The sequence below is a fragment of the Panicum virgatum genome, chromosome 8N (assembly GCF_016808335.1).
Source record: "Panicum virgatum strain AP13 chromosome 8N, P.virgatum_v5, whole genome shotgun sequence".
Taxonomy (NCBI): Eukaryota; Viridiplantae; Streptophyta; class Magnoliopsida; order Poales; family Poaceae; genus Panicum; species Panicum virgatum.
In genome coordinates, this window is record NC_053152.1 from 14,897,212 (window position 1) to 14,969,300 (window position 72,089).

General features: G+C 47.1%; 1 protein-coding gene and 1 long non-coding RNA gene across 2 annotated transcripts; one reads left to right on the plus strand and one right to left on the minus strand.

Annotated features, from left to right (window-relative positions):
* Positions 1 to 19,504: 19,504 nt before the first annotated feature.
* Positions 19,505 to 20,461, plus strand: LOC120685645. Its single transcript, XM_039967698.1, has 2 exons — positions 19,505 to 19,840; positions 19,949 to 20,461. Exons 1-2 carry the CDS (start codon positions 19,720 to 19,722, stop codon positions 20,224 to 20,226), a joined length of 399 nt encoding a protein of 132 aa, XP_039823632.1. The 5' UTR covers positions 19,505 to 19,719; the 3' UTR covers positions 20,227 to 20,461.
* Positions 20,462 to 29,693: 9,232 nt separating this feature from the next.
* Positions 29,694 to 32,800, minus strand: LOC120685651. Its single transcript, XR_005679681.1, has 3 exons — positions 32,491 to 32,800; positions 31,266 to 31,573; positions 29,694 to 30,833 (listed from the first exon to the last, which is right to left on the minus strand). It is a non-coding gene; the product is annotated as an uncharacterized LOC120685651 (long non-coding RNA).
* Between the last annotated feature and the right edge of the window lie 39,289 nt (positions 32,801 to 72,089).

A 72,089-nucleotide genomic window follows, 5' to 3' on the forward strand; every position in this document is an offset into this window, starting at 1 on the left:
CGATTCAAGGGCCCACATGGCAGTCAAAATCTGATCATCCGACCCCGAGCACCCAGGGAATATTCCAAGGATAAACTCATTAGATACCGGGCGAAAGGGCGCCGAAGGAGGTGCTACCTGGGGCTCGGCCGAACTGACCCCCCGAGAAGGCTCCACCCGGGCCTAGCTTTGGTGGGAAGGTCTCCTGCGCTCCACCCAAGGCGGTTCACAAGGCTACCTTGTATAACTCCACAAGGAACCGACCTATCCAAGCTATAAAAGAGGAGGGGAGCCCCTCTCATTCTAGACACCACCAAGTTCTCCAACACCTTCACTTGAAGATGTAGTGCTTCAATGCAAAGGCGAGTCCCTGCCTAGGCTAGTGCTTAGAGTAGGAGGAGGGTGAGGAGTAGTTTCGGGAAGTGCCGGGCCTGTCGGCTGTCTTCTCCAAGCTTGTACCTCTACGGATGTTGGCTTCCTCTGGTATGAGTAAGTTAGTATTTATGATTCCTGTATTGCATAGTACTTTCGTATGGGTGAGATCAGTTCTCTTACTCGCGGTTCGTCTCTCCGTATTTATATGGAGTGTTGTAGTTTGCTATAGGTTAACAGACATAGTTAGACTGTAGTAGTAACCAGTAACACAAATGTGGTGTATGGGCTTAGGGTTATCCTTTATTTGCCTTATGTCCCATGGTTTGTAGAGGTAGGCCGCAGGTGGTGCCAGTCCTGTCGGTCCTTCATAATCTTCCATGTTTGGATATAGCATAGAGCCGTTGGCCGGAGTCTCCTGACCATTTTAGGGGTAAGCCGGTGCCTGAAGCGAGTATTTTACCTGAGAGATCGACCTTTAACTCATATTTAATGCTACCTCAGGAATCCTCTCCAAACTCACCACATATCCCAGTGTGTCCTTGTACAGACTAACTTAGGAGTACACACATGTACCCTGCGGATACGATACCCTAGAATACTAACGGGTGAAAGCTACGACGGTATCCGTGCATTTGCAGATTTATTCGCATTGTTAAGATACCCAACAACATCTTCTGTTGCCTAGACCTTGATGCTTCTCCTTTCTGGAAAGAGGTTCTCTGGGCTTGCAAAGCTGCCCACATGGGAATGAGATGGAAAGTTGGTGATGGTAAAACCATCAGATTCTGGGCGGATACATGGATTGGTACCTGTTGTCTTGCTACTCAGTTTTGGGAACTTTATGTCTTAGCTTAGCAAAAGAATGTGAGCTTTGCTTCTGTTTTGGATGCAGACAGTTAAAAATCTCCTTTAGGAGAAGAGTAGATCCTAGACTAATTGGAATGTGGGAAGAACTAGTCTCTCGGGTTGAGATGGACAGGTTTTAGACTGATTGTGATGCCATCATCTGGACTTTCTAGGGGAATGGCCAGTTCTTTGTACAGTCTATGTACAACACAATTAGTTCCATGGGTATCCAACATGATCACACCCCGGCTGTTTGGCATGTTAACGTCCCCCTAGAATCCATATTTTCCTCTGGCTGATGGCGAACAATATAAGTCTAACCAGATCAAACCTAGCCAAGAGGCAAGACTTAGATGACCTTAGCTATCTTTTCTGTGTATTCTGAGACTGTGCATCACTTATTTTTTGAGTGTTGTGTGCCTACAACTATGTGGTGTCACCTTTCTGGAATCTTTGATAGGAATCTGGGCACTGACTTTGAATCAGTGGCTAGGTGGTGGATTAACAAAAAAAATGCCGTCATGAATACTTGTTGTACTGCATTCCTGAATACTTGTTGTACTGTATTAATGTGGTGCACTTGGAAGATGCGTAATGATTTCTCCTTTCAGGTGAAAATGTGGAGAAGCGAGAAGGACCTACTGCTGAAACTAATTAAAACATTAAAGAATTGGCGAACTCTGTGCAAGACTGCAGACTTGCAGGAGCTCGACTGAGTGGTGGAGGACCTTACATCAAGACAACGCCGACCCCTGCGCATATCCTGGGTTGGACAGACATGTTTTCAAGCTCCCAGATGGTGATACAATCAGATTTGGCCAGATTTGGCAGCATCGAATGGGCAGGCGGTCTGGGACAGTGTCAGTGTGCAGGAAGCGCTGGAAGGGGCCTCTAAAGATAGTCTTAATAGACGATAACCTGTTCTACTGTGGGCCATTTTTTGGCGATTTGCATTTCTAGCTACCTAACTAGGTTTTAAATTTGCAGAGACTGTGAACTCCTTGGTGTACAGAACCTGAACTTAAATTTGTGCTTTGTTTCTCTGAAATAAAGCGGGAGCAATCCTTTTCTCCAAAAAAAAATGAGGTAATAAAGTTCCCTTTCCTTGTGTCTTGCACATTTTACAGAAAACCCCCTAGAACAATTAGGAGTTTTCAGTTCAACCGAGGCCTTTCTCTTTCGCAGATCTGATGTAACACCCCGGTGTTAGTTTTGATGCTAATGCCGTGATTAATCGCTAATTAAGGTTAAACACAATTGTTAGCGTTAATCGAGTTCGCGCGGTAAACATCGTTTAGCAGTGTTCGATCGCGTTTCTGTCTCTGATCCGAGCTTCAATTTAACTTTCGCCCAAAAGCAAAGTTGTAGATTTTCTCGTCCTCTACAACTTTTATTTTGGCCAAATTTCTTGTTCCAATGTAAAATTTGGATCTTTGGACGGTCAAAGTCGGCTAAAATCACACAAATTCGGTTACTGTGCCCCCGTTTGGTCAGTGCCTCGCCGGCCTCGACGTTGGGGTCGCCACGCGTCGGCCGTCGGCGATCCTCGCCTGTCGCGCTCGCACGCTGTCCTTATTCCCTCTCCCAGAGCCGTGTCCGTTTTCCCTTTCGTTCCCCTTCCTCGCGCCGCGAGCAGAGCCGAGCAACCCTAGCCCCGCTGCTCGCCGTCGCCGGAGCTGTGCTGGCCGCCCACCGCCGTCTTGCCACCATTTCCTCGCGCCTCGACCTCCCTCGACCTTCCTCGCCTTGCCCAGCATGCACGCCGTCCCGTTCCCGAACTCGTTCGAGCCAACCCTAGGCCGAATCAACGCCTGCGCCGCGTCCACCATTGCTGCTCCGTGCTGAAGCTCTGCCTCGCCGTCGAGCTCCACCTTCCGATCTCCCTCCGCTCAAATTGAGTCGCCGGTGAGCTTCTCCGCGCTGTCCTCTCCCTTTCCAACCCTATCCCCGCTCGATTCCGCTGCCGCCAGCGTTGGACCACCGCCGCGCCACCGTGAATGGCTGAGCGCCGCCGCTGTGCCGTCGCGGGCCGCCTCCGCGCGGGCTCCCGCAGTGCCGCCGTGCGCCCCTGGGCCGCTTGGCCTCCCGGAGTGCTGCGCCGCCCCTCCCCGCGGCCGCCTTGCCCCGCCGCGGCTGGAACGGCGCCGCCACCCCGCGCCGCCGCGAGCTGCCACCGCCGCGCTAACGCCGCCGCCGGCTCCGCCCTAGGCCGCCCCCGTGTGCGCCCCTGCACTGGCCGCGGGCGTGCTGGCCCCTGCGCGTGGGCCCTGCCCTGCTTGCGCCGCCGGCCGGCCGGCCCATGGCCGCCGCGCTCGCACGGGCGCGCCGCCAACGCGCGGCCGGGGCGGGCAGTGAAGCAGGGGAGCGCCCCTCCCCATCTCTCTCTCTCTGTCAAGTGGGACCCACGGGTCAGGATATTAGGGGTGGTTTTATTTATTTTTGTTGAGTTCTACAGAAATCTTCCAAAAATCGTAGAAAAATGCAGAAAAATTCCAAAAATGCAAACTAAATTTTGTTAAGTTTCTAAAATCAAGATCTTCAGTAGAAAAATGCTAATGCATGAAAAATGTCACTTTTGCCCCTGCTTAAATTGTATTTTGTGTTTAAACTAGTTTATTTAATACCGGTTGTTTCGTTGCTCTAAAAATTATGAAATTTACTCAGTAGATTATTCTTTGGATGTGTAGTCCACTGAAAAAGTTTCAATTGCATATCCTGTGTACATGTTTGTGGATCTATTAGTGTTTGGTTTCTTTTCTAGGGTTAAAATAAATGCTTTCTGTCGTCAATAAATATTGGAAAATTTATGTGGCATGCTTATCAAAATCATGTTATTTTGGTAACTTCTTGTGGCTTGATCATATCTGCATGTCGAGTCCTTGCTTTTATTTGGCTCCTAGCTACACTTTTCTTTTATAAGTGTGGTTATTTGATTATTGTTTCATGCATGTGTAATCTCATTCAGGCAAGCTCCTGTTTTGATTCATGCTGCTCTAGAGTTATGTTAATCCTTCGAAGCGAGTTCGTAACTTTTGCTTGATAGGAAACACTTCAGGCTAAAAAGGCCTTAGAACCAAAAGCTGCACATCCGTTCTAAACCATTGCTATCGTAACCCTAGTTGTAAGGTTGCTCTGTAGATGCTTTTGGAGTTTGGTCCATGTCTTTCGTTGTGAGTAGTGCTTTGCATCATTTCTTGAGTCTCATGCATGGCATATTTTCCTCGTGTAGCCGCCGACACCGAAGTCGCCTACGAGCTGATCGTTGAGCCGGTCCAGGAGCCGCAAGCAGAAGAGCAGCAGGAGGAAGCCGTTGAGCACACTTCCGAAGAAGTCACTAACCCTGCTGACTTGCAAGGCAAGCACCGGAGCATATCCCTTATTTTCATTACTGCATGTTATATTTAAAGTATTGTGCATTTACGTTCAAGGTATTGATTGGAACCATAGATGCATAATCTTGATAACCCAGTGTCCTTACTAGTGTAGTTATCGCTAGCACCGCTATGCTTAAGTAAACTCGGTAGAAGACGGGTGATTTCCTGTCACCCGCGAGATATAGGGTTGTTACTTCAGCCAGTGTTTTAAGTAATAATGCAATGAGAAGGAAATTGGAGACCGGGCGGAGGTAAAGTTGGACATGATTATTAATTAAGGACGGGGTTTTCACGTGTCGTGTGAGTTAGGTCCACCTTGCAAGGTTAAATCGGATCGATTCGCCGTGACTCGCGGATATGAGAGCCTTGGTCAATGCATCGCATCGTAGTAAGTATTGAAAGGACAGAAAGAGAAAAGATGTTTTTATGCTGATGTTATTGAAAAGATAATATGATTAACCATGTGTGCTCTAGAGAACTAGGCAAATCTAGTTTCTAGCTATCAACACAATTGGAGCTAAAATATTAAAAGTAAGGATCCAGTATTAGTAGCTTTTCAGCAAAATAACTCCAGAGCCAAAGAGCTGTGCATGTCTAGATAATGGGCTAAGTATACCCATAGACGGGTAAGCCTTGCTGAGTATTAGAATACTCAGGGTTTGGTTGTAACCCTTCTGAGCAGGTTGTATTCCGGAAGTCTTCGAGGAAATCAGTGCATCCTGGAGTGGTCAGCCTCTTCCTCCAGGTTGGACGGTCCAGTGGGTTCCGCCTTCTCCATGAAGTGCAAGCAGGTGAGCCTCACATCAGTGGGCAAGATGTGAAGCTCGTCTTTTGTCATCGACGTTATCTACCGTACGGTATTTTGAAGCTTGTTTCAAACCATTTGTATTTTTTTCCGTTGCGTTTGAACTCTGTATTCGAAATGTAACTCTGGCTTGTAAAACTTTATTGTAAATTAATTTGGAGACTTTTGTTTAACTCTGGTTGTAAGTTAAGTTTGAAAACCTTTGTTGCTTGTAATCAACTGTGCTCGTCTTTTGGCGAGAGTTCCTGTGCAATCGATCCTGGTTAAAGTAGGCAGTCTGAGTGTACTGGTGATGTGCAGTAGCGGAGGATTAAGTTAAATGGTTAATTAGTGCACTTGATCAGTATTATTTGGACTGTTCTGTGACAGCTGGCATCAGAGCTAATTGTACTGGGGGGTGATTACTTGAGTGCTTAACTACAAAACTTTTGGGTTTTTCGAAAAGTTGATGCTAGATGCGCTAAGGAATAGGATAGATAGTTCGTATGCCCTAATTACGTGTTATAAGTTATGAGGCATCTAAGTATCTATTCATTCCAGCACTTCTAGCATTTACTTCTCGTTAAACCTTACTTTTGTGCACAATTACTATTTTGTAACGACGCACCTACGCTGAGGTAAGCAAGGTGAGCATTCTGATAGTCCTTAGAATAGCCCACGTGTTTCATACGTGCGCGGGTCCCGTATGATGAGCATACGAGGAGGTGATAAGGCTCAATTCAAACGAGCCTGTCGCTATCTGCCGCCTGATATGGAGTGCGGATTTCATACCGTGTGATTGTGATCACGGTCATTTCGTAAGGCAATATTACGAGATGTAAACCTGTCATGCGGTTGGCCATGACTGTGACCCTTGGGACACGTCTACCCTTGGATGTCCCGTAAGGCGAGTGTATGGGAAGTGAATACGTTGTTATGACGTATGCAGCGCTACCCATTCAGCGTCGAACGTTTGGGTGCCGTCTCTATAGTGGACGGTAATGTATGGGTGAATATGTGGGAAACTGCATATGCGTTACCCGTGTGGCGTAGGACACATGGGGGCCGTTCGTGTGTGCTGGCACGAAGGGTACAGAAATGGATATTTATATCTATCTCTCTTGTTGTCTTGGTTTGTCTGCAGGAACACTAACTCCGTTAAGCGCGTTATGAATCCTTGATCATAGGAACGACTAGTATATATAGGGAGAGTACGTAAGTGTGCCACTAGTCGTCTTCGTATACCATATTTGGTACTTGCTTGGGTGAGAAACGATAGAACGTGCATGCATCTGTCATATTTGAGTTGGTTGATCGCTTTGTTGTTTGCGGTTGCGTCTTAAAAAAAAGGGTATTTTGATCGCTTCGTAGTTAATAGTTGTGCAACCCCGAGTTACCAATCTGTGGTTCAAGTGAGGAGATGAATTTTCAACCAAAGCAAGTCAGTTTATTTTTTTTCCTTGGTGAACCATATCGCAAAGGAAATGATTCATGCCGTGTGTTCATATTAGATATGCACATTCTTTTTTTGCATGAATTAGTCCTGATAGCGGAATGGCTAACCAAGGGGTGGTTATTTTGCAGATGGGTGATAACCAAGCTGCCAACCATGAACATGAGAATCAAGGAGCACAGCCACAACCACCTCCCTCCTTGGCTAAAACTATTGCAGCTCTTATCGCTGACCGCAATGAGCAGACCGAGTTGATGAGGCAATTTGTGCAAAACAATGCCGGCAGAGGTCGACAAGCACCACCAGCAGAAACTGACTATGTCGGTTTTCTGGCCACCCAACCACCTCTGTTCCACAAAGCAGATGATCCTCTTGAAGCCGATGCATGGATTCGCACCATTGAGGATAAGTTCAGTATCCTCAATTGTACAGAAGTAGACAAAGCCGCCTTTGCAGCGCAACAACTGAGAGGCCCAGCGAAGATATGGTGGGTTAATCACAAGTCTCTACTCCCCGCTGGTGCGCGTCTTACTTGGAATGAGTTTGTGGCAACATTCAAGGCCCATCATATTCCTACTAGTCTGATGAGAAGGAAGATGGCAGAGTTCCTGGAATTGAAGTAAGGAAACAATACTGTTCTTCAATATGCTCAAACCTTCAACCAGTTAGCTCAGTATGGTGGTTTTCATGTGGATAGTGATGAAAAGAGGCAGGATTGCTTCAGGAGAGGATTGAATACCAAGCTGCAGGACAAACTGGCCCTAACTACTTGTGCCAATTTTACAGAACTGGTTAATAAGGCTATTACTCAAGAAGATGCTACCTTAGCTCATAAGGCCGACAAAAAGAGGAAGGCACCTGTTGTATCTTCCAGCAGTGCGCCCCAGAGGTACAAGCTAGTACAGACGGGAAGTCAGCGGACTCCAAGTCATCTACCGCAGCAAGGCCGTTGAGTCGCTAGGCCGCCAAAACAGCAGACGTGGGTACCACGTCTCCCAGCGCCACAGCAAGGGCAGAGACCTCCCGCTTCGCAGTTTGTACGCCCCAGCAACTATCCTTGTTATAACTGCAGGCTTCCTGGGCATTTTGCACGTGATTGTACCATGCCACGTAGACAAATCAATTACCAACCTCCTACACCAATTTCAACTTCTAGTACTCAAGATAATAAGAAAAAGACTGTACCTGCAAAGACCGGTCGTGTGAACTACACTGCACTGGAGAATGTTATTGAGGGCACTCAAGTGATGACGGGTATGTTTTCCGTTAACCAGCACCCTGTTGTTGTGTTATTTGATTCCGGAGCATCTCATACATTTATCAGCGAAGCGTGCGTAGCACGGCTCAACTTACAAGTAACCCACATGAAAAGACCATATATTATTCATGCACCGGGTGCACCGTTAAAAGCCGATCAATCTGTTCCGGGTGTATCCCTTGACCTAGGTGGGAAAGTTTTCTAGACCGATCTCATTGTTCTTCCAAACCAAGGAATAGATATCATTCTTGGAATGAATTGGATGGAGGAACATCGTGTTATCCTTGACACTTCATCTCGCATTGTCCGAATCAATTCTTCCACACATGGCATTTTGAATATTCATCTTTCCCAGCGTGAAATTCCAACCACTATCATATACCATCTTGAGGGGAAGATTCTAGAAGTAATTCCGGTGGTTTGTGAATACCCCGATGTGTTTCTGGAGGACTTGCCAGGCATGCCTCCCGATCGGGATATTGAATTTGTCATTGAGTTACAGCCCGGCACAGCACCCATATCTCGAAGACCATACAGAATGACTCCAAGTGAGTTAGCTGAATTGAAAGTTCAGTTGCAAGAGTTATTAGATAAGGGTTTCATTCGACCAAGTACTTCACCATGGGGTTGTCCAGCCTTGTTCGTGAAAAAGAAAGATCATGGGTTGAGATTGTGTGTGGACTATCGACCTTTGAATGCGGTCACTATCAAAAACAAATATCCTCTTCCTCGCATTGATATCCTCTTTGATCAACTAGTCGGTGCCAAATTCTTCTCGAAAATAGATCTTCGATCTGGTTATCATCAAATCAAAATCCAGCCATCAGATATACCAAAAACAGCATTCTCCACTCGTTATGGTCTTTATGAGTATTTAGTCATGTCCTTTGGATTAACCAATGCTCCAGCCTACTTCATGTATCTCATGAATTCGATGTTCATGCCAGAGCTGGATAAATTCGTTGTGGTATTCATTGATGATATCTTAATCTATTCCAAGACGGAAGCAGAACATGCTCAGCATCTTCATATAGTACTCCAGCGTCTCAGGGAACATCAGCTATATGCTAAGCTCAGCAAGTGCGAATTTTGGCTAAAGGAAGTTCCATTTCTAGGTCATGTTATTATGACTGAGGGTATCTCTGTTGATCCCAGTAAAGTACAGGATGTACTGAACTGGAAGGCTCCAACCTCAGTGGCAGAAATCCGAAGTTTCTTAGGGTTAGCGGGTTATTATCGTCGGTTCATACCGGAATTTTCCAGAATTGCTAAACCTATGACTGAACTTCTCAAGAAAGGTACCAAATTCTATTGGAGTGACCAATGTGAGGCAGCTTTCCGGAAGTTAAGAACTCTACTTACTTCAGCACCAATCTTAGCTCAACCAGATACTACAAAACCATTCGATGTTTATTGTGATGCTTCGGGCACCGGAATTGACTGTGTTTTGATGCAAGAGAATCGGGTGATTGCTTATGCTTCTCGATCACTCAAGCGTCATGAAGAGAACTATCCCACACATGATTTGGAATTAGCAGCTGTAGTCCATTCTTTGAAGATCTGGCGACATTATCTTCTGGGCACGAAGTGTAACATTTATACAGATCACAAGAGCCTCAAATATCTTTTCACCCAATCTGATCTGAACATGCGTCAAAGATGATGGCTCGAGTTGATTAAAGATTATGAGCTCAAAGTGCACTACCATCCAGGAAAAGCAAATGTGGTTGCTGATGCGTTAAGCCGCAAGGCTCACTGTCATTGCCTCTCTGCTATACCCTTGAGTGAGTCTCTCTGTTTTGAGATGGAAAAGCTAAACTTGAGCATTGTACCCCATGGCACATTGGCTCATCTAGAACTTACTCCTACTCTTTGTGATCTGATCATCGAAGCACAAAAGAAAGATAAAGGAGTAAAGGAAATTCAAAGAAGATTATCAGAAGGAGATCCAAAAGTAAACTGTTTCCACCAAGATAGTGAGAATGTGTTATGGTTCAAGAACCGAATAGTGGTACCTAAGGATTTTGAACTCCGAAAGCAAATTCTTGATGAAGCTCATACTTCCTGACTGTCCATCCATCCTGGTAGCAACAAGATGTACCAAGACCTGAAACAACGATTTTGGTGGACTCGGATGAAAAGAGAGGTCGCTAAATATGTGTCCGAGTGTGACATCTGTCGCAGAGTTAAAGCTAGTCATCTCAAGCCAGCAGGAACCCTGCAGCCTTTGAGTATTCCTGAATGGAAATGGGAAGATATTAGTATGGATTTCATAGTCAGATTGCCTCGGACTCAGAAGGGCTATGACTCTATATGGGTTGTGGTTGATAGACTAACCAAGTCAGCACATTTTATTCTAGTCAGTACTCGTTATGCCACAAAAAGATATGCTGAGTTATATATTGAGCGTATCTTATGTCTGCATGGTATACCCAAGACTATCATCTCTGATCGTGGAAGCCAATTCACTGCTCGCTTTTGGGAACAATTGCATACTTGCTTAGGAACCCGTGTGATTCGCAGCTCTGCTTACCACCCTCAAACAGATGGTCAAACGGAGAGAATCAATCAGATTTTAGAAGATATGCTCCGTGCTTGTGTCTTAGCCTATCCACAGAAATGGAATCAATGTTTGCCATTAGCTGAATTCTCTTATAACAATAGCTATCAAGAGAGCATCAAAATGGCACCATTTGAAGCCTTGTACGGTCGTCGATGTCGAACACCTTTGAATTGATCTGAAGCAGGTGAAAGGACTATCTTTGGTCCCGACATGGTTCAAGAAGCCGAAGAACAAGTCCGTCTTATTCAAGAAAATTTGAAAATCGCGCAGTCTCGGCAGAAGAGCTACGCTGACAAAAGGACTGATCCACTCGTCTTTAAAGTTGGTGACCATGTATACTTAAAAGTATCACCTTGGAAAGGTGTTCACAGATTTGGAGTAAAAGGAAAATTAGCACCCCGCTACATTGGTCCATATCCCATTGTGGAAAGATGCGGTCCTGTGGCTTATCGGTTAGATCTTCCAGCGAATTTTTCGGCAATTCATAACATCTTTCATGTGTCACAACTCAAGAAGTGTCTTAGAGTACCGACTGAAGCTATTGATAGTGACTCAATTCAGTTAGAGTCTGATCTCACTTATCCTGAGCATCCTATTAAGATTATTGATCGCAAGGACCGAGTTACTCGTCGCACCACCAACCGATTCTACAAGGTTCAATGGAGTAATCACTCCGAAGAAGAAGCTACTTGGGAGAAAGAAGAATTTCTGAGATCCAAGTATCCAGACTTTTTAAATGCTCACCAAGGTACTTCTCACTTGCCCCATCTCATCTTATACGTTCCCTCGTGCCTGAATCTCGGGACGAGATTCCTCTAAGGGGGGAAGGCTGTAACACCCCGGTGTTAGTTTTGATGCTAATGCCGTGATTAATCGCTAATTAAGGTTAAACACAATTGTTAGCGTTAATCGAGTTCGCGCGGTAAACATCGTTTAGCAGTGTTCGATCGCGTTTCTGTCTCTGATCCGAGCTTCAATTTAACTTTCGCCCAAAAGCAAAGTTGTAGATTTTCTCGTCCTCTACAACTTTTATTTTGGCCAAATTTCTTGTTCCAATGTAAAATTTGGAGCTTTGGACGGTCAAAGTCGGCTAAAATCACACAAATTCAGTTACTGTGCCCCCGTTTGGTCAGTGCCTCGCCGGCCTCGACGTTGGGGTCGCCACGCGTCGGCCGTCGGCGATCCTCGCCTGTCGTGCTCGCACGCTGTCCTTATTCCCTCTCCCAGAGCCGTGTCCGTTTTCCCTTTCGTTCCCCTTCCTCGCGCCGCGAGCAGAGCCGAGCAACCCTAGCCCCGCTGCTTGCCGTCGCCGGAGCTGTGCTGGCCGCCCACCGCCGTCTCGCCGCCATTTCCTCGCGCCTCGACCTCCCTCGACCTTCCTCGCCTTGCCCAGCACGCACGCCGTCCCGTTCCCGAGCTCGTTCGAGCCAACCCTAGGCCGAATCAGTGCCTGCGCCGCGTCCGCCATTGTTGCTCCGTGCTGAAGCTCTGCCTCACCGTCGAGCTCCACCTTCTGATCTCCCTCCGCTCAAATTGAGTCGCCGGTGAGCTTCTCCGCGCTGTCCTCTCCCTTTCCAACCCTATCCCCGCTCGATTCCGCGGCCGCCAGCGTTGGACCACCGCCGCGCCGCATTGAATGGCCGAGCACCGCCGCTGTGCCGTCGCGGGCCGCCTCCGCGCGGGCTCCCGCAGCGCCGCCGTGCGCCCCTGGGCCGCTTGGCCTCCCGTTGTGCTGCGCCGCCCCTCCCCGCGGCCGCCTTGCCTCGCCGCGGCTGGAACGGCGCCGCCACCCCGCGCCGCCACGAGCTGCCGCCGCCGCGCTAACGCCGCCGCCGGCTCCGCCCTAGGCCGCCCCCGTGCGCGCCCCTGCACTGGCCGCGGGCGTGCTGGCCCCTGGGCGTGGGCCCTGCCCTGCTTGCGCCGCCGGCCCGCCGCGCTCGCGCGGGCGCGCCACCAACGCGCAGCCGGGGCGGGCAGTGAAGCAGGGGGGCGCCCCTCCCCATCTCTCTCTCTGTCAAGTGGGACCCACAGGTCAGGATATTAGGGGTGGTTTTATTTATTTTTGTTGAGTTCTACAGAAATCTTCCAAAAATCGTAGAAAAATGCAGAAAAATCCCAAAAATGCAAACTAAATTTTGTTAAGTTTCTAAAATCAAGATCTTCAGTAGAAAAATGCTAATGCATGAAAAATGTCACTTTTGCCCATGCTTAAATTGTATTTTGTGTTTAAACTAGTTTATTTAATTTCGGTTGTTTCGTTGCTCTAAAAATTATGAAATTTACTCAGTAGATTACTCTTTGGATGTGTAGTCCACTGAAAAAGTTTCAGGTGCATATCCTGTGTACATGTTTGTGGATCTATTAGTGTTTGATTTCTTTTCTAGGGTTAAAATAAATGCTTTTTGTCGTCAATAAATATTGGAAAATTTATGTGGCATGCTTATCAAAATCATGTTATTTTGGTAACTTCTTGTGGCTTGATCATATCTGCATGTCGAGTCCTTGCTTTTATTTGGCTCCTAGCTACACTTTTCTTTTATAAGTGTGGTTATTTGATTATTGTTTCATGCATGTGTAATCTCATTCAAGCAAGCTCCTGTTTTGATTCATGCTGCTCTAGAGTTATGTTAATCCTTCGAAGCGAGTTCGTAACTTTTGCTTGATAGGAAACACTTCAGGCTAAAAAGGCCTTAGAACCAAAAGCTGCACATCCGTTCTAAACCATTGCTATCGTAACCCTAGTTGTAAGGTTGCTCTGTAGACGCTTTTGGAGTTTGGTCCATGTCTTTCGTTGTGAGTAGTGCTTTGCATCATTTCTTGAGTCTCATGCATGGCATATTTTCCTCGTGTAGCCGCCGACACCGAAGTCGCCTACGAGCTGATCGTTGAGCCGGTCCAGGAGCCGCAAGCAGAAGAGCAGCAGGAGGAAGCCGTTGAGCACACTTCCGAAGAAGTCACTAACCCTGCTGACTTGCAAGGCAAGCACCGGAGCATATCCCTTATTTTCATTACTCCATGTTATATTTAAAGTATTGTGCATTTACGTTCAAGGTATTGATTGGAACCATAGATGCATAATCTTGATAACCTAGTGTCCTTACTAGTGTAGTTATCGCTAGCACCGCTATGCTTAAGTAAACTCGGTAGAAGACGGGTGATTTCCTGTCACCCGCGAGATATAGGGTTGTTACTTCAGCCAGTGTTTTAAGTAATAATGCAATGAGAAGGAAATTGGAGACCGGGCGGAGGTAAAGTTGGACATGATTATTGATTAAGGAAAGTTGAGTCTCCGCCTGCGTCGATTGAGGACCGTTCCGTTGTTGGCCCTTTGACTGAGGATTGAACAGTACTAACCACATGCCGGAAGTAGGAGGTAGTCAAAACCGGTAAGCTAATTACCTTAATTGCGTCGGAATCTGGGTCTCGACCTGCGGTGCTGGGTAGGGTTGACGGATGGTGAAGTAGCCCACGGGTTCACTGGGTGTTCGCACGTGCGGGGCTCATCATCCGGGTGTTTGCGGGCTTGATTCAGACTTTGGGGTAATTATGGGAACAGTTGACGTGTGTGGCCCGACGGGGTTTTCACGTGTCGTGTGAGTTAGGTCCACCTTGCAAGGTTAAATCGGATCGATTCGCCGTGACTCGCGGATATGAGAGCCTTGGTCAATGCATCGCATCGTAGTAAGTATTGAAAGGACAGAAAGAGAAAAGATGTTTTTATGCTGATGTTATTGAAAAGATAATATGATTAACCATGTGTGCTCTAGAGAACTAGGCAAATCTAGTTTCTAGCTATCAACACAATTGGAGCTAAAATATTGAAAGTAAGGATCCAGTATTAGTAGCTTTTCAGCAAAATAACTCCAGAGCCAAAGAGCTGTGCATGTCTAGATAATGGGCTAAGTATACCCATAGACGGGTAAGCCTTGCTGAGTATTAGAATACTCAGGGTTTGGTTGTAACCCTTCTGAGCAGGTTGTATTCCGGAAGTCTTCGAGGAAATCAGTGCGTCCTGGAGTGGTCAGCCTCTTCCTCCAGGTTGGACGGTCGAGTGGGTTCCGTCTTCTCCATGAAGTGCAGGCAGGTGAGCCTCACATCAGTGGGCAAGATGTGAAGCTCGTCTTTTGTCATCGACGTTATCTACCGTACGGTATTTTGATGCTTGTTTCAAACCGTTTGTATTTTTTTCCGCTGCGTTTGAACTCTGTATTCGAAATGTAACTCTGGCTTGTAAAACTTTATTGTAAATTAATTTGGAGACTTTTGTTTAACTCTGGTTGTAAGTTAAGTTTGAAAACCTTTGTTGCTTGTAATCAACTGTGCTCGTCTTTTGGCGAGAGTTCCTGTGCAATCGATCCTGGTTAAAGCAGGCAGTCTGAGTGTACTGGTGAAGTGCAGTAGCGGAGGATTAAGTTAAATGGTTAATTAGTGCACTTGATCGGTATTATTTGGACTGTTCTGTGACATCTGACTCCAGCCTTTAATCTTTCCGTGAGCGCTGTTGCCTGTGCCTTGCGAAATTCATCTGCTAGCCCCTGAAATCTGCAGATTATGGTGCTTTAAATCTGCAGATTATCATGTTTAGCCCTGAAACCCTGGACAGCTCATAGAAGAATCATTTTAGCTTCGTTTCGAGTCGTTCTTTTTGCGTTAGTTTTGTTTTAGTGTGCGTGATAGTTTAGTACTGTAGCTTAATAATTATTTAAACTAGCTTTTCAAATTTAAAGCAAATTTAGAGTTCTAACTCGGTTTTCATAATTAATGTTAAATTGATTAATACCAACATTACTTGTTTAGTTCAAACCACGGATCATAAAGTTTTACGCTAGATGTTCTCACTTGTCTTTTATTTGCTAGTTAAATAATTAATTTGTATAAGTTAGATCAAAACTTGATAAATAACATATGACTAAGTCTATCTCGTCTTTACAAGTACAAATTAATATGAGTTAATTATAATCTTGGGTATTTATTTAAATATCCTTTACATGTATTTTTTATAATTAAAATAAATACAGCTTTTAGTTTTCTTTTCTTTTATAAAATAAATCTTACGATAGATAGCTGTATCTTTTCAAACTTAGTTCCATTTTCAATTCCTATTGCGCTCTCACGATCGTAGCTTCGAGCCCTCTCTTTTAGTGTGTTCTAGTAATGATTTTCTTTTCTTTATGCTTTGTTCTTAGTTGTTCTTGTTCTTGTTTGTTTCTTGTATGTTTATACCCGATGCTTGTCACGAGTAGAAAGAAGCGCAGTTCGAGAGCTATAAAGATGAAGAGTTTCAAGAGTAAGTGTTAAAGACTCGGAGCAGCTATTGTTTGGAATAAAGACAAGTATATTCCTTGATCATATTTTGTCTAAATAATATTTATTTATGATACCCTTGCATGCATTAATTTTATGGGTTCCTATTATTCTTCTTGTTCATCCATATCCTTAAATAGCCAAGTTATTTTTATAAAATTCTTTTGGGTAGCTTACTTAGTTGCTGAACAATAGTTACGGGTGATTTATGAAAGCAATAACTGAGAAATGATGTTATACCTTATACCTTTTGGAACAATGTGTGGAATTGGTGAGGTTAACTAAAATCAACCATGGAGCGATCACCCGGAAAAAACAGCGCAACCACAAGGACTATATGGCTCTGGTCTTGGTTGATTAATTAGATTTCTCTAGCTTGTTAGTAGCTTACCAAAAGGCGCAAGAGGGGGGACTAGGTTCAAGAGGGGTACTCGGCCTGCCAAAGGGCTTTGGTATGCCTATAAGGTACACTCGCTTTGGGGGAGGGTGCACTCGCCTAGCAACTGAAACATTAGCGGGCTACTACTAGGTAGGGAGTCTTTGTAAAGGTCTCGTAGTGTACCCATGCAACCATACCTTAGGAAGTGTGGTGATCAGCACTACGTGATGGGTAACACGACTTGTGGGTAAAGTGTGCAACCTCTGCAAAGTGAAAACTGATATACCATCAAGTCTTCAAAGAGATTATTCATATTGCACACTTTATACCAGCAGCCCTTGGCATTAACTTAGACTTTCGTAGCTCTGGAAATCTATGTTTTCTCAAGTGCAACCAAACCAAATCACCTACATCAAGATTAACTTCCTTTTTTACCTTTACTACTAGCAAGTTTGTACTTTTCATTCATCTTCTCAATGTTTGCTTTAGTTGTTTCATGAATTTTTAGAATAAAATCAGCACATTCTTCAGCATTAAGATGTATCCGATCAGTAGTAGGTAGAGGTAAAAGATCAATATGAGCACATGGGTTAAAACCATACACTACCTGAAAAGGACTTACCTTGGTAGAGTGTTCCGCCCGATTGTAAGCAAATTCCACATGCGGCAAATACTCTTCCCACATGTTCAAATTTTTCTTCAAAACCGCTCTCAACATAGTAGATAATGTTCTATTCACAACCTTAGTTTGACCATCCGTTTGTGGGTGACAAGTTGTAGAAAGTAGAAGCTTTGTTCCCAACTTGTTCCACAATGTGCGCCAAAAGTGACTTAAGAATTTAGCATAGCCATCTGAAACAATAGTAGAAGGCATACCATGCAAATGAACAATCTCTTTGAAGAAGAGGTCAGAAATATGAACAACATCATCACTTTTATGACATGGTATAAAGCATGCCATCTTAGAAAAACGATCCACCACAACAAAGATGCTATCCCTCCCCTCTTAGTCCTAGACAATCCCAAAACAGAATCCATACAAATATCTGCCCAAAGAATAAAAGGAATAGGAAGGGGCATGTATAAACCATGTGGATTCAAATGAGACTTAGCTTTTTGACATGTTGTGCACCGAATCACGAACCACTCTACATTTCGCCTCATCTTTGGTCAAAAGAAGTTTGTGGCCAAAACTTTCTCCATCTTCTTGACACCAAAGTGTCCCATCAAACCGCCTCCATGCGCCTCCTGTAACAACAAAAGATGAAAGGAACAAACTGGAATGCATAGGCGGTTAGCTCTAAAAAAATATCCATTATTCATCACAATTCTCAAACACATCTTTAAAATCTGCATCAAATTCATATTTTCCCTTAATCGATTCCAACCAAAAAAATGCGACAATCAAGTTGAGACAACATGGTGTAACATCTAGACAAAGCATCGACAATTATATTATCTTTCCCCTTCTTATGTTTGATGATGTAAGGAAAAGATTCAATAAATTCAACTCATTTAGCATGACATTTGTTCAGTTTAGCTTGGCTATGAATATGTTTCAAATATTCATGATCAGAATGTATAATGAATTCTTTAGGCCAAAGGTAATGTTGCCAAGTTTCCAATTGGAAAAAGTCCAAATTACTACCTCCAATTATATGGTAGGTCCAAATAACCCCCTAAACAATTAAATGGTTTACTTAACCCCCTGTTTTCTCATAACCAGATCAAAACACACATTTTATACATATTTGAAACCGGTTTTACTGATTAGGTGGAATTAGAAACCTGGTTTGCAGACTAGGATGAACACGTTAGCAGTCCAACGTGGCTGGCAGCTATGTTTATATTCATATCACCCCCTACCAATACAGAACATTTCTCATGTCTCTTCCCATTTCTATCTTGTTGGACGATGCCTGCAAGGCACCGGCACCCTTCCGACAGCACCTGGCACTGTCCTGTTGCTGCTTGGTGCAGAACGCCTGCTTCACAGCAGCCTTTGCCCATAGGTGGCATCTGCCTCTTGCCTCGCCACAGCTTGCTGCTTGGCGCATGGCTGGAAGAAATGGTGGAAGATTGAAACACTGAATTTTTGAAAACAACAATGTAGCACTGAAATAAATTAAATCAACATATCCAAGTAACTAATCGAGAGTAAAGTACATTGATTTACTAGGCTACCAGCTAGCGATTATTACATCGAAATATAAGGAATGCTGGCATATTGCATAGCATATTACTGCCTGGAAGTTTTTTTCTTTTGCTTGGCAGTAGCTAGTTTCTTTTTGTTGCTCGCGGCACTGTTGAAGCTGCTTTGGGAAGGCATATTAGCGGACTCATCTTGAGTGTTGTCTGGAGCTGCTGCATTATTTCTGGATTTTTTTTTGTGGCTCACTGCACTCCAAACTGGAACAATAATTTCAGTTAACAACATTTGAGTAATGATTAATTGAAAAGCAAAAGAATGAGAAATGTTACTTGCCTCTTTTCCTTTCATCATGATGTTTCTCTTCTTTGATTTAGACTTTGGTCCATATGTTCTACTATTCTGACCTGGTTGATGACACTTGCTGCAGTTACCTCTCAAGCCCACCCTAGTGACCTTTGTGGTCTTTTTTGCTTCACACTACTACAAAAAACGATTTATAGGAATGCCTTGCTTTTTTTTTCAGGGGCGGGCCAAAAAGTAATCTGCTCCTAAAAAAGAGTGAGGTCACTGTAGCAGCTCACCCGTTCTTAAAAATAGCTTTCTAAGGGCGGATCACCCCATTGTCCGTCTCTAAAAATAATCTATTTTTAAGAACAGGTGATGGGATGATCTGTCCATAGAAATAGCATTTCTAGGGACGGGTCACTCCATCACCCGCACCTAGGGCTGGAATCGAGCCGAGCCTCGACTTTTTTCGAGCTTTCTTCGAAATCAATATATTCGTATTTATTATAGTCTCCCGCGTTGTTTGATATTCAACTTCAAATCGAGCATAACGAGCCGAGCCGAGCCTGCCAAAATTGACTTTTGTTCCAAATCAACTAATCTTTATTTTAAAAAAAGAACGAATGTAATTGGAGCAATTTTAAAACGAGCCACCGAGCCAGCTTAATTGAACTTTTTTTTTTCCAGCCCTACCCGCACCTAGAAAGTTTGAACACAGCACGTGGGTAAAAAAATTTCGGTGGCTGCTGCAGCAGGGCATGGCCGGCCACACCTTGTCTTCTCGGGCACCCTCTGCTCTGCCTTATCCTCTATCATTCTTCTTCTCCTTCGTCTTTCCCCAGCACATCTCCCTCTCTCTCTCCCCTTGGCTCTTTTTGTTCCAGAGCACACGGAACTTGCGGAGCGGGCTCGACGGCCGGCGGGGCTCAAGGCGCGGCGGACGGCGGGGCTCGGGCCACACCTTGGCATGGCGGCTCCCTCCCACAGTGCCAGCAGGTGCTCCGTGCTCGAATCCTCCACGCGCATGGTCCTGCCCCGCCCCCTCCCACAGCGTTCTAGAGCTTGGGAAAGTCGCCGCCGTGGCCATGGTATGTAGGGCAGAGCGGAGTCCGCATATGAGATTCTGAGCGTCCTCTCTCTTTGTAGTTGTGTGTGTGTTGCTTCTCATCAGAATATTGCTCGTGCTTGCTTTGCAGGTGCTGCGGGCCCGGCGGCGGCGGACGCGGAGCGGCGCGCGGCGGACGCGGACACGGTGGGTGCGAGGGCCCAGCCGACGGGGGATCCCGCAGCGGCGCTCGACGGCCGGCGGCGCGCAGGCTTCCGCGGAGGCGGCGGGCGGCGGACGCGCGAGCGGCGGCAGGAGGAGTGCGCAGGCGAGCGGCACGCAGGCGGGGGGCGGTGCTCGCGCGAGCGGCGGCAGGAGGAGCACGCAGGCGGGCGGCACGAGGCGGCCTGCCGGCCGACTTTTTTTTAATTTTTTTATTCAGTTTGTCGGGGCGGGTGATCCCCTCGCCCGCCCGTGAAAATTGTTTTGTATGAACGAGTGATGGGGTGATCCGCCCTTGAATATATATTTTTAAAGGGTGGACGTCGCATCTGTCCCTGCAAACAGTTATTTTTAGCTGCGGAAAACAGGGGCGGGTGCAATGTCCGTTCCTAAAAATACTATTTCACCGTCTCTATAAACCTTTTTTTTTGCAGTAGTGTCATCAAGTTTCCTTCTTCTCTGTTTTCTTAGACTACCTGCCATCTTCACATAGGTTGGAGGCTTAGGCTTGTGAGGATCTCTTGGCCACTGTTGCATTCCCTCCATTGGCATCATGCAATGATCATATGTTTGGTTGTAGTGCTCAATTGAATAGCAGTCAGCTATGTAATCTTCAGGTGCTTTTAAGCTGAGAAATAGTGCAGTGATGGCATGAGCAAAGGGATACCTACCAGCTACCAATATATGCAAGAACAAGTTCTTCTCTCTACATCAACTTTGAATCTCTTGTCCCACTCGATCTTTCAAAGCCATCCTTCACATTCCAAATTGCAGAGCATTTCTGTGCGAGATTAATATACTTGTTAAGTTTCTTTAGAATGTTTGGACAGATCCTTGAAGACCAACTATTTGACTTGGTTCTATTTTGTTGAATACTTACATACACCTTGGTCCTGATGCCCTCTAGCATGGAGATAATGGGATGGGCCGTAATATCAACTATCCAATTGTTGAAGCTTTCACACATATTGTTGTCGACACTATCACAGTTGGAACCAAGGTTGAACCATGCTCTACTCCAATGCTTCAGGTTGGTGTTCATCTTGTCCTTGGCACCTGCAGGAGTTAATTGTGCTAGTTTTGCTATGCAAAAATTAAAGAATGGTACACTTGATGCCTTTGCACATAACCAAAAGGGCTTCTGAAATTCTTTATCTTTATATGTTTTTCTCCGGTTGGCATATATGTGTCTTGTACACATCCTATGCTCAACATCAGGAAACAATTCTGCCACTACATTGAGAAGACCCTACATGAATCAAAAATGAAATTAGAATACAAAATACTAATATGTCATGGACACACCATTATTTAGATATGAACAAGGTCATTTACCTTTTGCTGGTCTGATATTATAACCCAGCCCCTCCCACCTATTGTAATTTGCAGATCCTTTTGTAGGAAACCCAAGAACCATGACCAAGAATTTTCAGTTTTTTTTCTCCACTATTACCCAGGCTATTTGGTAAATTTGGTTGTTTGCATCCCGACCTAGAGCACATAGCAGCTCATCGTTGCAAGTTCCCTTAAAGAAGCATCCATCTACTCCAATTACTTTCCTACATCTAGCTTGGAAACCTTTTTTGCAAGCACCAAAGCATACATAAATCCTCTGAAAAACTGGGTCAATATACTCAGGGTCCAAATACATGGCAACCGTGCTCCCTGGATTGCTTCTAAGTATTTTTCCTTGGTACTCAAATATCTTTGCATACTCTCCTCTGCATGACTCATATATCCTTCTTATCACAATGACCTTTGTTCTCTTGACCTTCGATAGCGACACATCTATACCCATGTCAAGCAACACAGTCTCCTTGATGTTCTGAAGCTTCCATTATGGGTTTGCCTTAATGATATGCTCATTCTTGTCGGCTATTCTTACTCCAGTGACTAATCTATTGTCCTTCCTTTTGGGAAAAATGTGTTCATTATTGAATGTCTTGACCTGAAATCTGTCACTGTTTGTCTTCTTAGAGGCAAATATGAACCAAAGGCAACCCTTCCATGAACATTTCACTCTAATCCTATCTTTTTCATCTTTAGGAAAACTCAAGTGTCTTTGAGTAGCCAGCCCATACTTGATCAAGGCTTGCTTAAATTGCACCCTGCCACTGAAAGTCATGCCAACACAAAAGTTTGGAATGACTTCACTGTCATACCTTATAAACCTGCTTTTCCTTCTGATTCCTTCACCATCATCATTATCCTCATAGCTGGCTTCTTCACTTGAGTCCATCATTGGGGGATTGGAAACATACCTGCCTATTTTTGTTTGTGCTGATGAACTTGTCCACTCCTGTATCATTCACCTAGTTGATCTGACTGTCACGCAGAAACTGAAGACGAGGGCCGGCGGGCGGCGAGCGAAATAAAATTGACAAGCGAGAGAAAGGGAAGACATGACAGAGCCTGTTTTGGATCTAAAGATACTTGCCATGTATGACTACCAAGGTGTCAGTCTTAGTCATCAAAAACCAGCCAAGTCAGCAAATCTAGTTTTAGATTGCGTAAAAGGTGTGTTTTGATCTGGTTTAGAGAAAACTAGGGGTTAAATAAACTATTTAATTGTTTAGGGGGTTATTTGGACCTATCGTATACTTGGAGGTAGTAATTTGGACTTTTTCCTTCATTGAAATATCTCTCAACTATCCCTTTATTGTATCCTTGCTTAGCAGTTGTAGTATTATACAAATAGTGTTGAGAGAATTCTTTTATTCCTTGCCTGTTTGTTAATGTTGGTTTTTCTATTTCTTTTAGTCTTTCATTCTGTAATGTAGTATTATCCTAGTTTAGGATCTTCACATATAACAATGCTTGATATAATATTTGCAAAATTATATAGATTACTACTAGCTCTTTTTAATTCTTTATAGTGATTAGGAAAGGCCTCTATCCATTGCTCCCATAAAACCTTAGCTGATTCTCCTAAAAAGGTTTCTAAATATGTAAGCATATCTTCTACTCTATTTCCAATGTTATGTTGATTTTGTATGTATTTTTGTACTATTAATCCTTTTCATATACTAATTATCTTCGGCCAATCTGTAGGATCTTGTGCTGCTAAATTTAATATAGCACCATCACTTCTGTAATTTTGTAATTGGACTATTTTTTCAAACTCTCTTCTCTTTGAACCCATGTATTTATATTGTCTAGGTATATAGCTATATGCAGGTTCTTCTTTTTCTGGTGCCCAAGTTCCTGACATTCTAGAGGGTCTTTCTTTTTCTCCTTCAGTATTTATCTCTGGGCCTCGTCTTCTTTTTGATGAACTTGGATCTATTTCCATTGCTTCTATGGCATTATATTTGTCTTGTAAAGAAAATATATTGGTTTCTGAACTTTTGCTACATAAATCATTTATATCTTCACCCTTTTCCTCATAGCTTTCTAATAAAAGCTTATTATTAATTTCCCATTGTTCTTCTTCACTAATAACATCATCCTCTATATCCTTTGTCTTTATTTTATTATCCCCTCGTAACTTTAAGGCTTTATTATCCAATTTATCTTGTTGTTTTGGTTCATCTTTATTTTGCTTTATTGGTGTATAACCCTTTCTACTATTTAATTCCCTTTCTTTCTTAATTTTGTTAAGCCTATAAATTTCTTGTCTAAAGTATTTTCTCTTATAGCAAGCCATTCACATAACATAGAAATATTATATTCATTAGGAATTTTGCTTAATTTTACTTCGTAATGCTTTATTGCATTATCGATGTCTAACTTTTCCATAAATTCATATACATTATGTCTTCTATTTTTTTCTACATTTGATTCCGAACTAGATGCTTCTAAATCAACCAAACATCTTTCTTTATAGTCTGCAAACCTAATACTAGTTAATCCCTTACTATTCACATAACTTATGTAATCTTTAGGTTGCTTTAAAATCTTTAGTTATATTAATGCACCTATATTCCATTATTCTCCTGCTCTTTTATCAGAACTGATTTTAAGAGGACTCATAAATTTATTCCTTTGGATTGCATACTTTCTATTACATTATTCATATTTACTTTATATCTAGCTCCACTTCTATTGGTTAACCTTTCTATGAATTCGATGCTTACTAATTAATTTGTACCTTTAAAGTCTTCATAATCTTTGGTCTGAAAAGCAAATACCATTTTGTCTATAAATTCTTTTACTAGCATAATTAAATCTGGAGCTATGTATGTTATTAATATATTTTCATTCATGTCTCCTTCTAAGAATCCTAATGATGCTTTATTTATTGATTCCCATCTTATATCTAGTACCGTGATTAAAACCTTTGTTCCTAATTTTTTCCTTGTCATTTCTTTAATTCTTATGATATACATTCCTTGATGTATGTATTTATATCCAATATATTTTAATCCATTTTTAATTTGCTTACTAACCATTTTTAACTGAATAGGTTCTGTTAATACACTTAATTCAACCTCTCTAGATATCCTCTATAAACTATTTTTATTTCCAAACCAACCCATTTGATATATTTGTTGAGGTCTTATTTTTCTTAAGGTATCCTTCTGACATCTTTCAAGATCTCTTTCTACATCTATCATTTCTTCTAAAGTTTCAATATCGGCACATCCTCCTTTTAATTTATCCATTAAACTTAAAGGCATAGTATCTTTTTGTTCTAGTTGGAGAGACTTGTATTTATCTAAATTTGACAATCTAGTAACCTCTATTATTCCAGATGATGATAACACAATTTCTTTACTATGTTCAATAGTATTATTATTTTCAAGTTTCCGTGTTTTCTCTAGTATTAATAGTCTTTCTTGTATTGACTTCTAAATTTAAATAATGTAGGTTTTCAATTTTAACAAGTTATTGAAATTTCCTTAGATTAAAAATTTAACAACCAGGCTCTGGTACTAGTAGTGGGAAAGCAAGGGAATGCTCAAAACTCGAGCAAATTCAAACATGCAAAATTAAAAATTTTGAGTTACTATTCATTGCACTATTCAAATTCAGCCCTTACTATTCAAATTTGTGGCACTATTCAATAGTATTCAAGGAATATTTAGTAACCTCTCAGCTAGCATCGCTTTCAAGCTACTATTTACAGCAGTAATGTACTGCTAAGTATGTGCCTAATTCTTACTAATGAATATGAACAGTGCACGAGCACTCACTAGGGAGTGGCTCAGGCACCCAATTCTCTACTATTGGATGATAGCGACCTGTGGGTGGATGGTGGACGAGTGTGTGATTATTACGTGCGTGATTAGCGGATTATGGTATATGTGCAATTATCAGGATCTTTTGCAGGCTTGCAAGGCCAAGGGTTCAGCAGGCGTGCGTGCAGATGGTTGTGCTTGTCCTATTCGATACTCACCATACGCATCGCGAGTTTGCTTCAGTAGCACCTAAATTTTTTTCCACATGGTACCCTAACCACAGTGATATGAGGTGAGGTTCTATCGTCTCTCCAGGTAGTTCCACTCAAAGGGAACACTTCTCTACAGACACAGGGCTCTCTCAGACGCCTCTCTCTGGGCTAAACGAGAGCAACTCAATGCAGAGGTTTCTCCTATAGGGTCACTAGCATAGAAACTCTCCCCATATAAGCGGGCTAAGGAAAAACAGGGATTTTCAAAACAAAAACTGCTCCATTTCCACAAACAAGGTTACATATGGTTTTCCCTTTCGAAAAACCCCAAGAACTTACACACGCTAGGTGCATTACCTTACAAGCTCAGGATAATTACAGTAGGCTCCCTTATTTCTATATTACACTGGTAGTGGAGTGGATACTAATTAGGTGGTGTGGTGATGGATGCTGGGGGTTCTTGCTCCGGTGTCTACTCTTCTTGGGTCGATGTCGAATGCATGCACCTGGCTTCTCATTTTATAGAGTTGGAGGAGTCTTCTGGCTTAAGGAAGCTTCTGGACACCCGGCATCTTCAATTATCCTCCATTACGGTTGCCTGGACAGCTAGACGGTGCTACTGCCTTCTGCCTTCTATAATTATCGGTTGCGCACATTTTTTCATGTGATTTTGCATATATTCGGGATATAGTTTTCCACGCCCGAATGATTGATGTCATCGACATCAAACAAGCTTTTTGGCATGTATATCCCACGGCGGAATTGTTGATAATACTTTATCAACAATGAGAATATATAATTTGTATGACGAGTTTTCTAATATTAGCTCATTTTCCTCATTATCAGCTTCTTCTGGCTGCCATATTTCATACCATGACGAGTTTTTTCTACACTCGCATATAGCTACTCTCATCATCAGTATACCACCGTGTGTATGTTCACAAACTAATTCTAAGATACTTCAAAGGGATACATATGAAAATTTTTAAAAGCAATGCTATTTTTTAAATATATTACTAACCTCCATTTCAAAATAACTGACAACTTTGACTTTCCTATTCAACGTTTGACCGTGCGTCTTTTATATGAATATTTACACGCATAGTAGAAGTGTATTACATCAATATAGTACTTGTTGTCACAAATCTAATGATGCTTGTTTCCCTTTAGGTAGTTTTATAATTAAAGAAATATTGTTGGTCAAACTGTAAATAGTAAAAATCAAAGTTGTCAATTATTTTGAAACCGAGGTTGGTATGATTATACCTTAATATTAGTATATGAAAATACGTATATCCACATATTCTATGTATGGTCACATACCCAATGTATATACCATCATAGATGTTCTAGTATGATCACATACTCCACGTACATATACTTCGTTGGGTCTCATACGTCATACATGATGAGATACACATGTGGGAGTAGCTACAGGCGAAGCGAATGTAGAAAGAAATTTTCCTATATATATAAAACGCAACAAGGTGCATTCTCTTTACAAAATGCACCTACCCTAGAGTTGCAACCGATAGACTACCCCAATTGCAACCGGGACAATAGACTAATTGCAACTAGACGGAACTGGTTGCAACTGGACGCGAATTAGTTGCAACTGGACGCGAAGTAATTGCAACTCAAACGGCGCCACTCGTCCGCACCCGTCTTCCCTCCCACCGTCCGCGTCTAGTTTTTCTTCCGCAAATCACATCCCGCCCATCCGCCCAACCGGTACTGGATGTGTGCCACCCCCGACGCAACCAACCGCGCGCTGGGCGACGCCCACCACCTCACGCTTGCTTCTCCCGCCCATTGTTTTCAAGCGCACCGACTGCGCGCTCTGGTGAGCGACGCGCCGCCGCCTACCACCTTGCGCTCGCTTCTCCCGCCTTTTTTTTTCAGGCGTCCAGGTTTTGTGCTCCAAAGAAACAAAATGTTTTGTAGTTGCGCGACATACAGTCAGACAATAATGCTAATTTCCTAATCTCATATACCAAAATCATGTTGATGCTAAAATCTCATTATCTTACAAACACCACACATTTTTTCTGAGCCGCTTCATAAGTACCATAAACACCGTATCGGCATCATTATTTCTATCACCTGCAGCTCCGAACTTATATTTTTATAAAAATCTATACACATAGGCTCTAAACATACCATCCTTACATGAAACTCAGAATCTATCTACTGTACACAATATTATCCTAAACAATAAACGGTAAACAGTCAGACACCCTCTGTTTAGTATTTAGACGGTTTAGACGGCGTTTAAACGGAGTTAAACGGATTAAACATTTTTTTACTTTTATCACTAAATATACACATTTTTAGGAATGTAAATGAAATCATTCTAGCAAATCCTGGGCGTCAATCTTCAAGACGCTGCATGCGGCTCTCAACTCTTCCTATTCATGCATGGAAGGAAAAAAAATCCAAGATTAATTTCCTATACGCTTCATATCCTATGCTGGCCAAGCCAACCAACGATCCTCGTAGCCAGGCCCACCATACGCAGAATTTTTCAGAGGCACGCAAGCCACCAGCCCCACCAGCGGCGCCTGCAGAGTTGCAGCTAGTTGGGCCGCGAGCCTAGCTGTACCTGCCAGAAGCTGACACACGCAACCAGCAGCTAGTTTATCCCGATTTTCAACGACTTTGACCGTTTAAACGGTGCCGCCGTCTAATTAACCGATTATGGCCTAAACAAGACGGGAGCTCCCTGTTTCGGTTTTGTCAACCGTTTAAACGTCGGTTTAGGCCGTTTAGGCGAACACTAGTCTGTACAATAGATGCTTACTGCACAAAATCCATCAAGTGATGAACACGGGGAACTATCCCTAAATACCTAATGGTGATGATGGGTACACTGTCAATGGAGATCGTGGTGTCCGCACCTGCAAAAAAATATCATTTTAATATACTGGCGCCATTGCCATTTTATGGATTGACTTTCAGAAATAAACCATATCAATGAACGTATTACATATTGAGCGACAAAGTACAATTACAAGCAGAGGGGGGCCACTGACTCGCATAGACAATGGTAATTAGGAGCGGGAGTTAAACCATGAGCTGAATCTGAGAAAGACCATTCCATAGATTGGGTGTAGCAAGCTCAATTTCAACCTATTCTAGCTGTTTAGTTACTGATCCAGAGGAGGTAGGCCGCACCATCTGATATCAAGGGGAACTTGGCACCTAAAAAGCACTGCAGTTCAGATTATGCTGCTGGATCTTAGGCTCGTGTGCTTCCAGCCATTTCTAAGTTCAACAACCTGCTTTTCCATGATTGTCCAACCATATCCTTCATCCAAATTGCAGCAGCAATGCACCTGTGTATTTTTAAGAAAAAGATTGGCGATGGGAGGCGCGCCTGGATCGGCGACGGGAGGAGCAGCAGCTGCCATCGGGCGGCGCCAGTCCCCGGTGATGAGAGGAGCGGTGCCGGGAAACGGATCGGGAACTGAGGGGCGATAGGAGGAAGGGGGAAGGGATCGCGAGCTGGGGTGGGGGAGAAGAAACCGCTTCGGGGGCTCAGCGGGACGCAGAAGAAGAAAAAAAGGAACCGGTGCAGTGCGGGGGAAGCCCAAAGCCGTGCGCCGGCGCGGCCCGGGTGGTGGCTGGCTTAGGTATGCAATACCTTATTCTATATCCAAGATGCTGAATAGAGTTTATATATATATATATATAACACGGCTATTCAGTACCCTAGGTATGGAATAACTATTCCATACCCGAGCCAGCCCACTACCCACCCACCGTCGCGCCCGCGCGCGCAGGCTCCCGCCATCCGCGTCCGGCTTTTCTTCCGCAAAGCGCGCCCCGCCCATTTCCGCCCAACCGGTCGCCACACTCCAACGCACACGTTCCCTTCTCTACAGCTGTACGCTCCCTTTTCTCATGTTTTTTTTTCTAGTCGGACTAGGCGCTGAGCGATTCCTCCAAGAGGTTGCCACAAACATTTTTTTTCCTAGCGTGTGAGCAAATTGTATAGACAGATTATGCACTTATACACGGTTGCCGCGTGTCTTGCAGCCGCGTGTCTTGCAGGTGAGTCCAGATAATTCACGTGCTGCAAGGAAATAGAAACGTTGATTAAAGTAAGCAAGGACTCGATTCAATTATACGAAAATTGATTCACACGCCCAGGGCATTGGAAAACAAAAAGGTTTTGCAGTTGCCGGACACACTAATGCTAGGGCCAATTGAAAAGCAATTTGTTTGTATTGGCAGGTGAATGAATCAACTCTGGATTAAACTAAATATTCTTTACATCAGAAACTATGAGACAAAACATAAAATGGCTGATTTAGGACCACGAGCTTACAGGCACCGCACATTTTTTCTAAGCCGGTTCATAATTACTATAAACACACAAAGGTGGAGTCATATTTCTATTATGCCACACCGAACTTACACTTTTATAAGAATCTACACACAGAAGCTCTCTATATACCATCCTCTCATAAAACTCAGAATCTATTGTACAACATATGCTCTCTGCATGAAATCCATCAAATGATGATCAAGGGAAATTATCCCTGTACATCTAATGGTGATGATGGGTGCCGCCAAAAGATGGCACTGTCAATGGATATCACGGCGTCCACCTCAAATCCTGAAAAACCCATAAAAAACACCTGAATACGATGGTGTCATCTTTATAGATTGACCTCATAAAGGTATAAAACATTATGGAACGGAAGTTGGAATGAGCAAGGAGTAACAAAAATAAAAAGAACCATTTTTGTTCCTTCTAGGAAGATCTGAACTCAATCAGGTAGGGGTACCTTGATATCCTATAGTAAACTGTCAACTAAAAATGATTGTTAAGAAGGGAAAAAATTCAACATGGTATAATCAGTTCAAACTACATGATCATGAGCAGAGCACGCAGAAGGCTTTGGTTACCTCAAGCTCACAATCCTATGCTCACAGTAGCCATTGTGTCCAGGAAACGAGATTTATACAAAACAGAATACGGTGCATTTCAAATACTTCAGTTACGGATTGTATGAATAAGGAACTTAACTATCTCATGTTGGCAAGGCTGTGCTGTTTGCACAACAAGTATATTACAGAGGTATTCTATCATTACGTTGAGGCCATGGCATGTCAAATGAAAATTCAGTATAATGGGAGACATACCATACCCGAGTTGATGGTCATGCAAGATGAAATCACATACTAAAAAAGAGGATATGCTATCATTTGGAGAAATCCTAACCACTAGCTAACATAATCCAACAGCAGTTGTTTTACAAATCAAAGGCTCTGTAAATAGAAGGGCTAAAGATCCAGCTAAAGATCCCAACTTTGCCTCAACAAAAGAATAGAGTTCACCTCTAATGCATAGCCAATCTTGTCGAGGAGCACCATGGCACCTGAACAGGAGGCACAACACAAGATACTCGTAGCCAATCTTCCCAGATGATAGATATCCACACCATGGGACTAGCACCAGCAGTTAGCTTCATTACTGCACCAACAACGCCCTGGAATATTAGGCACAAAACCAACACTCAGATGCAACAGCTCCTGATGTTTCAGATAGCGCATAAGTGAAATAAACTAAGAGTAGAAAAATAAAGTAGTCCGGATTTAAGTACCAATGCATCTAAATAGTTGTGCAGAAACAGCAAGCTGCAACGCCAAATGAGATCTAGGCTCAACTTGCTTTCACATGAAAAGAAATAATCCACCTTTCTATCATATTATTACTTATCGATATTGCAGTAAAAAGATGAATTCGTGGTTGTTTGATGGACCTGCATGTGTACTCGATCTAGATTGTAGCAAGATCTGTGCATATGGAAAATAGAAAAGGAAAAAGTGTTTTGAAAATAAAATTAAGCTCCTACACATGCGAGATCAAGAATAGGCAACTAGCAGATAAAAAACGCATCTCTACCTGGATGAATCAGACCGGGGACAAAGCTGCGATGTAGGGATGCAGGGTATGCACCTTCACCTGCGTGCTTGTACGGTGTCAATTCTATCCATGAGAGTGGAGCATCCCAGTGCTTCCCTACGCCATTGCAGGCATCCTCGATTTAATGGAACCTCTTCTGCTGGTAGATCAATGATTCAATGGAACCTTACATCCAACCGAAGCCAAGGCTGAGATTTAGATCCAGCACTGGCCAAACTGTGATGCCTAGATTGTTTAGCATGCACAAGAAACAATTATTGGAGGTGAAATCCAACTCGATCGGACACCTGCAATGTAACAACTCGGCCCGGGAGAACGGATAAGATCTACTCTACACGTTGAGTAAACCACACCTGCTAATTAATTCTCTTGCGCTTTCGTCCTCGCTTCGCGCAAAAGGATCGATCCGGATTAACTAGCTTCCCAGGGCTTGGTATTTAAATTGGTTTGGCTCTCAATCAACTTCCAGTATGGGACAATTCCCGCAGATGAACAGTGTCCACGACACTACAGTAACCTGAAACCGGTGCTACAGTAACTCACATAGTTGGCCCGGCCCATCTGGCCCATGGGCTATTACAATCATCCCCCTTAGGACTCGACGTCCCCGTCGAGTACCAGACCAACCTAAATACCAGGATCTCCTCTCTTGGCCACGTCACATACGTTTAGTGCTAACGGTTCCATGTGCCACGTCCGTGCGTCCAGTGCCAATGGTCCCTGTGCGACGTCCGTGCCTCGCACGCGCCCGTCCACATGCCTTGGCATCTGCGCCCCCACGCGTCCGTGCTCATGCACGCGCACTTCTGCCCGCATGTGGCGCGCACTTCTGCCCGCATGTGGCGTGAAACCGCGATAGTTGGCTCTGATACCTCTGTACACGTTGAGTAAACCACACCTGCTAATTAATTCTCTTGCGCTTTCGTCCTCGCTTCGCGCAAAAGGATCGATCCGGAATTAACTAGCTTCTTAGGGCTCGGTATTTAAATTGGTCTGGCTCTCAATCAACTTTCATTATGGGACAATTCCCGCGGATGAACAGTGTCCGCGATGCTACAGTAATCAGAAACCGCTGCTACAGTAACTCACATATTTGGCCTGGCCCATCTGGCCCATGGGTTGTTACATGCAACGAGGCGAAGCAGCACCGTCAATACAACAACCTCGACAAAAGACTCGAATGGGGATGGCGATAGTGGGGAACCATATGCCTATGGAGAGGAATCCCCCCAAGGATTCGACAGCTCAGGTGAGTGTGAGGAAGCTTCGATGCCTAGAGTGGATGCCGCCATTCGCGTCATGAACTCATGATCCCCGCTGCAAGAGATTGTCGATTTGAAGGAGGGGAAAAACTAGATCACGTCATCAGGATTGTCTCCAAGCATTCATGGCCCAGGTAGCAGCGGGACGGGGCCGCGCCTAGACCATCCGCGTGCCGCCCTACTGCTTGCGCCTGTGTGCCGAGCGCTGCTCATTGCCCCCGCGCGCTAGGCCGCCGGGACCTGCCTCGCGCTGCACGGGGCTGGCCCTCGCCGCGACGCCGCGCAGCCCGTGAAGGGGGGTGTCCTCGATGGGGCGGTACAGGAGCCAGCCGCCGCGAGCGCTGGCAGCTGCCCGTCCACTGGCCGCACGCCGTGCCTGCCGCACGCCGCTGCTCCGCCCCCGCCGCCACCGCCGCTTCGCGCACCTACTCCACTGCTCCGGCCGCGGCCGTGTCCCCCTGTGTCACCGCGTATGAAGGGGAGGGGGGTCCGCCGCCGCTGCTCCCCGCGGTGGGAGGCGGGAGGCAGTGGTGAGCGCGCAGATCGGGGAGGCACGCGGGTCGTGGATTCCGATATGCGCCGGGATGAAGGAGTTGGAGCGCGTGTGGAGGGTAAAGGAGCAGCGACAGACGCCGGGAGGGGTGAGGGTCGCTGACGGGATTGGGGGCGCTGGGAGAGGAGGGAGCGGCGACGGCGAGTTGCCGCGGGGCAGTTGCTGCGGGGCGGGAGGGAGGAGGGCGTGCTGGGTGTCGTGGGTGGGTGGGGGTGGGGGGCGCAAGGGGAGCGCGGGCGGACTGAGTCGAAGAAAAACCGGGTGCGAAGGAGGCTTGGGTATGGAAATGCTTATTCCATACCCAGGGTACCAAATAGAGGTACTATATATAGAGAGAGAAATTGGGTTAGTTGATGGATGGAATTTCGAGGCATACCTCTTTTGCATCTTTCTTTTAGAGGTCCTCGTATTTGTGTGTGTGAGTTTAGACTAGGGTTTGAGAGAGAGAGTGGAGGGTTCTTTATTTGAGCTTTTTGCCATCCATGCTTTGATTTGGTTAGGAGTGGCTTGTAATCAGACCTCGTGAAGCAATCCAAAAATCAAATTCGTGTCTCCTCTGCATTGGGAGCATTTTTCTTTTTTTGTGATTTTTAGTGGACTTTCATGTGATTTTGGATTCCAGAGATTTACTCGATTTTTTTCACAAACTTCTTTTTAGATCTGCTAGACCTCATAGGCATGTATCTAGTTTGGTTCGAATCCGTGGGGGTTTGAGGGAGTAATTTGCGTATAAAATCTCGGTTTCGTTCCTGCCTTTTCCCTTTTGTGTTTGTGCGCAGGAGACTCAAGAGGATCACAGTGCTTGCGTACACGACACGAGGAGCATGTGGTCGCGGCCCGCGGCATGCAGCGACTTGTAGTGGCCGGCCGATGCAACTCCCTGCGGCGCACACGAGAGCAGCTAGCCGTCGAGCGGTGGCAGCGGTGCTTTGGCGAGCGGAGTGAGAAGCGCTCGCTGCTTGTGGGAGCAGGGCAGGTGGGCCCAGGTGGTAGCGCATGGGAGCGGCCCGAGAGGGGCACGCGGCCCACCAGCGGAGCGGCCCGGCGGAAGGAGGCAGCCAGCTCGGTGGCGCCGCTGCAGCCCATCACGACAGCAAGTGCACGGGCCGGCGCAGCAGGCCAGCGCTGCCTCACCAAGCGATTTTTTTTATTTTTATATCTTTTTTTCCAATTTTGCAGAAATATATTTAAGCGAAGAGAATTTGCAGAAGTAGCTATCTGCCGCTGTTTGAAACGGTGATTTATTTTGTCTCCATTTGATTCGGCGGTACGTCAAAAATCACCAATTGAAACGGCGGTAGCGAGTGTGCGTTGACACGGAACGTACTCGTCCTGAGCCGAGTGGGCCCTCCTGTCAAACCCCCGATTGAACTGGTGATCCTCTTGAGTCGCAGGAGAAGGAGCTGGTGGGGACACCTCAGAGTGCCCCGCCAGCCAAATAGAGGTGGAGACCCTCGTCCTCGAGCCCCCGAGGGCTGGGGTCGAGGGCATCACGGAGGAGTCGACGCCAAGGGAGCTGGCAGCGGAGGAAACCTGCGTCCCGGTGCCTGCGGGGGCCCGGGATGACGGTGTTGTTGCAGCGGTGACGGCGCAAATAGTGCCGGAGAACATGGTGCCGGTGGTGTAGCTGCGGGAGAGCAGCGAGGAGTTCGGGCACTCGTGGGACATCGACCCTGCTGCTGCGGCCAGCGCTGCCGACCGGATTGCCGAGTTCATGTCGGCCTCCGAGGAGGTACTCAACGCGGGGTCGTTCGAGGGGCCCGTCACGGGGCGATCATCCAGTCCGAGGTCCCCTTGGAGTTTCTCCGCAACGAGCAGGAGGAGGAATTCATCTGGAAGGCGCAGTTCGAGACCGGCTCTCAGATTCTGGGCCACCTTGACCGCGCCTTGGAGCTCCATAGAACGACGGATTTCCAGATCAGCCAGGTTGGTGGCTCTCTCCCCAGAATCATTTGTATTTGGCCTTGATTTTGTGTGTTTCATTCACTCTCTTCTACTTGCAGCAGCTGAGGGACATTTTGCGCAAAAAGAGCGACGAGCTGACCCGGCTGTACTCCCAAATGCGCTGGCTTGGGCAGCACAATGCTGACTTGGTGCTCCAGAACATCGACACCAACACCAAGATGACAGATCTGGGGGCGCATCAGCGGGCGCTAGAGGAAGAGCTGGCGCGGACCACCGGCCAGCGCGACGTCCATAGGGCCGCGGCAGAGCAGAAGGCTCAGGAGGCCGAGGCACAAACTGCCGAGCTACAGCGTGTTAGGACGGCGCTCGAGCAGAAGGAGGCCGAGCTCCAACACAAGGAGGCCGAGCTCCAAGACAAGGAGACCGAACTCTAGCGCGAGAACGCGACCGTCGCCACGCTCTCCGGGACCCTCGAGGAAAAGGGCAAAGCCCTCGAGGAAAAAGAGGTGGCCATCCGGAACGCGGAGGCCGCCCTCAAGGAGAAGGAGGACTCCTTGTCCTCGCTCGAAGAGGCCGCCTGAGTCCAGCAGGAGGAAGCGCAGAAGAATATAGTGGGTGAGTGCTCAAGATTTCGCTGTTGTTGGATTTTAATTTATCGCAGCTTATCTTGGTTCCTTTGATCAGAGCTGAGGCAGAGAGTGGCGGACAAGACTGCGGCGAAAGAGGCGGTCAACACCGCGCTCATGGCGGCGCAGGCTGAATACATTGACCTGGAGCGGACCGCTGTGAGCGTGTGCCAGGAGCTCGAGGGGGAGGACGCCGTGTCTGGTAGCTCGGTGATCAGCCGCCTACGAGCGCTAGGTAGCTGCTGTATGTTCCAAGCATTGGTGAGGACTTCGCTGTTTTCGTTCGCCAGTTTGTACGTGCCGGGCTTGAGCACCTTGGCGATGATGTATGGGCCTTCCCACGGTGGTGAGAGCTTGTGGCGGCCCCTGTTGTCCTATCGAAGCCTCAGCACCAAGTCCCCTTTGTTGAGGTCTCGGCATCGAACTCTCTGCGCTTGATATCTTCGCAGGGACTGCTGATAACGCGCAGAGGTAGGAGTCCTCGCGGGCTTGCTGGTTCTGCTGCTCTTGATGGGCCTTGAGCCTCGGTGACCCATACTCCAGGTCTGTAGGGAGCATGGCCTCGGTGCCATAGACGAGGAAGAACGGGGTAAAGCCCGTGGCTCTGCTTGGGGTCATCCTCAGGCTCCAAATAACCGAGGGCAGCTCTGTGAGGCACCTCCGGCCAAACTTGTTCAGCTTGTTGAAGATCCTTGGCTTCAGTCCTTGAAGGATCATGCCATTAGCACGCTCCACTTGCCCATTCGTCTGTGGGTGCGCCACAACCGACCAGTCCACACGTATGTGGTAGCTGTCGCAGAATGTCAAGAATTTCTTGCCTGTGAACTGGGTGCCGTTGTTGGTGATGATCGAGTTCGGGACCCCAAACCTGAAGACAAGGTCAGTAAAGAACAGAACAGCTTGCTCAGATCTAATCTTTCCGATGGGTTGAGCTTCGATCCACTTGGAGAGTTTGTCGATTGCCACCAACAAGTGGGTGTAGCCCCCGGGCGCCTTCTGCAGTGGGCCAACGAGGTCCAATCCCCACACGATGAACGGCCATGTGATGGGGATGGTCTGCAGAGCGTGGGCTGGGAGGTGCGTCTTTCGAGCGTAGAACTGGCAACCCTCACAAGTCCGCATGACGTCGGTGGCGTCGGCGACCGCGGTGGGCCAGTAAAAGCCTTGTCGAAATGCGTTACCCACGAGTGTACGTGGCATGGCGTGATGACCGCAGGTGCCAGCGTGGATGTCACAGATCAGCTCCTTGCCCTCGGGGATGGGGATGCATCGCTGCAGAATGCCCGAGGGACTGCGTTTGTACAGCTCGTTGTCGATTAGGACAAAGGACTTGGCCCTCCTAGCGAGGCGCCGCGCCTGAGCGCAGTCCAAGTGTAGGATCCCTCAAATCATCTAGTCGAGGTACTAGGTGCGCCAGTCTCGCGAAGTTGGGGCCTCGTCGATCTCCATTGCTTCGGCCTCGTCCATGGAGGAGGTCTCGAAGTCAGTGTCCACGGACTCAACCTCGTCCGCCGAGGGGTTCCCACCAGGGGGCCCGGCGTTCGAGGGGCCTAGTTCTGCCAGATCCTTGAAGTCGATGGAGGGTTTGGCGATGTCCCGAGCAAAGATGTTCGGGGGACGGTGGTCTGCCCTGACGCGATCTTGGCTAGTTCATCGGCATCCTCGTTGTACTTGCGCGGGACGTGGTTGAGTTCTAGGCCATCGAACTTGTCCTTGAGGCGGCGTACTGCATTGCAGTATGCCTCCATCTTCGAGTCGTGACAGCTAGACTCCTTCATCACTTGGTCGATGATGAGCTGAGAGTCACCGCGTATGTCGAGGCGCTTGACACCAAGCTCGATGGCGATGCGGAGGCCACTGAGGAGGGCCTCGTACTCCGCCATGTTGTTAGACTCAGGGAAATGCAGGCGCATTACTTAGCGCATGTGCTTTCCGAGGGGTGAGATGAAAAGGAGGCTAGCGCCGGCGCCGGTTTTCATCACCGACCCGTCGAAGTACATGGTCCAGCATTCAGCTTGGATTTGTGGTGGGGGTAGCTGAGTGTCCGTCTACTCAACGACGAGTTGGCCAAGACTTGGGACTTGATCGCCTTGCGAGGGGCGTAGGTGAGAGTTTCTCCCATTAGCTCTACGGACCACTTGGCAATTATACCCTCTTGTCTTTCGACAAGATCAGGCGCTGACCACTTGGGTCGTCGCAGCTACGTACAGATAGAGGGGCTCGCCGTCTATGGGTGGTGTGAGAATGGGGGCGTGAGAGAGCGATGCCTTTAGCCTGTCGAGGGCTTCTTGAGCCTCGGGGGTCCACGTGAAGCGCTCAGTTTTCCTCAGGAGACGATACAGGGGCAAGCCTTTCTCGCCGAGACGCGAGATGAATCGGCTGAGGGACGCTAGGCATCCCATGACCCTCTGTACCCCCTTTAGGTCTCGGATCGGTCCCATCCGAGTGATGGCCGAGACTTTCTCAGGGTTGGGTTCGATGCCCCGCTGGGAGACAATGAAGCCCAATAGCATGCATCGAGGGACTCCGAACACGCACTTCTTGGGGTTGAGTTTTACCCCTTTGGGCCTTAGGAAATCGAACGCGATTCTGAGATCGGCTACCAGGTCATCCGCCTTCCTAGATTTTACAACGATGCCGTCGACATATGCTTCTACGTTCCGCCCGAGATGGTCCCCGAATACATGGAGCATACACCGCTGATATGTAGCTCCGGCATTTCTGAGGCCAAAAGGCATCGTGACGTAGCAGTACATGCCAAAAGGTGTGATAAAAGAGGTCGCGAGCTGGTCAGACTCTTTTATCTTGATTTGGTGGTAATCGGAATAAGCATCAAGAAAGAATAAAAGTTCACATCCCGTAGTTGAATCTACGATTTGATCAATATGTGGCAAAGGAAAGGGAACCTTCGGACATGCTTTATTTAAACTAGTGTAGTCTACGCACATCCTCCAACTTCCATTCTTTTTCTTCACTAATACAGGATTAGCTAGACACTCGGGATGGAATACCTCCTTGATGAATCTGGCCGTCAGAAGTTTTTGCAGCTCCTCACCGATCGCCCGTCGCTTGAGCTCATCGAAGCGTCGCAGGCGCTGCTTCACCGGCTTGGAGTTGGGTCGGATATCAAGGGAGTGCTCGGCGACCTCCCTCAGTATGCCAGGCATGTCCGAGGGGCTCCACGCAAAGATATCTGCGTTGGCGCGGAGAAAGTCAACAAGCACCACTTCCTATTTGCTGTCGAGGGTGGCGCTGACCTGCAACGCCTTGTCGTCGGGGTGATTCGGGCCGAGGGGCACCTTCTTGATACCCTCGGCGGGTTCGAAGCTGCCCGCGTGTTGGTGCGTGGAGTCCAAGGCCTCGCTTGCTATCTTGTCGAGGGTTGCTGCGAAGGCCTTGTCCTCCGATTGAGCCTCCGCGTGCTCGACACACTCGACGTCGCACTCGTAGGCATGCTCGAACGAGGAGCCAACGGTGATGACACCCCTCGGGCCCGGCATCTTCAGCTTGAGATAGGTGTTGTTGTGGATGGCCATGAATTTGGCGTAGCAGGGACGACCAAGGATGGCGTGGTAGGCTCCCCGAAACCCCACCACCTCAAAGGTGAGCACTTCCTTGCGGAAGTTGGCTGCCGTGCCGAAACAGACGGGTAGGTCGATCTGGCCGAGGGGTTGGACTCGCTTCCCCGGCGCAACGCCATGGAATGGCGACTTGCTGGGGCGGAGCTTGTTCAATCCGATCCCCATGAGCTCCAAGGTGTGGGCGTACATGATGTTGAGGCTGCTGCCTCCGTCCATGAGCACCTTGGAGAAGTGGGTGTTGCCAATGATGGGGTCGACAACAACCGGGTACCGTCCCGGGTGTGGGACATAGTCGGGGTGGTCCTCGCGGCCGAAGGAAATGATGTCCTCCGACCAGTCGAGGTAGGATGGCGTGGCCTTGTTGACGGAGAAGACTTCTCGTCGCTCTCGCTTGCGCTGCCGAGAGGTCATGTTTGTCATCGCTCCTCAAAAGATGAAAAAGGCATTCTCCACCGGGGGGAACTCGTCGTCTCCACCTTTGTCACCAGCATCCTTCTTCTTGTCCTCGTCGCGATGTGTGATGCGGTTATAGTATTTTCAGAGCATCTTGCACTGCTCTAGGGTGTGGTTGACCGAGCCCTTGTGGTAAGGGCACGGCTTCTTGAGCATGTCGTCGAACAGGCCGCCACCGCCTAGAGGGGGGCCTCGAGGTCCTTTGCGGTCCGGGGCAGCGACGAAGGCCTCGTTAGAGTCTCCCGCCTGCCCCGGTCCAAGCTAGTTTGGTGGGGCCGGTTTCTTCCCTTTCTTCCCCCACTTTTGTTTCTTGCCCCGGTCCTTGCGCTTGTTCGGCTTGTCGTCGAAAATGGCACCAACGGCCTCCTCGTCGGCGGCGTAGTTGGTGGCAGCGTCGAACAACTTGTTGGTGTTGGCGGAACGGCTTCGCGCAAGCTCGTGCACTAGGTTCCTGCACGTCGTGCCCTCGAGGAAGGCGTTGATGACCTCGACGTGGCTGACGCTGGGGAGCTCGGTGCATTGCTTGGAGAAGCGTAGCACGTAGTCGCACAGGGACTCATTGGGCTTCTGCCGACACCCTTTGAGGTCCCAGGAGTTCCCAGGGCACACGTACGTGCCCTGGAAGTTGCCCACAAAGATTTGGACTAAGTCGGCCCAGTTGTGGATCTGGTCCGCGGGCAAGTGCTCGAGCCACGTTCGTGTGGCATCAGCATGGTGAAGGGGAAGGTTGCGGATGATGACCGCGTCGTCCGTCGCACCACCCAGATGGCATGCTAGGCGGTAGTCGTTGAGCCAGACTGCGGGATCGGTCTTGCCTGAGTACTTGACGAGGGTGGTAGGCTGTCGAAAGCGTGGGGGAAAAGGAGCGGTACGAATCTCCCGGCTGAACACACAGGTGCCCGAAGGCTCCGGTGACTCGCCCCTGTCATGTTCGGGGTCGAAATGTCCACCCCATCGAGGGGTGTACTTCCTGCCATTGACGATGTTGTGGGCGTCGCCGTCGTCGGCATGTCCGCGCGTGTCGTGGAGTCGCTCCCTTGCATGAGTCTTTCCGATGCGGTCGTGCACCGAGGGTGCCTTCGCACCGTGCACTGCGGCTGCCTTTCCCTTCCCTCCTGGTGGAGTGTGCACCGAAACCACGTGGTCCTGCCGTGCAGTCCCACCGGGCTGCTTCGGGACTATCGAGCGCATGCGAGACGCAGAGCTCTCGGCCTGCTGCACAGTAGCTTGCTCGATGAGCGCCTGTGCCTCGCGGCACAGGTTGTGACCCGAAGTCGTCGACGGCTCGGGCATTGCTTGGAGTAGGTAGGCCGCAGCGACGAGTTTTTCGCCGTCCGTTTTCAGTTCCGGAGGTTTGTCGACATTGTCATCGGCTAGGATCCGCTCCCGGGCAACACGTGCCGCCGCCTGGGCATGTACGCCACGCGTGGTGCGCTGCTGCTCAAGTGCGGTGCGTAGCTCTTGCGTCTGCCGACGCTGCTCATCGAGCTTGGCTTGAAGCTCCTTGAGCAGCGCCAGCTGTGCCTGCCGCGCCGCTGAGCTTGACGAAGAAGAAGAGGTCGCGGCCGGCACCACTGGTTGGTTTGCCTGTGCGTCTGCCCCGCCATTCCCGTCATTGCCCGGAGCGTTGTTGTTTTGCCCGTCCGCAAGCTCGGCCATGAAGCACTCCCGAGTGGGATCGTTATCCCCCTCACTGGAGTCCTCGGAGCAGGTGAGGCAGTAAGCCGCCGCGAGCTGGAACGAGCGGAAAGCGTCGGGGTCGCGGACCCCGGAGTAGTCGTCGGCCTCCTCGGCCGTGAAGTTGTCCATGAAGAAGCTGATGTCGTCGGCGATCGAGCTCACCATCTCGGGGGTAGGAGTCGTCAGGAGATGATGCGATGAGGTTGCGGATCGACAGAAGGTGATGACCCGGCAGATCCTCGTACTCGGCGAAGTTGGTGCTGGACGAAGAGGCGTATGTGGCAGCGTTGCGCATCCCGAAGGGAAAGGGCAACAGCGCAGTCGCGCCCCCCCTGGGAGGCACTAGGGCTGCAATCGATGATGGTGCCAGCATAGATGATGCCGAGGCACGTGATGACGAAGCGGTGGCCCTGTCGGCCGCGACGCTGAGCTGCGACATGGCAACCTCAACCCATGTGGGGGAGATGAGGCGTGCCGCCCAACGCCGCTCCATGCGCGCTTGTCGTGAGTGCTGGCCCGAGCGCCTGTTGCGCCGGGCTGGTGAAGTCAGAGTGTCAGGGTTGCGTCTGGTCGAGAGGAGCTCCATGAGGTAACCGTTGCCGGTTGCTCTGAACTCAAGACTCCCGAACCAAATCACGTATCCCGCTGGGAGCGGATCCGAGGCGCCCATGGGGAATGGGTTGGATCTGCTCGCCATCCCTGGAGATCAAATGGGAACAAAAGAGAAAATGTCATGTAGCTCCCCTACCTGGTGCGCCAACTATCGGTGTCCTGACCCAGTGGTCCGGACCCAACCAGTGATGATGTTGTGTGTTCCTCGTCCCAGATGTTGATGCAAGAGGCAACACAGTAACGCACGGGTTTATCCTGGTTCCGGCCATGGGGCCGTACGTCTAGCAAAGGGGGGTACGAGAGCACTGTACCATCCTCCAGGCGTGGCGTGGCGGCGTTCCGAGGGTCCTACAAGCCAGGGTCTTGTCCTTGTCAAGCCGGGAGCCGCTTCCGAGGGTCGTGCCCATGCCGTTCGAGGGCTCCGCTGAAGCGAAAGTATGAAGGAGGTATGAGGAGTTGGCAGTATAGTAGCTGGAGCAGTGCCGAGCACGTCTTGCACTGTGTCATAGGTTCCCACAGTGTCGTTACAGCGTCCGGGATGGCGGAGCAGTGACCGGAGTTGGCGGACGTGACTCCGGTCCTAGCCACTGTGGGGAATGGCGGCCTGACGCCGTTTGACCCGGGCACTGTGGATGAGTGGTTGGCATTAATGCCTCCGTACGGCGGGCGGGTGAGCGGAAGGGCCGTTTGTCCTTTCCGTCGAAGGGTGGCCTCGAGCGAGCCGGAGATGATTCGCCCCTCTGAGGGTAGGCCCGCTACCCTCGAGCGAGGCGGAGATGATTCGCCCCTCCGAGGGTAGGCTCGCTACCCTCGATCGAGGCGGAGGCGCGGAGTGCGGTCGAGGGCTTCGGCGGGGAGCCCTCGAGCGAGGCGGAGATCATCCCGCGTGTCCGAGGGGGGTGCGGATGGGCCGCACTACGTACGTGGGCCGTGTGTTGGGCTTCTTTAAGTCCTTTCCTTTCTTCCAGACTGGAAGGAGGCTGTAGGCCTTCGTGGGCCCGGTTGCCCAGCATGTGTTTGCGTTTTTAGAGCGATTTTAGTCCCCTGGTTAGGGTGCGCCTAATCATGGTACCCGACAGTTCCCATACATAAACACTCTCATTCCACTGGCATGCAATTTTCATGATACTCCCGGACTTTTCCCAGGATGTGTTTATCAAGCAACCTCGTCTTAAGCTCCTCCAACTTTGCCTTGAACACCAGGGTTACGAGATCTGGACGGTCTTGCGGTGTTTGGCCGGGGTAAAGTTCAGCCTTGATCTCATCCCAATTAGGGTTGCATGTCATAGTGAGGAAGATATCCGATTTACCAAACTTCCGCACAAAAGCCATAGCATCCATGTACCGATGCCTTATGTCTCGCGGCCCTCCAATGAATGATGTAGCCAACACAGTTCGCTTTCCAACAACATCTGCTCGACCCTCACCCGCATGCAAGCTATCCACTAAACCTTGGTAGGTCAGCCCTCACCTGTGACTGATTGTTACGGATGTAGTCTAAGCGAGAGCTCTCTAGCCTGATTTATGTATCGATTGCGAACTGTTGGAAGAGTGTAGTATTGGGTTAAATATACTTGCCCGTTTCTGGAACTTATAGCAGTAGTAGTCACGCAGAGACATACTTATTTCCAGCAAAACCTACATACCAGAACTTGATATTAGCGATGTTGATATCACAACCTAGGATGGATACTATTTAAATTGTGAAAAACAATTTACCTAGATCATCGTGGTTATTACCCTCAGCATGAGCCTTTCTGATTGCACGAGCGGCGTTCACTTCATCCATATTGACACCAACCTTTGGAATCATGTTGTGCCACCCAAGTTCACCTCTAGGGAAGAATAGGGGGTATTAGAGAGGGTCGTAGCATCCATGATATGATCAGATGCCATGGATAGACATGTATTTCCCTTGTAGGACAACACTATTCTGAAACTGACCTCGATGATCGCTCCCCTCGATCCAAACGGTAGCCACCTCAAATGTGATTGGCACGTTATATGTTCTCTTATCGAGTCATTGGTCAAGGTTCAATGTCACATCGTAGTCCTCAAGGTGTTCAACTTGACCCATACTCCTAAGATGTTTAGAGTATGGGTTGTCATGAAGGATACTAACCAACCTCTCCATAACCTCCTTATCCTTTTCCAAGCACCGTTCGCGGCACTTGTGATACTGATGTTCAAGAGATGGATCATCATCGTAGAAGTAAAGCTCAAGATGTTTGGGTTATGTTCCATCTAAAAGAAATGACCATATGTTGTGGTAAATTTGGCCATGGGCACGAAACGTGTAGACACCACCATTCCTCATATCAGTGGTTTTGGCGGTATATCATCTACTATTTCTCATTTGATTTCATGAAGTATCATTGACTCGATACGATAATCAGCTACAAATATTCAAATTTATGTTATTGGATTATCTTCTAAAAATATGGAGATTTATCACCATTTGAAACGGCTATAGCCATTTCAAACGGTGGTTTTGATGGAGACGCGGCCTGATCTTCCGAGAGGTAGGAGTAAATTCGATTGGTGGAGTACGTGATGTTGGCGATCCAACTTCTAATCAGACACGAATTTGAAGCCTGCAACCATTACACCACCACTCCGTTGGTTATCAACCAAGCACAACTTGATTGACCTCGCCAAGAAGGCTTTTCCTGCAAGCGAATCGAAGAACACAAGCAAGAAAGTATGAACGCGCAATCTTAAATTGCAAGTATGAATGAAGCGAAGGTAAAGTAGGGGTTCAAGAACTCAATTCCAAAGGACTAATCGGCACAGTGGAGGAAATCAAGAACGGGGGCCCTGGGTCACTGTAAAAGGACTTGTCGCCACAGTTACAACGAATCAATCTCAGTTTCACAAGGAAAACTAGAACTAAACAAAACCCTCAACCCTAATGTGGCGGCGGCTGCTGATTATATGAGTGTTGGTGCATCCATAACCCCCTAGCCACGTCCATCATGGACCCCAACACGATACACGGGCCAACAGCCCAAAAGATGGTGTTGCAGCAACTTGACAGATTCAAGATGTTCACTTGTTTCGACGACTCCAGTCGACTCCGAAAAAATTTAGGCCTGAAACCGGTGCCATTGGAAGCTCCTTGAAATTATCTTTCCATCCATATAAAGAACGTCCAAAACGGACTCTGTATGCGTCCTGATAAACCTGATGAGGGCATGACACCTTCGGATACGACCATTGATTATAAGGTGAGCTCGTCCCAAATAAATTTGTCATATGGATTTGAGAATAAATTACCACCTAATGATTTAATTATTGTTAGAAACCATGGAGATGATGAAGAGGACGTTGGGGTGGAGTTTGGAGGCGTGGTGGACCAGCGAGGGCAGCCAAGCCGAGTTGGAGGCCCAATCCAAGTCGAGTTGGGCGTTGATTTTGGTGCAGGCTGCTCCTGGACTCCGAAGCAGACTCGAACTCGACTTGGATTGGGCCTCCAACTCGGCTTGGCTGTGTAACATCCCAAAAATTCACCCAAATAAATTACTCGCTAAAAATGTTTATCAAAATCTTTTCATCACCTCAGCTCGAATCTTTTCCAGTGATTCGTCGCCCTGACACCAAACCCGATCTCCGTCCCGACACCGAAATCAATCATCATTTAAACTTTCCCTATTCTCCTCATTCCTCGTGCACGTTGCTTCTCGTTGACGCCACGCTCGGCTCGCGACCAACGCCGCGAAACCTGCCAGCGTCTCCTTTTATTTTTCTCCTTTTTTCCCTTTTTTTCCCTTTCTCCTTTTCTTTTTCTCCTTTTGTTTTTCCCTTCTCCTTTCTTCCTTCTCCTCTTTTTCCCTCCTGCTCCTTGCTTACGCGCTGCACGTGCGCCCCTGTGCGCCCACGCGCTCCACACGCCCGGGATGCTCGCCGAGCCGCTCGGCCCCTGCCCGACCCGTGCCGTCGCCCTGTGCTGCCTCACTGCTCATTCCGCCACTCCGCGACGCTGGGCGCCATTAATGGCCGCCTGAGATGCTAGCCGGCCGGCCACCGCTGCCCCTCCACTCCACCGCCTCTCCTCGCCTATAAATAGGCCCACCACCGCACCCTCGACCCCTACAGCCTCGCCCACCACCGCAGCTCCCGCTCCATGGCCCGCAGAGCCGCCGCTGGCCACCTCCGCCCACCACCGTGGGCAGGCCGCCTCGCTCCGTCCCAGCTCAGGGTAAGAAGGGGAATCAAACCACCTCGGCCCCCTCTCGCTTCTGCCCCCATCCCCGGCCGGCATGGGCCTGCCGCCGGCGCCCTGCCTCCCCGTCCTCTGTTTCACGGGAGAGAGGAGGAAGAAAGGGCACTTTTGCCCAAAGGCCCCTCCCTTCCTTCCTTTTTCTTTAAGAACCCCCCTCCTCTCTATAACCTTTTCCAAGAAAGCCCCTCCTATTCTTCCTTTTTCAAAATAAACCCTTCCACTACACAAAAACATTTATATATAGACCCCTTCCCTTTCTACTTCAGCCCAGATATTCCTAGAAATTGCGACCAAGTCCTTTCCCTCTCAGAAATAATTACAAATAGGTCCCTGAATTTCCAGTTTAACCCCTAAACCCCTCTTTAACCTATCATTTCATGTGCCAAAAACCCTCCGATTGACCTGAAACTCGACCAAGTCATTTCTAATATAATTTCAGCCATGCCATTAGAAAAATCTTCCAAAAATATTCTTCCTATCTTCATATCTTCATTTTTAATGATTCGAGCTCAACGGTAAGATCTTTATTTCTTTTTCTTTATTGTGTGCTTATTTGTGTGCGTCGTAGATCACGGTGTGAACGAGGGAGAATCCAATGAGGAGTACACAGAGTAGTACCGCGACCCGGAGCCCGAGAATGAGTACCGCGAGCAAGAACTCCCGGAAGGTTTCGAAGACAGGTAAGGTCAATCTCATCCTTTGATGCATAGTTTGTCCCAGTTTTATAAACACAACCAATTGGCCTATTTTACAAAACTACATATGCTTTTACTGCTAAAACATGGTTGGATAGACACCCCTTGACTTGTTATAACCATTCCTTGACCACCTAGATTGATGTGTAAATATGATTTATTCTATTTGGATGTTAATCGCTGCTAGAATGCTTAAGACCTTGTATTACAGCACATCAAGCATGGTACAACTTGTTTTATAAAAGAAAAATGTATGAGTGTGTGGGAAGGGAAAATGTGGAATTTATGGAAACTAAAAGAAAGATGCGCTTAGATGAGGTGGATGGCACTTCTATGTGAATTGCCAAAAGGTGTGCTCATACCTTTGTGATTGAGCAAGAAGGTTGGGAGATATCCATCTTGTCACAATTAATGACCGAGTTGATGTGTCATCTTGCCTAACTCAACTATCGTGCAAACCACTTGACCGTTGTGTGTGGCAATGGCTTAGCATAAACCCCAATAGTTAGTCTGATAGCCATCAGGAGAGCTGAGAGCAACGGGTGATCAAGGAGAAGGAATAAGATCGTGGTGACTTATGCCCCGGTTAAACCTCAGTGATAGGTCAATGGCCCCTTGGTGGATTCCATGTTGGCTAGTCAGGTCTAGCTAAGGTGGGTAATGGCTTTGTTGGGATCTGCACCAACACTAAGGTGGTCGTGCCTTGGTACCCCACTTGTGGGTAAAGTTCCACACCACTGCAGAGATAAAACCTATTCGAATAGTCGTGCTCATGGTATTGAGCAGGTTATGGTTTGGTCACATAACTAGCGTTCCTTCTGGGGATGGTTGGGATGGCGTGAGTTGTTTGTGAAAAGTGTCCGGCAGCAGTGCTGTGTGCTACGGCGGATGAGGAGTTCGGTAGCAACTTTTAAAATCTTGGATTCTGTGAAAATTAACCACATTTTGTTACTCGGCTACAATAAAAATTGCTTTATGAAAACTCTTCTTTCAAAATAAACCCTTGCATAAAATTAGCTTTACCACAAATTAACCGATAGCCTTATCTTTGATTAATCATGTGTATAAACTCTGTGTTATCCCCCTCCGTGGGTGGGGTTGGACTTGCCGAGTACATTGTACTCACCTTTGCTTAATTTTTACAGAGGAGAATCTAGAATTTATTCCCGAGGACGTTGAGTAGGGATTCCGTTCTGTACCCAACCTTGCCTGTGGTTCGGGTCACCTGCAGGAAGCTTTGTATGGTGCAAGACTCTGATGACCTCTACATGGTTCACGTTCTTGTTTGGGTTTTAGTTCTTGTCCTCGCGATAGTGGCGCTTCATTGCCCATTACCGCATAGAGTTGTACGGTGATATACCAACTGATGTAATAAATGTGTTATCAGCCTCCTAGGACTGATATTTGTATCACATTTAAGTCACCTCTTATGAGGGGACGCTTCAGGTGGTATCAGAGCCGTAGGTTGGCCGTAGAACGTGACCCTAGGATCGAGACCCCCTTTTCAAGCCTTTCCACATTAGATCCTTCCCTGTTTAACCACCCAGACACTCACCATTGGCTTTTGCCCTGTTCCAGATGGCTGACAACGGATGGAGCTACGGAGTCTGCCCCGCAGAGCCTGGCCTCCCTAAGTTATTGCTACTGAGCCTAGAACATGTCGGAGTTGTGGACCCACCAGAGTACACCAACTGGGAGTACGAATCTAGGGGCACCCTTCGGTGCGACATGATGATCTTCGTGGAAAAGAGCACCCACTATCCTGATGTGGAACCCTGGTTCATCTCCACCACTGGCTTTTGCTTCCCAGACACTTACCGAAAGGCCGCCCGAAAAGCCCTGCGACGTCTGCGTGTGGTTTACAAACATCATCTTCAGCGGACTCCTATGGGATTTTTCCCGCCTACTGAAGGAAGAGGACGCTCATGGATTGCTCAGATGAGAAGACTTGGGAGAGAAGAAGAAGTACTAGAAGATACGGTCTCCCACCTATCCATCTACCTCACCGGCTTGGACCAACTGAAACACCAAATCCGCAGGGAAGAAAAGACAATCCAAGAGATGGAGTTATAATGGATAAGAGCCATACAAGCCGAGAACTCCCTAGCCCCTCTCCAAACCCAATGGCAAAACTACGAGGGGCTCAGGACAGAAGCGGGGTTGTTAGAAGAACCCGAAGAAACCCATTGGGATAAGGGTACTCAGACCGAAGATGAGGTGTTGGAGCAGTGTCTTCCACCAAAGAAGCACCCTATCCAGATTGAGGAAGAGTTCCCATGATAGGAGAGTAGCACACATAAGCTAGAGCCCCTATCCTAATAATCGTGTATCCATGGAAAATGTACCCCACCCTGTTGTAATAATAAGGACCATCTATCCCCTTTGTACCCAAGTATTTGTGCAAAGCTTGTTTACCCTATCTTTGTTTTCAGATGGCTGAGGAAGGATAGACCCAGGGCATTTGCCAAGCTGCACCTGGCTTCCCCAGCCTTTTGATCAATGCCCTGGAGAGTCTTGGTGTTTCGGAACGCCCAAGGTACTACAACAGGGAGTACGAGCACCATGGTACCCTCCGCTGCAGGGTGATCCTGGTCATCGCCAAAAGTGACCGCTACCCCGACATCCAGCCATGGCGAGTGACCGCCATGGGGTTTAGGCACCAAGACACCTATCCCTTGGTCGTCAGGAAGGCGCTACGTTATCTGTGCCGAATTTTTGAGGGACACCTCGCCCCCACGCCGATGAGGTTCTTTCCTCCGACCGTCAGAATCCCAGTTTGGGAGGCTCGCATGAGAAGCCTGGAACGGCGCCGCCATGAAGAGGACCCCCTGTACCAAGTGGCTACTTACCTAGCCTCCTTGGATCAGCTCTTTGACAAGCAAGCCAGCATCCTGAGGGAGCAGACCCATCGGGCCGAGCAAGCAAAGCTCGCAGTAAGAATGCATCAGATAACGGTGGCTCAAGCCGAGGCAAGAGCTGCAGCCGCGGTCAGTAGTTAAGCGGTTGCCCAGGAGAGCCTCAGGCAGGACCGGGACCGGCATATGCAAGAATGGACCAGAAGTGGAACGCCAGTTCCTGCAATTGGGGAAACCCATGTCCTACTTGGGACGCCCGTCATAGGATGGGGACCACTTTTTGGGACACCACAAGCTCCACCCAAGAATCCTGAAAGGCCTACTGTTGCAATCAAAGGAGAGGCTGCTGAGCAATCCCTGGAAAACAGGAACCCATAGGATGGCGAGCTATCTGTTCCCCTAGAAGCACACTCCGTCCTAGAAGAAGGCTCACCCCGCGAGTAGTATGTCCCGAAGCCACCCTAGAAAAAGCCCTCCCAGCCCCTTTGGCTTAAGTGTACCCTTAATTGTGGCCTTTGTACCCGGACATGTAGTACGCATTTTGGCCTTGCCCCAGTATTGTAGCCCTCCCCTTGTAGCAATGAAGTTGTTTGTGCTTGTTTTTTATTAGTCTGTATGTTGGTGTGCTTTTCGGCAGGAGGTGGATTCTGCCTTTTCAAAAATACGAACTAAATAACTTAAACATCACTTAATCATAATCCCAGTCTCACAAAGACTCTACCCAATCTACAAGTGTCTTCCCGACGCAATTCAAGAGCTTCCCACAGTCAGACCCCTGCAGCCCCTGGCGCAGGAAGACCGCCTAACGGACAGGACCCTCTTCAGGAAGAACAGGAAGTGAGCCAGAACAGAGGAGGAAACCAAGGAGAAGCGCCACTACCACCACATTCACCTTTCGGGGACCTGGCACAGGTGATAATCAACCAGACCCTTATACTGGAAGCCCTGGCCAATGCCCTCATCAACAAGTGGCCACGAGAGCAGACCATGAATGACAAGCTGACAGCTTTCCTGAGAAACAAGCCACCCACCTTTGCCAGATCCAGCAACCCTTTGGAGGCAGATGACTAGCTGCGTGTGATTCAGAGGAAGCTTGAGCCATTCGAGTGCCAAGATTGAGATAAGGTTCTCCTGGCAGCTCACCAACTCACCGGAACTGCTTTAGCTTGGTGGGAAAATTACTGTGCCGCTGCCGAAGATGCCTCCACCATCACCTGGAATGAATTTGTGAAGGAGTTCCACCGCTACCATATCCCCACAGCCACCATGAAGCGCAAGGTGGATGAGTTCCGCGAACTGCAGCAAGGGAACAAGTCAGTGGAAGAGTACACCTACGAGTTCATGGAGCTTGCCCGCTATGCACCAGAGGAAGTGGATAAGGATGAAAAGAAGCAGGACATGTTCAAGAAGGGATTGAACCTAGAACTTCGGACCTTGCTCACCCCTCAGATCTACCCGGACTTCAATACGCTGATGAACATGGCCATTCTCATAGAAAGGGCCAAAGCTGAAGAAAGAAAGGATAACAAGCGCAAATTCCTGGAAAGCTAGGCCCGCCAGCAGGATCGCTTCAAGAAACCAAGAAGCTCCAGCTATACTGCATCAAGATCTCAGGCCCCAATGCAGTATAGGACACAGTCCCAAGTGACAGGCCCCTAGGCCCCTAACACACAGTTTAGGAGCCAAAACACCGTGAAGTCCCCGCAGAGCAATGCCAGCCAAGTCACCACCAACAACAACAATGCTAGGCCTGTTTCAACTGTCGTGAGACAGTGCATTACATTGCCAACTGCCCATATGCCAGAAACAAGCCTGTTGCATCGGCCTTCTCCAACTCGGTGAATGGGCCCAAGCCACCAGTATCCGGAGCCAACCGTGTCCCCGTCGGCAGCAACGACAAGGGCAACAACAACAGCCAGCAGACTTACGGATGAGCCCGCGTCAACCACATCAATGCGCAGGAGGCTCAAGGTTCACAAGGAGTGGTACTTGGTGAGTTCCTAGTCAGCTCAACTCTGGCAATAGTATTATTTGATTCGGGAGCATCACACTCATTCATATCATCAAGCTTTGTGGATAAGCATAATATACCTACGATACTACTAAAAACAACCCTATTAACCCGAACGCCTGGAGGTGACATCAAGTGTCAACTGGGTTGTTCTCGGGTAAGGATCAATTTAAGTGGGGTAGAATTTCTAGCAGATCTAGTAGTACTTAAGTCTAAAGGAATAGATGAGATCCTTGGAATGAACTGGTTAAGCCTACACAATGGCCTCATAGGTTGTGCTAACAAGGTAGTACACCTAACCAACTCAAATGGGATGCAAGTGACCTGCCACACTCGGAGAAGTGGACCAGACCCAATGGTTTTCAGTGTGGATGTGAAATCCTTAGAAGGAGTTCCAGTTGTAAATGAATACCCTGATGTTTTCCCCGACGAACTCCCTGGAATGCCACCAGACCGGGACATAGAGTTCTCCATTGACCTTGTCCCAGGGACCTCTCCCATAGCCAAGAGACCATATAGGATGGCAGCCTCAGAACTAGCAGAGCTGAAGAAACAACTAGAAGAGTTACAACAAAGTGGTTTTATCAGACCTAGTTCATCCCCATGGGGAGCCCCAGTCCTATTTGTCAAGAAGAAGGACGGGAGTATGAGGGTGTGTGTAGATTATCGTGCACTGAATGAGGCTACCATAAAAAATAAGTACCCTCTCCCTAGAATGATGATCTCTTCGATCAACTAAAAGGAGCCAAGTACTTCTCCAAGATTGATCTGAGATCAGGATATCACCAGTTCAAGATTAAGGAAAGTGACATCCCAAAGACAGCTTTTGTCACCCGTTATGGGCAGTTTGAGTTTATTGTGATGTCTTTTAGACTCACTAATGCACCTGCTTATTTTATGAACCTCATGAACAAGGTGTTTATGGATGAGTTAGATAAGTTTGTTGTAGTCTTTATCGATGACATACTTATTTACTCCAAGAGTGTCCAGGAACACGAGCAACATCTGCAGGTAGTTTTGGAAAAGTTGAGAGCGCACAAACTCTATGCTAAATTCAGCAAATGTGAATTTTGGCTGGAGAAAGTGACTTTCCTTGGTCATATCCTGACCGCAGAAGGAGTAGCAGTCGACTCTGATAAGGTCGAAGCAGTTTCCAATTGGAGGCAACCAACCAATGTGAGTGAGATTAGAAGTTTTCTGGGCTTAGCTAGATATTAACGAAGATTTATTGAAGGATTTTCCAAGATCGCCCGGCCCATGACAGAGCTGCTTAAGAAGGAAAAGAAGTTTGTTTGGACAGAAACCTGCGAAAGGAGTTTCCAGGAGTTGAAGAGAAGATTGACAATCGCCCCGGTACTCACCCTACCAGACATTCATCAGGATTTTGTCATTTATTGCGATGCATCCCGACAAGGATTCGGGTGTGTACTGATGCAAGACGGGAAAGTTGTTGCATACGCTTCCCGCCAACTCAGGCCGCATGAGCAGAATTACCAAACACATGATTTGGAGTTTGCAGCCGTAGTGCATGCCTTCAAGATTTGGAGGCACTACCTGATTGGAAACAAGTGTGAGATATACACGGATCATAAGAGCCTGAAGTATATCTTTACCCGTTGTTGTCGTTGTTGCGACGCGGAAAGCAACTGCGTTCTTTCCCCTCTTCATCTGCCCAGCACTGCATCATTTCACGTAGATCTACTGCCGTTTTGGGCTGATTACGCCCAAAGTCGCGGTATAGTGACTGGACGGTGATGCCGCTCTAGAAGTAGTTGATGACATCATCGTCGGCGATGTTGGGGATGGTGGCTCTTGTGTCGGAGAAGCGCTTGACGTAGGATCTGATCGACTCGCCTTGCTCCTGCTTGATCAGAGATAGGGCGTGGCGAGTAACTACTCGATGTAGCAACCCTTGGAAGTTGTCGACGAACGCCTTCTTGAGGTCCTCCCATTAGTGGATTGACTCGCGTGCCAAGCTTTCGAGCCACGTGAGGGGTGAGGGCTCTAGGGCCATCAGGAGGTAGAGGACCTTGGTGTTGGTGTCTCCCCCTGCAACACTAATAGCAGCTGAGTATAAACGTAACCATTGAGCAGGGTCTTGCTTACCGTCGTACTTTTGGATGTTCGTAGGCTTCAAATCCTTCGGGTACTCGATGTTGTCGAAAGCCTTGCTCAGGGCTTCGAAGCGGTCGGAGTTGTCCGCAGGTTGTGCTCTGCGTCTTGCATTGATTATGTCCCGTGCGTCCACAATGGAATCGTCTACCTCTTCCCTGTTGTTCCCACGGTTATTGTTGTTGCGGTTTGGCTGAGGGCCAGGAGCTTGATTTGCTTGTGGTTGGCCACCTCTGGGGTGATGACTACTCGCAGCTTTCTGATCCTCTTAGTTTCTTCGGTTCTGCTGTTCCTGCTGCTGTTGACGCTGGTGGCCTTCGGGGGTACGGCTTGCTTGAGGTATTGCTGTTGCGGTAGCCCTTGATTGTGTGACACCTCTGGTGTCAGTACATTTAAATACAATCAATGTACCTTAGTTAAACTAAAAAGAAAAATTTGGGAAATTAATTCAAAGAGAAAGGGGCAAATAAAAGACAAATCATATAAAAGAAATTAAAGGAAAAAAGAAAAAGGAGTGAAAAGCTACTCAAAATTTAATTCAAAAATGTGCACAAAATTTCAGTTGGCTCATGAGAGGTGTTTCAATTGACATGTGCTCAATTGAACTTCAGCCAAAATCAAGTCAAAAACTGAATAAAACTAAAGTCCTTTTGTACAAATTTGCAAATGTACCAATAGTTCAAAATGTGGGTTTCAAATGAAAATTTGCATAACACGAAAGTTGTAGATCTTTAAAAGTTATGCAAGATTTGTATTCAACACTTTTTCATTTGAGCCATTTAAATAGGAGATAATTTTAGTTTACCGAGGGGTCCCTGGAATTTTTAGAAATCGCAACAAAGCCCCTAACTCCATCTCTCTCTCCTGGCTTGCTCTGCTTCGCCCGCCGCCCGCCGTACGCCGCCGGTGGACTTCGTCCACCGCGCGCCCGCGGCCAAATGGACCCAGGGAGTTTCCCCAGCGCCACCTGGCCCGCCTCTTGGCACCTCCTCACGCGCACACGCGTCCCAGACGCCTCCCCGAGCCGCCACGATACCCCCGCCATGCGCCGCGCCGCTGCCGCTCCGCCCGCTCGCCGTCGACCCGCCCAGGGCCAAATCGACCGCCCCCAGTCGCTACTCCCCTCGCCCAGGAGCTTCTTGGCCTATAAGAACCCCCAGAGCCCCGCCGTCGCGCCCCTTCTCCTCCTTCCTCCTCCTCCCGCCGCTCCGCCATGGCCGCGGAGATCCAGCTCGCGCGGACCGGCTATCCCAGCCCTACATTGCCCCCTCCGACCACCGCAGTAGCTTCGCCACCTCCTAGTTAAGCTCCACGTGCGCGGAATTGAACCCAAACCTCCTCCCGACGCCGTTCCCCTTTTGCGCCGCCGCCGGCGAGCTCAGGCTCACCGCGGACCGGCCAGCTCCGAAGGAGACCGAGCCCGACAGCTACCCCAGGAGCATCCACAAGCTCCCGTCATGCTCGTTCGCACCCTGTTCCCCTACCCCGAGCCCTCCTTCACCTCCAGCGCCGGCGAACCGAACAACCGCCCCGCCATTGACGCCGACGAGCTCGAATCCGTGCACCAAACCTTCGAACGTCGACCAGGGTAGGTGTTCCTCGATCCTTTCTCTCCCACGCGCCTCCCCGTGGCAGCCCCGGTAAGCCCTGCGTCGCAGAACACCACCGGCAAGATGCCATGGCGGAGAAGGCCGGCGAATGACCCGGTTGTAATTTCTTTTTTTCGTTCAAGGGTGTTTCTGCAAGTTTTCCAATGTATATCAGTGAACTTCTAAAATGCGAAACAAATCACAGAAAAATCAGAAAAATGTAAACTCAACTAATTTGGAATTTTTGTAACAAGATCTACAAAGTTTGTAACAGTCACATCTGCAGAAACCCAACCAATTTTAATCGGGGAAAAAGAATAAGAAAACCACCTTATGTATGTTCAGGAAGTTCTACTCAGCAAATGATCTTGATTTTTGGATATGTTATCACTAATGGAATCTGAAGATCACAGTAAAAAGATGACACCCAACCAAAAAAGATATCATGTTGGAACAATCAAGATTCTCTAATCTGTTGTTAGCTTTCTTGATTTAATTCTGGACAATATACACATGAACTTGCTCTAGAATTTTTTTACTGCATGCATATTCCACTGAGTCCATGATAATCCCTAATTTTCAGATTTATTAGAGTTCATTTGCTATATACCATGATTTATTCTTGTTTAATCAACTTAATTCTTCATATATAGTTCTTAGGCTCAGAAAAATCTATATTTAATTCTGAGGTCTCTTTTTAGGTCTGTGCTTATGTCTGAAAATTTTGAGCTGCAGTTGCTGAGTTTTGCTTTGGTGAATAATCATGCTTAGCCTCTTAGGGCTAGATTTACTATTTTTGTTTTGGGTAATATATAATGTTTCTGATCATGATTTTTGGGCATGATATTGTTTAGAGTATGTTCTATCTGTAATAAAAAGTTCATATCCAGTACTAGTTAAATTCACCTTGAGAAATTTATGCTAGCTCATGCTAAGTTAACTGCATAACTAATTTATCATACTGAGTTAAATCTTGAAAAATTTTCTGAAGCATGTTTAGCTCATGAATAGTCTCTGGTAAACATTTGAGAACCAATTACTTAGTAAAACTTTCTGTAGAATTAATCTTTGTTAATGGCTTGCTGTTTTTATTCTTTTTATCACCTCTGCTGTATAAACGTATAAAATCTGAAAAATTTCAGTGCTGAGTATATGCTTTGAAGTTGCTCCCATAAAATTTGTAGCACCAGAACCCATGTTGAACATTCTGTACAAAAAAATGAAGCAACTAGAGTAATCCTTTTGCATGAATAGCTATAGTTTGTGCTCTATGATAGATGCTGAAATTTCTACCATGAATGTTCAAGTTTGGATCTGAGTTACTTTAGTGTTTCATCACTAGCTCTTTAGTAGTTTTGTGGTTATGAAATAATGAAGGCATGCTATGTTTTAATGTTGGAAAAACAAACCAAACCCCCACTCATTCATGAAGAAACGTAGTTAGGTTTACTACTCTATAAACGACTGCCCATGAAATGAAAAGTAAAACCATCACTAAATCAACTTTGTTGAACTACAACTTTATCGTGAAGGAAAGAAATCGTTATTCATGAGTAACTCATAATCTGCATTGCATATAGAAACGGTTAATCTCGCGGACGGCGACTACGAACTGGTGCCTGCGGACTCTCGTGCGGAGCAGGAGGTTAATCTGAACTGTGCTAACTCGTCTCAAGACCTGGGCCAAGCCCCAAAAGCTTTTCTGCCTGACAGTGCCCAAGAAGGCAAGCCCCGGAGCATAATCCCACTACCTTCCGAATTATCCTTCAGCTGTCTATCTATTAATGTATCGTAATGTTTTGTTTTATGCATTTAAGTTTTCTAGGAGTTGATCAAAAACCTTAGATGCATGATCCCTAGGAACCTTTGTATGCTACCGGATCTTTTTATCGACTAGTTGCCATGCTAAATAGGTACGGTAGAAGTCGAGTGGTTTCCTGCCTATCGCGAGCAAATAGGAATTGTACTGCCTTTATTTCCTGCTGAAATATAAGGACAACGGGCGGGGTTGTGTAGTTGTGACACCCCACTGGTGTAGTCCAAAATGGCTAAGGTCGCGGTGTGTGGCTCATTTGGTTAAGCGTTTGAAAGTACTAGCCACATACCGAGAAATATGGTAATCGGTAAGCTTAAGTACCTGATTGGACCGGCGAGTGGAACGATCTCGCACCCTCTTGGTAGAAGTAGGGTTTATATTTTTGTCGCGACGTACGGGTACAGAGTGGTCGGACTCTGTAGTCGGGGAGGGTGTGCCGGATCCACGGACTGGAAAGAAAGGGGAAAAGTAGTGTGGGCGGGAGCGAAGTCGATCCCCATGCGTGTGGTCTAGGTTCCCCTGGCCAGGTTGAAATTCGATTCGGAATCGTCCGCCTCTCACGGCATGAGATTGCTTAATGTTTTCGGTCACACAGAGTAACAAGTGGAACATGATGATGATAATACTGCTGGTTGATTAAATGGTTGCTCTACCATATTTGTGTAGAGTTAATTTAGAAGGGTTAAATCCAACTAGAATCTGGCTTGGTAAAACCTGAAAGTAAGGATCAACTCTTAGCGGCATTTTGGGCAAACAAACCCCACAAACCAAAAAGCCTTGCATGTCTAGTTATCGGACTAGGATATATCCGGAGACGGGTCAGTCTTGCTGAGTATTAATATACTCAGCCTTGCTTGTGGCACTGTTTCCAGGTACTAACTTTGAAGATCTGTTTGCAAGTCTTACTTGGCCGTGTACTCTGCCTCCGGGTTGGTCTGTCGAGTGGGATGGTCCTTCAGCTAGTGCTAATCACCCTCCCGCCGAGTGATGCATTCGTACGGGCTTTATCGATGCGTCACGTTATCTCGCTAGTTATCTTTTACTGCTTCCGCTGAACTTGAAACTTGAATAATTGAGTAGATGGAACTCTGTAGTACTTTACTATTCTGAACATGGTTTGTAATAAATTTCTTTTCCGCTGCAATTACTCTGAGATGTATGAAATGTTCTGTGTTGTAATCTCTGGGCTCACCTTCGTGTGAGTGTTGTCTGCTGATCCTGGAATAGCGTGGCTTTTATCGAGGCTTCACTCGAGGAACTACCGGTGAGTGCCAATTTGGGTCAGAGTTGCTTAGCAACGAAGATCAGTGCACCCGGGCCCAGTAGTTTTGGGTGGTTCCACCACAGATCGCGTACCGTGAAGCGAGGACAAGGGGTTCTGTTTCTCGAGTTGTTCAACAGTGTTTTGGTGAGATTTATGACTCATTCCAACTCGATATTCTGGGGCATCGTCATGAGTCGCAGGGTTGCTTCTGTCATTGCGGCAATCGATGTTCTGAAGATGGGATCCGTAGCATTGTTGAATTTGTTGTTGAGGTTGCGTGGCGGGAGATGAGCACATTCGGCCGCACGAGTCCTGCGCACTTCTTTGTGTTGATTCCTTTCTCTGTGAGCTATACGAGTGACTTCGTCTTCATCAGCTGGAGCGTCTTGGGTCAGGTTGTCTGCTGAGATCTGATCCAGATCATGGTGGCTTGGAGTACCTCCGGGCTGGATGATTATCGGAACCAAACGCTCGTGAGAGAAGCTTTCCAGGTCTGATTCATAATCAGCTAGGACAGTTCCACCGGAGCCAGTTTCCGTCTCAGTTTCGAGGGGAATGTCGTGTTGAAACGGGAGATCATCAATACTGGCGACTTCTCACAGGTTGTCGAGTAGTTCTACAAGGGTATGACCTCAGCAAGACTTGAGTTGCATCTTAGCCTGCGCCTTGGTGATGAAGTCCAGGCTGTCTTGAGGTGACTCGACTGGATCTGGGTAAACGTCAAAAACGGGTGCCTCCCGGCTAGCGGTGGTTGATTGGTTTTTGACGTGAAGTAGGTGATCCAAGCTATTTTCGTAGGAGGATCTAATCATTTGTTTGTAAACAGACGATGAATTGCACAAACCAAGGATGGGTTGCACAATAAGAGTCCCAATCCGAGTGGAATTCGGTTTGAGATCAATCCGAGTCCGAGTAAAACTCGAATTGTTTTCGAGTTTCGGCTCGATCTCCTTGGCAAGGTCGGGAAGCAACATGACGCCGCAAACATGAGATCTGGCAAGCTTGTTGGAGTCTTCCGACGTGGAGCTCTTCGGCATGGGAGAGTTGGTTAAGTGGCTATCGAAGCCGCCTGAACCATTGGCGACACAGACCCACGAACCGAAGATGAAGTGGCGCCTCTGGGAGGCGTCATGGTGCTGAAAGCGAAAGTAGCCATCGAACTCGCCGATGAACTCGCCGAGTCCCCTACCTAGCGCGCCAGCTGTCGGTGTTTACTGCTAAGCCTGCTCAGGGATACCCTTAGCAGTAGGGTTTGTTGGTAGGGATCGACGGCTCTGGAACTCGATGGTGCAAGGAACACAAAGATTTAGACATATTCGGGCCGCGCGTTGCGTAATACCCTACGTCCTATGTGGTGGTTTGTATTGCCTTAGGTGTAGATGCGTTTCGAGGGGGTCCCTGCCCGCCCTTATATATCCGGGGGGGACAGGGTTACATGGAAAGTCCTAGCTGAGTACAGTTGGAGTCCTTCTACAACACGATCGGGTAGTTTCCTTGTACTGTAGCTAGTTCTACGCCTATTCTGGTAGTTACAAAAGAGGTAAGGTACATCCATGAGCCATCCCTTACTCTAGAACATTCTATGTCTGTAAGCAATCCCGCTGCCCCGGGTCTGACAAGCCCCTGAGCTCTTCGTAGCTGAGTCCTGCAGGTGTCGAGTACTTGGCTAGGCGTCTTCGAGTTCTTCGAGTAGTCAGAACATCCTTCTGGTTGCTTCTGACTCTTTCTTCAAATACGTCAAGTAGTCCTTCAAGTACTTCCATTTGCTTCGAGGCTGCGAGGTGCTCAAGCCCCGAAATCTTGATGATATATGGTGCGCGAAGTACTCGCGCTCCATACGGAGTAGCCCTCGAGCCTTAGGTTGAATCATAGAATCAGGCTGAGGGTCACTTCAGTCTTTTTCTTCTTCTTTATTTTTCAAAAAAATTGAAAAATAAATCTCTGATACATATATTCCGCAGCCCCCGAGTCTTGAATTTAAATCCCTCCATTTAGATTTAAGAATCAATGTAAACTCGTGGCAAAAACTAAAAACTTCCCTGAGAAGGAGAGAATTTGTTGGCATCCCAAATATTCACAAAATTGCACCTGAAGACCATATAAAGCCGGTTGAAAACTTCCAAGGGTTTCAACCCTTGAACTCCTGGCCACCATCAAACTCAAATTTCACATTTGCCTCTTCTCAGTCAAAATCCAAAAACCCTCTCGTAGCCCCCAAGCCAAAACTCGTGACTTTGAGATGGCTCCCAAGAAGAACAAATCCAAAGTTGATGAGGGAACTGTCGCCAATATGTCCACAGGTTGGCGAAAAATCAAGATGTCTGAATCATTGGTCCGGGAGTTGGAGAATATGGGTCTCCTCCAAGAGCAGGGCGTGAGCCAATGGTGCGCTGGTGAAGGAGAAGATTACCCCATGGAAGGTACCCTTGAGACCATTATGTTTCGCAATTTTGTAGAATGTGGTCTCACTCTTCCCGTGTCAGAATTTTTCTATAGACTTCTTCAGTTTTGGGGAATTCAGTTACACCATCTCACTCCCCAATCCATGCTGCATCTTTCAATTTTCACTCATTTCTGTGAGGCATTCCTTGGACTTCTCCCCCATTTCCATCTTTTCCAACATTTCTTCTTTCTTGTTCCAATCCCTAATGCCGCCAATCCCGCCGTCGTCGGGGGATGTGAATTGGTACTCTGCCCTGAGAACTGAGGCGAGTACTTGGCTTATGATCCGTCAGGTCAAGGAGCCGAATGGAAGAAATTCTGGTTCCATGTTGAGAACTTTGAATCCCCTCTTCAAGAAAGGACTGCTGGTGCCCCCCAAGTCCAGGAGAGCTGGTCGAGTACAGGACCTGGTGGCAAGCAAGTTGAAGCCATTCTTCGTGCGATTGTCATTATTAAGAAAAAAGGAGTGACTGGAGATCATGTGGTCTTCTCATTTATCAGTCACCGGACACAGCCTCTCCAGCTGCGAAAGCATCCTGCCTTTAGATATGAAGGTACACAGGATCCCACTAGGATGTCCTCAGAACCATTGGCACAGTCTGAAGTAATAAAGAGATGCTGCAAAGTACTTGATAACTTCGACAAGTCTTTGACGCTTCCAACACTCTTCTCGGCACAAAATCCTCCCGAGAATGCCTGGGTACGTGTTTTGGATACCATGTCGAGTACTTGTAGTTAACCAGTTTTGATCTTCTGACTAAGTATTGGCTTCTTTCTGCAGAAGAATTATAAATCCTGGTATTGTATGCCTCCGACTTCTGCAAATGCTGATTCTGACGACAGCAAGAAATGGAAGGTGGCTCCCAGATCAATATTGCAGAGGAAAGTTCCTCGTCTAGATGCCGGCGAGTAAGTATATAATATTTTGTTGATTGTATCCCATTTGCCTCAGCTTTCTTATTCAGAATCTTGCTTGGCTAGGGTCCAACATCTTTTGGCGCATGAAAAAGATCAAATCCAAGACTTTCGCAACTGGGTGTCGAGTGGTTCGGAAGAAACTAGTCAATCAGCCCCCGATTCTCCTATAATTGGATTGATCGAGACCCCGACTTCCTGTTTCCCGAGTGCAGACATAGCTGAGAAACCGAGAGAACCAAGCCCTGAAACATCTGATACTCTCGCGGCTGCTGAAGGAGTTTCCAAAGCTGGTGGATCTGGGAGTAGTGGAGCAGAAGGGTCAAAAGGTCCTCCCATTCGACTGGTACCATTCCAGTCTATGCCTCAGTCAACCCAAGAAGAGCTGGGAAAGGAACAATTTGATGATCCACTGTTGTCTCTAGACAATATGAAGAAACTTGCAGATTGTATGCAATGGAGCTCTAAATTCACCAAGGTGAGTCTTCTGCCATTACTTGTCTTTGTCGAGTAGTTGTTGATGTCTGACCACATTCACCTTGTATGTCTCAGGATGTAGCCAATCGATCTTTCTTGAAGTCTCATGCTTTATACAAGACTGTAGACAATCGGAAGATCTTAGAGGAGCAAAAGATCATGATTGCCAAACGACTGGATGAAGCTCTTGCTGCTCGGAACAAACTTTATGAAGCCAGTCAGCAGCATCATCTAGAGATTTGTGACATGAAGCGCTAGATTAAAGACCTTGAGGAAGAAAGATCAAAGCTTCAAGAAGAAAATTCCAAGCTTTTGAAGCAATTGCAGACTGCTCAAGCCTGTAAGCACTCGATCTTTTGTCCTGATTTTTCTTTGTCATATCAATATCTGACATATCTTCCCATCAGGTTCTCCGGAAGACCATACTCGACTAATAGCAGCAGCTCAAGCTCTTGTGGATGTGGTTGATACTGAAGAAGAGTCATCATGTAGCAAGTCCTTGGTGGAGCACTTGGAAGAAGCTCCCCATAAAATTTTTGATGTTATGACGGCAACTTCCAAGAATTATCTAACCCACATGATAGGAGTTGTCAAGTCATACTTGCCTTAGTTTAATTTAGCTCCGATAGCTAAAGGAATATCTCCCAGTTGCTCTGATGAGAAATTCCGAGAGTATTGTAAGGAATCAGAAGTGATTGCGGAGAAAATTCTGAAGAACATGGCAGAGTAGACTGTTTGTAACAACTCTTATAATCTTCAGTGAGCTCTTGTCGTTGTTTATAGCTTGTATCCTGTTGGTGTGTCTTCAGAAGCATAATCTGATACCGTAGGATAAGTATGAACTAGTCGATCAATCGAGTAGAATACCCGCATGGAGTAATCCTTAAAGTTAATCAGTTAGGATGAGTCTCGTTTGGACTATCCAAATAGAAAAAATTTGTAAAGATACCCATAAACTACTCGATCAGGCGAGTAGTGTGTCCTTACCAAGGACTGGAGTAATACGTAAGACAAAACTGTTAGGTACGAACCCCGTCGGGTTGCCCAAGATGTAAATGTCATAGGGATATCCAAGGCATACTCGAGCAAGGCGAGTAAGGTGTCCTTTAACTAAGGACTGGAGTAATCCTTAAGGCAAAACTATTAGGTACGAACCCCGTCGGGTTGTCCAAGATGTAAATGACAGAAAGATATCCAAAACTTACTCAAGCGAGGCGAGTAAGGTGTCTAACTTGTAGACTAGAGTAACTACTAAGATTGACCTGTTAGGGCGAACCCCGTCGGGTTGCCCAAGATGGACAAAATATAGTAGTATCCATAACATACTCGAGCGAGCGAGTAGTTTTGCATTGACCGCAATGCTAGAGTTCCTCATAGTTGACATGTTAGGATGAACTCCGTCGAGTTATCCAAGATGGACAACTAGTAAAGGTATCCATTCACCTTCTCGAGCTAGGCGAGTAGGTTGTGCCCTTTAAGGGAAAGGATGCAGCTTGTGTAGTTGTTCTGATGGAAAACTATGTAAGCTTATCCCGAACTGGTGATGCTATCGGACTGCCTTTAATGTAGTCGATATGTCAATAAGAATCCTCACTTTATGAAGGAAATCAACTGACACTACCAGTCTGCTTGGATCTAGGATAAAACTTGTGCAAGTGCTCAATGTTTCAGGAATTCGGTACCTCATTGCCATTTGCATCTGTGATTCTGTATGAACCTGGTCTTGTAACCTTAGTTACGATGAAGGGACCTTCCCATCTGGAATTTAACTTGTGCAGTCCTGTCTCATCCTGAATCCGGCGAAGTACTAGATCTCCAATATTGAAAGATCTTTGCTGGACGTTGCGGTCATGATAGCGTCTGACTCCTTGAAGATATCTAGCCGATTGAGTTAAGGCGTTGACTCTGGCCTCTTCGACTGAATCTAACTCCAGTTGTCGAGCTTCATCTGCTTCTCCTTCTTGATAGGCTTCTACTCTTGGGGATCTCCACATGATATCCGCGGGTAGTATAGCCTCTGACCCATAGGTAAGGAAGAAAGGAGATTGTCCAGTTGCTTTGCTAGGCTAGGTTCGCAGCCCCCAGACTACATGAGGTAGTTCTTGAATCCACTTGCCGCCTTTCTTGGTGTTGGCATCATAGAGTCTTTTCTTCAAGCCGTCGAGTACTAAACCATTGATGCGCTCAACTTGACCGTTTGCCCGAGGATGAGCCACGGAAGCGTATTTGACCTCGATGCAGGAGTTGTCACAAAAATCCCAAAAAGATTGGGATGTGAAATTGGAGCCAAGATCTGTAATAATGGTGTGAGGAAAACCAAACCGATGGAAAATGTCGGAGATGAAGTCCACTGCTCTATCTAATGAGATCTTGACAATGGGCTTGTACTCGATCCACTTGATGAACTTGTCGACTGCTACCAGCACATGATTGAATCCTCCTAGAGCGACGGTTAATGGCCCGATCATGTCCAAGCTCCAACAGGCGAACGGCCATGATGGAGGGATTGTTATCAAGTTGTGTGCTGGGACGTGAGTCTTCTTGCCAAAGAATTGGCAGCCAGGATCCGAGACAGCTGTTGGCCAGAAGAATCCTGACCTATACGCCTTGCCGACTAGTGTCCTTGATGCATCGTGGTTGCCGCAAACTCCTTCGTGTATTTCTCGGAGGATGTCTTTTCCTTCTTCAAGGGTAACACACTTCATGAGGATGCCTGAAGTAGAGTGCTTGTATAGGTTGTCGCCGACGAGGACGAAACCCTTGCTGTGCCTGGTGATGCGGGCAGCTTCAGCGCTTTTAGGATCAACATGTGGTGGAAGTTTTAATTCCTTGATGAAATCAATAAACTGAGTTCGCCAATCTTCATCAATCATCAGCACTTCTCTGACTGTGGCCCCCTCCGTGTTAGTGGCTTGTTGGCCTTGTTCCTTGACTGATGGGTGGTGAAGTTCATGGACAAAAACTCCTGGTGGAACAGCTTCTCGAGTGGACCCAAGTTTGGAGAGGACATCAGCTCCCACGTTGTTGTTGCGATCGACGTGGTGGATTTCCAATCCTGAGAACTTGTTTTCAAGCTTTCTGATTTCTGTGACGTATGCGTCCATTGTATCCTTGTTGACGTCCCATTCTTTATTGACTTATTGAACAACGAGTAGAGAATCACCGTAGACAAGTAGTCGCTTGATGCCGAGAGATACTGCTAGTCGGAGGCCGTGTAGCAATGCCTCGTATTCAGCTTCATTGTTGGAGACCTTGAACAAGATTTGGAACGCATACTTCAATTGTTCTCCCTTGGGGGAGATGAACAAAACTCATGCGCCACCTCCATCGATCTTGAGTGAGCCATCAAAGTACATCACCCAATGCTCTGGAATGCTCTGAGGTAATGGAATTTGATTTTCCCGCCATTCAGCCAAGAAGTCGACTAGTGCCTGTGACTTGATTGATGTTCTTGGCTTGAAGTTGATTTCCAAAGCTCCCAGTTCAACTGCCCACTTTAATATTCATCCAGTGGCATCCCGATTTTGGAGTATGTCCCCCAATGGGAAGTCAGTTATGACTGAGATCTTGTATTCATCGAAGTAATGCCGGAGCTTCCTGGAGGTGATTAGAATTCCATACAGAAGTTTCTGAATTGATGGATATCTAACCTTTGATTCAGAGAGTACTTCGCTGATGAAGTAGACTGGTCTCTGAACACCGTAAGCGTGGCCTTCCTCCGGGTGTTCGACTACTATCGCCGTACTGACTACATGGGTAGTCGCAGCGATGTAGAGGAGTAATTCTGTGACACATCAGGTGTCAATACTTTTAAATCCAATCAATACACCTTAGTTAAAGTTAAAAGAAAATTTGGGAAAATAATTCAAGAGAAGGGTTCAAATAAAAGACCAGATATTGCATAAGAAATGAAAGGAGAAAGAAAAAGGGGTGAAAAGCTATTCAAAAGTTAATTCAAAAATATGCACAAAGTTTTAGTTGGCTCATGGGAGGTGTTTCAATTGACATGTGCTCAATTGAACTTCAGCCAAAATCAATTCAAAAACTGAATAAAACTAAAGTCCTTTTGTGCAAATATACAAATGTACCAATAGTTCAAAATGTGAGTTTCAAATGAAAATTTGCATAACACAAAAGTTGTAGATCTTGAAAAGTTATGCAAAAGTGGTATTCAACACTTATCCATTTGAGCCCTCCAAATAGGAGAAAATTTTTGATTACCGAGAGGTCCCCGGAATTTCAGAAATCACAAATATGCCCTTATCTCCATCTCTCTCTTTCCCGGCCTGCTCTGTTCGCGCCGCCCGCCGTACGCCGCCGGTGGACTTCGTCCACCGCGCGCCCGCGGCCAAATGGACCCGGGGAAACCTCTCCACGCCACCTGGCCCGCCCCTTGGCGCCCTCCCACGCCCACACGCGTCCCAGGCCGCTCCCCGAGCCGCCACGACACCCCCAGCCATGCGCCACGCCGCTGCCGCTCCGCCCGCTCGCCGTCGACTCGCCCAGGGCCAAATCGACCGCCCCCAGTCACTCCATTCCTCACCCAGGAGCTCTTTGGCCTATAAAGACCCCCCAGAACCCCACAGTCGCGCCCTTCTTCCCCTTCTTCCTCCTCCCGCCGCTCCGCCATGGCCGGCGAGATCCAGCTCTCGCGGACCGGCTAGCCCAGCCCCACATTGCCCCCTCCGACCACTGCAGCAGCTTCGCCACCTCCCAGTTAAGCTCCACGCGCGCGGAATCGAATCCAAACCCCCTCCCGAAGCCGTTCCCCTTTTGCGCCGCCGCCGGCGAGCTCAGGCTCACCGCGGACCGGCCAGCTCCGGGGAAGACCGAGCCCGACAGCTACCCCCAGAAGCATCCACGAGCTCACGCGGTGCTCGTGCGTGCCCTGTTCCACTACCCCGAGCCCTCCTTCACCTCCAGCGCCGGCGAACCGAACAACCGACCCGCCATCAACGCCGACGAGCTCGAACCTGTGCTCCAAACGCTCGAACGTCGACCAGGGTAGGTGTTCCTCGATCCTTTCTCCCCCACGCGCCTCCCCGTGGCAGCCCCGGTAAGCCCTGCACCGCAGAACACCACCGGCAAGATGCCACGGCGGAGAAGGCCGGCGAAGGACCCGGTTGTAATTTCTTTTTTTTGTTCAAGGGTGTCTCTGCAAGTTTTACAGTGTATACCAGTGAACTTCTAAAATGCGAAACAAATCACAGAAAAAACAGAAAAATGCAAACTCAACTGATCTGGAATCCTTGTAACAAAATCTACAAATTTTGTAACATTCACATTTGCAGAAACTCAACCGAATTTAATCTAGGGAAAAGAATAAGAAAACCACCTTATGCATGTTCATGAAGTTCTACCCATCAAATGACCTTGATTTTTGGATATGTTATCACTAATGGAATGCTAAGATCACAGTAAAAAGATGACATCAACCCAAAACAGTTATCATGTTAGAACAATCAAGATTCTCTAATCTATTGTTAGCTTTTTCGATTTAATTCAGGAAAATATACACATGAACTTGCTCTGAAAATTTTACTACAGACTTCTGCCACTCAATCCCTGCAAATCTCTAAATTGCAAATTTATTAGAGTTCATTTGCTATATACCATGATTTATGCTTGTTTAATCAACTTAATTCCTCGTATATAGTTCTTATGCTCAGAAAAATCTATATTTATTTCTGGAATCTCTTTTTAGATCTATGTTCCTGTCTAAAAATTTTTGAGCTGCAGTTACGGAGTTTTGCTTTGTTGAATAATCATGCTTAGCATCTTATGGCTAGGTTTACTATTTTTGTTTTGAGTAATATACAACGTTTCTGGTCATGATTTTTGGGCATGATCTTGTTTAGAGTGTGTTCTACCTGTAATAAAAAGTTCAGATGCAATACTGATCAAATGCACCTTGAGAAATTTATGCAAACTCATGCTAAATTAACTGAATAATTAATTTATCATAGTGAGTTAAATCTTGAAAAATTTTATGGAGCATGTTTAACTCATTACTAGTCTCTGGTAAAAATTTGAGAACCAAATCCTTAGTGAAACTTTCTGTAGAATTAATCCTAATTACAAGCTTGCTGTTTTTATTCTTTTTCTTACCTTAGTTACATAAGTGAATAAAATCTGGAAAAATTTCAGTGCTGAGTAGATGCTATGAAGTTGCTGTCGTAAAATTTGTAGCACCAGAACCCATATTAAACATTCTGTACAAAAAGATGAAGTAACTAGAGTGACCTACTGGCATGAATAGTTATAGTTTTTGCTTTATGGTTAAATGCTGAAATCTATACCATAAGTACTTATTTTGAATCTGAGTTACTTTAGTGTTCATCACTAGCTCTTTAGTAGTTGTGTTGTTAAGGAATAATGAAAGCATGCTATGTGTTGAAATTAAAAATGAAAACCCAAAACCCCACTCATTCATGAATAACCGTAGTTATGTTTGCTACTCTGTAAACGATTGCCCATGCAATGAAATGTGAAATCGTCACTAAATTAACTTTCGTGGACTACAACTTTATCGTGAAGGAAAGAAATTGTATCCATGAATAACTCAAAATCTTGCATTGCATATAGAAACGGTTAACCTCGCGGACGGAGACTACGATCTGGTGCCCGCGGACTCTCGTGCGGAGCAGGAGGTTAATCTGAACTGTACTAACTTGTCTCAAGACCTGGGCCAAGCCCCAGAAGCTTTTCTGCCTGACAGTGCCCAAGAAGGCAAGCCCCGGAGCATAATCCCACTATTTTCCGAATTATCTTTCAGCTATCTATTTATTAATGTTTTGTAATATTTTGTTTTCTGCATTTAAGTTTTCTAGGCGTTGATCAAAAACCTTAGATGCATGATCCCTAAGAACCGATGTTTGATACCGGATCTTTTTATCGACTAGTTGCCATGCTAAATAGGCACGGTAGAAGTCGAGTGGTTCCCTGCCTCTCGCGAGCAAATAGGAATTGTACTGACTTTAATTCCTGTTGAAATGTAAGGACAACAGGCGGGGTTGTGTAGTTGTGATACCCCGCTGGTATAGTCAAAAATGGCTAAGGTCGTGGTGTGTGGCTCATTTCGTTAAGCGTTTGAAAGTACTAGCCACATACCGAGAAATATGGTAATCGGTAAGCTTAAGTACCTGATTGGACCGGCGAGTGGAACGACCATTCACCCTCTTGGTAGAAGTAGGGTTTATATTTTTGTCGCGACGTACGGGTGCAGAGTGGTCGGACTCTGTAGTCGGGGAGGGTGACCCGGATCCACGGACTGGAAAGAAAGGGGAAAAGTAGCGTGGGCGGGAGCGAAGTCAATCCCCATGCGTGTGGTCTAGGTTCCCCTGGCCAGGTTGAAATTCGATTCGGAATCGTCCGCCTCTCACGGCATGAGATTGCTTAATGATTTCGGTCACATAGAGTAACAAGTGGAACATGATGATGATAATACTGCTGGTTGATTAAATGATTGCTCTACCACGTTTGTGTAGAGTTAGTTGCAAACTTAGAATGGTTAAATTCAACTAGAATCTGGCTAAGTAAAACCGGAAAGTAAGGATCAACTCTTAGCGGCATTTTTTTTGCAAACAAACCCCACCAACCAAAAAGCCTTGCATGTCTAGTTATCGGACTATGTTATATCCGGAGACGGGTCAGTCTTGCTGAGTATTAGTATACTCAGCCTTGCTTGTGGCACTATTTTTCAGGTACTAACTTTGAAGATCTGTTTGCAAGTCTTACTTGGCCTTGTACTCTGCCTCCGGGTTGGTCTGTTGAGTGGGATGGCCCTTCAGCTGGTGCAAATCACCCTCCCGCTGAGTGACGCATTTCGTACGGGCTTTACCGATGCGTCACATTATCTCGCTAGTTATCTTTACTGCTCCCGCGGAACATGAGACTTAAATAATTGAGTAGTTGGAACTCCGTAGTGCTTTGCTAGTCTGAACATGGTTTGTAATAAATTTTCTTTCCGCTGCAATCACTCTGAGATGTATGAAATGGTTTGTGTTGTAATCTCTGGGCTCACCTTCATGTGAGTGTTGTCTGCTGATCCTGGAATAGCGTGGCTTTTATCGAGGCTTCACTCGAGGAACTACCGGTGAGTGCCAAATTGGGTCAGAGTTGCTTAGCAACAAAGATCAGTGCACCCGGGCCCAGTAGTTTTGGGTGGTTCCGCCACAAATTCCTCACTGGGTAGTGGAGCTGTTAGAATCGGTGGTGACTGGAGATGTTGCTTGAGGTTCTCGAGTGCTTTCGCGGCTTCTATAGTCCACTCAAATTTATCTTGTCGCTTTAGGAGTTTGAAGAAGGGTGATCCCCGTTCGCCAAGCCTGGACAAGAATCGATTCAAGGCTGCCATGCAGCCTGTAAGCTTCTGGACATCCTTGATGGTAGCTGGGGCGTCCATGGCCATGATGGCATTGATCTTCTCTGGGTTAGCTTCGATTCCTCGGTTGCTGACGATGAATTCGAGTAGTTTTCCAGAGGGTACACCAAAGACGCACTTGGTTGGGTTGAGCTTCTAGCGGAATTTTCGGAGGCTGTTGAAGGTCTCTTCCAGGTCAGTAATGAATTGATCCTGGGTCTTTGTTTTGACGATGACGTCGCCAACATAAGCTTCAACATTGCGATGTAGCTGGTCGGAGAAGCACAGTTGTATCGTGCGCTGGTAAGTAGCGCCAGCGTTCTTCAACCCGAAGGACATGGTCTTGTAGGCGTATGCCCCGTAAGTGGTGATGAAGGCCGTCTTGATTTGGTCTTCTTCTTTTAGGGCAATCTGATGATACCCTGAGTAGCAGTCGAGGAAGGATAACAGGACACATCCTGCCGTCGAGTCGATTACTTGATCAATACGTGGTAGCCTGAAAGGATCCTTTGGGCAATGCTTGTTTAGATCAGTGTAGTCGATCCACATCCTCCACTCGTTGTTGTTCTTCTTCTGGATGAGCACAGGGTTGGCCAACCAATCAGTGTGGTAGATTTCCTTGATGAACCCAGCTGCGAGTAGTTTTGCCAGCTCTTTCTTGATGGCTTCTCGCTTGTCCGGTGAGAACCGCCGTAACCGTTGCTTTTTTGGTGTTGCTTTAGGTTCGACCTTCAAGGCATGCTCGATCAACTCCTTGGGCACCCCTGGCATATCCGCTGGTTTCCACGCGAATACGTCTCGGTTGGCCCTAAGGAAGTTGACGAGCTTGAGTTCCTATTTGTCACCCAGTCCTGCTCCGATGATGGCTGTTTTGGAGTCGTCTCCCTCTTGTAGCTAGATAGTCTTGGTGCCCACACCATTGGTTGGTTTAACCGATGATTGGCTTGGCTTCTTGGAAGGCATCGACTCCTTGAGTGAGAGTTCTTTAGCAGCAGCAAGTATTTCACTGACAGAACTAGGAACCCGGATAGTAGAAACATGATCTATTACTTCCTTGTCGCACTCGAAGGATTTGAGGAGGTCTCCCCGTAGTGAAAGGACTCCTGTGTTGCCTGGCATCTTGAGGAGCAGGTAGACATAGTGCGGCACTGTCATGAACTTGGCTAGTGCAGGTCTTCCCAAGATAGCGCGATAAGAGGACTCGAAGTCGGCTACTTTGAATTTGATGTACTCTGTCCGGAAGTTCTGTTCTGTACCAAATGTGACTGGGAGGGTAATCGAGCCAATTGGAGTAGAGGAATTTCCGGGGACGATGCCGTACAACGGAGCCTTGCTTGGAGTAAGCAGACTCATATAGTTGAGGCCCATCTT

Bases quoted from the DNA above. Each gene is read 5' to 3' on its own strand.
- LOC120685645 (XM_039967698.1), top strand. From the start codon at position 19,720: ATGGCGGCTCCCTCCCACAGTGCCAGCAGGTGCTCCGTGCTCGAATCC. The intron at 19,841-19,948 runs GTATGTAGGGCA...CTTGCTTTGCAG, and splicing joins AAGTCGCCGCCGTGGCCATG to GTGCTGCGGGCCCGGCGGCG.